The following is a 71,269-nucleotide window of genomic DNA, read 5'->3' as shown; positions in this document are numbered from 1 at the left end:
TCCGGGGAGACCTTATTGCAGCCTTCCAGTGCCTGAAGGGGCTACAAGGAAGCTGGGGGGGACTTTTTACAAGGGTCTGTAGTGACAGGACAAGGGGTAATGGGTTTAAATTGAAAGTGGGGAGGGTTAGATTAGACATCAGGAAGAAATTCTTCTCGGAGAGGGTGGGGAGGCACAGGGACAGGTTTCCCAGAGAAGCTGTGGATGCCCCATCCCTGGAAGTGTTCAAGGCCAGGCTGGATAAGGCTTTGAGCAACCTGGTCTGGTGGAAGGTGTCCCTGCCCATGGCAGGGGGGTTGGAACTGGTTGGACTTTTAGGTCCCTTCCAACCCAAACCATTTTATGTTCTAAGGCTTGTACTAGAATAGCCATTTTTCTTTAGATGGCTGACTCTAATACTAGGATTTCTGCTTTTTCAAGCTCTTCTTTTTTTTGTTTAATAAGACAAACCAGTCTTAAATGATACTACCTTTTTCCTCACAGATTACTTCTTGTAAACAATGCTCAAATAGGAGTTTTTCCATCACTTAAAGTAGGTGGGTACCAGGGCAGTTTTTTGTTTACCCAGTCAGATTTGACAGGTGAACCTATTGCAGATGCTTATCTACAGTTCAGGTGAGCTACTAGTTACAGAGGGAATTTTAACAATTTGTTCAGATTATGTGTATGTGTAAAATGTGATTATTGTCCCTAGAGTCGCCCTGAGCAGCAGCTTGCTGATTTCCAAGGTCATTGTTTATACTGCTGTGGCACTTCATTTACACGGCTTTATTTGCTGTTACACTTGCAGACACTCTTGTTCGCTACAGAAATGAACTCTTTCTTCAAACAGATGAATTGGGAGGGAGGCTAGTGGAATTTGATGTTATCTAAAAGTGATGCAGCTATTAAACCAGTTCAGAGATTCTTGAAGAGTATGATGAGAGGGAGAAGAGATGCATCTTGGAGGAAATTTTCTTTTCTTTAAGAATAAACTATGCAGGGCTGAGCGACCTCCTCTTCCATTTTGGCTGATTGGAGTCGAGGGCTCTCAGTGTATCTCAAGAGGTGCTCTGTCTTGCAGAATTGGGTCATTGGTTGAAAGTAATGGTGGTGGTGGGGAACCCTGCAAAGTTTCGATGTTTGTCACTTAATCTTTTTCAAGGATGTAAGGGACTGGATCGGTGATATTGAAGTAGATATCAAGTAGATTGGAGAAGATGAACTCCATCTTGATGTATTTAGAGGCTGTAGTATCTATTTCTTCTGGGGATGTGTGAGAGAAAGCCATAATAAGCACCTTCAGATTTGTCATTGTTTCCAGAAGAAACCGATCAAGTCAGGAAGTGAAGGCATTTCCCCTCTGATGCTGGGTGTGCATTTGTTACAAATAGCTCTGTAAGCTCTGTGGGTGTCTCGCCTCTGTGCTGGAGCAAGTGATGCCTTGGCGTTTATCATCCTCTGGAAATACATATAAATGTGAGATTTTTCTTTTTATTTGGGATTTTTTTTTTTTTTTTGGTGGTAGCTCGACTGAAGCAGACACGTTTCGGAATACCTGGCTCCTCAGGAACTGTAGTGTGCAGCTTGAGTGTGCTCTTTGCTCAGTGCATGGAGAGCCATGGCCTCTGGTTTAGCAAAAGCAAATTATTTGTCTTGAAAACATAAAACGTACAAAGTATTTTAAAACTAAGGGCTGTGAAACTCAGTTATGTTGTAAAGCCTTGTCTGAAACTGGTGTGGGGTTTTTTGTAAGAATCTTTGTCTCTTGTCTCTTTGTATCTAGCCTCTCCTCTCAAAAGGAGGCCAGCGCTGGCCTCAGTGCCTGTTAACTTGGCATGGGGGCCGAGGATGTGGTGCTGAAAAAGCTGTGGTGTTTCTAAGCAGTACTGAGCAATGCTGTTGAAGCCTGAGAGGTGTATGTATTATATACACAGGCTTCAGGCTTTCTCTGTCACGGATATTGATATTTATTTTTCCTAATGTCAAGTTCCAAATATGCCCCCATTCATGTGTTAAGTACTAAACTGTTGGGGTGGTGTTTTAATACAAACGACAAGATCTGTACAACAGAATTCTTGAAGAACGTCCAGGTAGGAAATGCCTAGCAGGGAGGCCGGGTGAAAGCACAGGACACTTTCTTGCAGTTGGGCCAACGGGACTCGAATCATGTGCATCCTAAAAGAGAAACTGTTGATGAAGGCAGTGGTTCCTTCCAGGATTGACTCTGCTTATTGCTCTTTAAAGTGTTACCATGAGGGTTAAACTAATGGCCCTAAGAAATAATGAAAGTGCAGGATCAGTCAGAAGTGTTACATGTATAACACTAATTGGCCAATTGAACTAATCAACTCCTTTTAAACGGATGTGACTGTGAACACAGACATAGGAAAACCTTCACCTCTTCCAGGAAGATTTTTCTCCTTTATTTGCAAAACAAGACTTAAGCTAGCAGCAAGGCTTTTTAGTCCAGTGGCCAAGAGCAAAAGTCTGCTTTTTAAGGTGATTATTTTATGCTTTAAGTTATTTGTTACACTTTTTAAATAGATGTGGGGGCAGAGGAGGAACTGAATTTTGAATTCCCATTGCGGTTTTGGCCAAGTCTTACTTTTGAACTTAGTCTTTAGCAAATTTAAGCACGTATTTTGTCACTTCTCATGATGAAAAACAGTGTATTTAGGGAAGTGGCTTGGCTAAGTACACAAATCCAAAGTTTATTGTGATAATAAACCTGTTCTGGATAATTCTAGCCTAGCTGCAAGTGTAGAGGGAGTGTGTCCAACACTTGGCTCGTTTGGTTTTGTTTTTTCAACCAGTTCGGTTTATGTAAGTAAGAGATAATGACTGGAGAGTGAAAAATCAGGGAAGGTTGTGTCTTCCAATCAGGGTTTAAAAATCAGACAGGAGTATAAAAGCAGGAAGGACAAGGTGACAAGAAAAATATCAACTTTCTTAATTGCAGTTAATGTTGCTTGGTTTAACTCTATGTACTTATTAGATGGAAAACTAGAATACTGTTTTCTCGCTATCTGCTTTCTCTGTATATGCTTTTTAGGTAAGAATATTACTTAGCTAAGTAAAATGAAAGTGCAGGTTTATTTCTGATTTGAGTCCAATTTCCATCTAAAAGCAAATTAACGTAAATTACAATTCTTATGATTATCCAATAAGAAGTACAAAAATGATGTTTTTGTAGTAAAGCTAAGATTTTTATTTAAATACTCAGGTTTCATCGTTTGCATTTATACTTTGTTTCCCCACAATGGTTGAATCTTACTGGGAACTATTTTTAGGTTATTGGGAAATTGCAGTATTACGTAGTTTATTATGATTTTATTTAAAGCAATTTATATAAATGCTGCTCTCTTGCGTCATTATGGAAGCAGTGACATCAAAATATGCTGTGTCAGCCTTGATCATTCTTACATGCAAATGTGAGTGATATGTGTTGTAGCAGACCAACGTAACGACTGCCCGTCAACTAGCAGAGGCACCTGCGTGGGAAAATAGCAGAACGGGTGTCCTTTCAGAAAGCTGGGTTCCTGTCGTTACAATGGCCGGGCTGGAGCGTCTCTGAAACAAGCAGTGTATTTTGGATTTCAAAGACTAATAGTTTATGAATGCTTTTTTACCAAAAATGCAAAAACTTGATTTCTGAAAACGGCCTGGCAAAATCCACTTTAACATACAAAATTAACCCTTCCACGTTCCTACCTTAGTAGTAGGATTTGAAAGAAAAATACCAGCGTGATCGCTGTTGGAGGTGGCTGAGAAGTTCCCCTGCATTGCTGGAAGAAGAGTGGCTTGAAGTGTAGCTTAACTAGTGGGGAGCATAAAAATTGCCATAATGTGTCAAATGAGTAGGACACCTGGTCCCACGTCTGACCTCAAAAACCTTCTGAAATGAGGATAAACAGCAGTGAGGTGGAGCACGATCCTTCTCGCAGGCGGTGACGCGGCTGTGTGGGCTGCATAGGAACCAGTGATTTGACCTGTTCTCTATCAGTTTGTCTAATCCTTTCTCAATCCACAACTTCCTGTGGTTATGAGTCTGCAGTTTTAATTACGTGCAGTGTGAAAAGGTGCTTCATTTTGTGTTTTCTGTTGCTTGCGGTGGGAGAAATAGCAAATAACCTTTCCTTATTCTTCTTTTTCATACTAGTTTTGATTTTACACATCTCTGTTGTACTCTTCCATAGTTGCACTGTTCGTCTGGAGGAAGGCACCAGTTTTACTGAACGCTGAAGCCTTTCCACAGCTGTGTATGTGTGAGTGCAGCGCTGGGCTGGGCAGGGCTGCTCTTTCTGGCTGTGGGTATTTCTTAACTGCTGTAGAACTGAATTACACATCTGTCTTTGTTAGTGTAGCAGTACTTCAAGCCTCTGATCTTCTTTGGTACCTTTTTTGTCTATCCTCTAGTCTCGCCATGGCAGTTTGATGCCAGCTCTACATGCTGTCTCAAGGTGCTCTGGATTTCTAGAATCATGCCACAGTGTTTTCTGGTTTCTTCTCCATTCGTTGGGGCTCTTAATGAGTCTGGAATTGATGCTCTGAGAAAATCAGTCATAACAATTTTAAAATCCTGAGTTGCAGTAGCTAATTTAGATCTCATTGTATAAGTGCGGTTATTTCTTTCTCTTTGTCTCATTATTCTGCCTTAATTTCATCGTCTGTTATCCTTCTGCAGGTCTTAACAAACAACATTTATTTTTCATCTCTCAAGTAGTTCTTTACTGTCTTAAAACTTTGCACTTATTTTGTATTTGTGTGCCTCTCTTGAAAAGCAGGACTCAGTACAGACTCATTAGTCCTTCTGTTGTGAAAAATTACTTTTTATTTCTGTCATTACTGCCTGTCTTTATAATCAGCCTTTAAAGTATGAGGTGATCTTCCAGAAAATACTCCAAAATGGTTGAGGTCTCTGTGGACAGTAGAAAGCTCTGGAAAGATGGTACCGTGTCTGTGGGTGCTAAGCTTGCGAGAGGTTTGCTTTCCTTAACTTGTGTTAAAGACACTGAACAGGAATTAAAGGCGCTCAGAGCTTCCCAGAGTTGAAACCTGAACAGTGTGTGCCAGTCTGGTGGATTTTGGTTTTTGCGTGTTGGGGAGGTACCTCTGTACCGTCTGCAGCTCCCAGGCAGAGGGCATGGGAAGCAGTACGGTGGGAGCTCAGGGGAGGTGTGCAGGAGGAGCTGGCCATTGGGTTTACATGGCCACAGCTTGTGTCGTTGTTGGCCTTTGGACATTCGTGCAGGTATTTTGCAGGAGAGAGGGAGAAGGAGTTAAGTTGGATAAAACTAAATTGCATCCTTCTAGCAACATTAATACTGAAAAAATATTTCCATATGCAAAAGACTTGTGAACTGGCAGTTCTTAGCACTTACAACGCACAATTCTTTGGTGTAAGAAGTTTTCATTGTGGTAGTGAAGGTTGCATAACAGAAATGCTGATCCCACTTCATATGTGTTCCTGTTAGTTTTGACCACCCTGCCTCAAGTGACCATTAAACTTGGTTTTGGCCTTAATGCACAGGTTGTCATATCTTTAGTAGAACTCTTACTTCTTGATAAGTTATTTGATAAATTACCTTCATTAAATGAAGTTGCCTTTGACTGCATCTGCTGTGCAGCATGTGGTATGGAATTTGACGCTAATATTTTCAACATTTAAAAAGTATTATTCTGAACTTCCCAGGTTGTGAAGTTTTTGCCATGCTGTTTATTAAGATACATATTCCAGGCTTCCTCACAGCCACCAAGCCCACACGCTCTGGTGGGAATAGATCCCCAGTTACTTCAGTTTGGCAAATGGCAGAACAAACATCCCTAGTCCAGACCTAAGAGATCAGGTCAGTCTCCTTGTTCGCTGCCTTATGGAGACCTGTGTGATGCGTACAGGAGACCGTGGATTTTGCATTTAATCCATATTTTATGGGATAATACCACAATCCAAAGGATTTATATTCCTTTGGTATAAGGTACTAAGTACGTTGGAGATTGTTGACTCGAGAAGCCAGAAAAGTGATTTCATTTTGCTATTAACGAGTGTTTTTCTGTTAGTCCTTTGAAAAAGCCATTCATTATTTTTCTGTACCTCAGCAGTTTTCTCTTCATTCTGAGGCCATTCACTACTTCTAGGTGTGCTCAGCGCTGGTATAGAAGAACAAGCTTTTAATCTTGTATGTTTAAAAGACTATTTCTGTAAACGTAAGAGCTAACAAAGTACCTTACAAGAATTAAAGTTTAGATACTGCAGAGGTGTTGACCTCAGCTTTGGAAAGCTTTTAGGGAGTATATTTTTCTAGGCCAGTTCTTCACTCAATTTATGTGCTTGCTTTGCATAGACATCTGATAATTCTTTCTTTTACATTCTTGTTACTCCCAGAAGCGCTCATGGCAGTGCTTGTCTGTGCAATTTCTGGCTGCAGCTGAGGGCAGCACTTAAGTGTGAGATGGTATAATTTACATCCAGCGCAGCACTCGCACTTAATGTTTGCTACCAACTCCATATCTCTGCAGAGCAAATCAAAACAGGCTCGGGCTGTCAGCAGAGGTGTTTCTTAAACACAACCAGGCAAACAGTTTTCTTTTCATTTCATCAAGAGTATATTTAAAATTGAATCTCACAGTGGAAGTGCATGATTATAATACATATTTCTAAGGTTTTAGCTCTTTAACTTCCATGAGCCTACCATTACACGCAGAATATTAACATGGCAAGAAAATCTAAGAGTCTTCATAAAACAACTTTTTAAGGTAGTGTTTTCAGGGCAAGGGTATCCTTTGTTTTTTTTTTCTGAGGCACTGTTTTAGTACATCCTGCTGTAAAATTAACACTCTGATGTAATAATCGCAACTGTTATGTCAAAAGTTGAAATGGAACTTGAATAGAAGAGTATTATCTCTCTTTTGTATTTATGTTAAAAACAGAAATAAGGTTGCATGGGCCAGCAGAGTGATGCCTGAAAAAATACCCACTGAACTTGACAGGGATGGGGCTGCAAAAATAATTCAGTGAAAAAAATGTATGAATTTGAAAACACTTTTTACAACAGTGTAAATATTCCAGTATCATCACGATCAAGCTTTGAAATTGTACTCCTAAAAATAGAGGAATCTTTTTTGGTTGTGCTCTGTCTTTTGAGCCCTTAGGCTCAAGTCCTGTTTTTCTCTCTGTATGAGCTGAAGTGCAAAAAAAAAAAAAAAACCAAAACCCTAAAATGGGAGCAGATTTGTATGTAATTTTACCACTCCTGATGCTGGGGTAATAAGAACATCACTTACTGTGAACTCTTCACTAAAACCGTGTGGTGTCACTATTCTTAGGCCTTTAGGCCTGTTAATGTTCTAGTGATTGAAATTTGTATTGTTGAAAGCTGTTGTCTTTGATTCCTTTTTTTAAGCTTTCAGTGTATTTTTAAGGAAGGAAGCATATCAGTTAATGAGCAATAACAAAAGTCAAGGCCATATTTTTTTGGCGTTGCCTGGAGTAAGAGTATTCCATGATTAACACAGCTCGTAATACCGTAAAAGTATTTAGGAGGAAAAGGTACAGGGGAAAGCTGTGTTTTGCCATCGCTGTTTTTATGTGCAGACTGGGTAGAGTCTTAGTGACTGAGATGGAGCTTTAGGAGGTTAAACCTGCATTTCACTGGATAATGCAGAAACAGTTGGTGAGCTGTAGTGAAATAGGTGGCTGTGTGACTCCCCACCAGAAGGTTTGAAGATCCTGGTTGGTTGAAGATATTCCAACATCAAATACGGGGACTTCTGAAGATTATTTATGTTGATGCCTGAAGTCTCTCAGAATTAATCAATTCACTAAGAGCTGTACTCCCTTCATAGCCAGCCTGGTGTGTATGTTATTCTCAGCTTACTAGACTTAAAATGTCACATTTCAAGTCTCGTTGCTCTGCAATGTTTTCTCAGCCTGATACGAAACTTAAGCACTTCCAGGAAAAGGCTCGGGTGCTGCTTTAACACCCAATGTGTATTAAGCAAACCAGTCATTAAGGTGAGAAGTAACTGTATTTCTGTGCTTTTAGTCTCTTAGTATTGCTGCTTGGACGTGATGTTCAGAGATGTGCTGGCAGTGGAACTGAAATAGTGGCCGAGTTCTGCACTGTAAGTAACAGTAGCAGGAAAAGGATTTTCTTTTCACATAGGGAAAGTTAAGTGTTAGGGCATCACACGGTCAGGAGAGTGTGTCAGTGACACAACAGCAGTTTATTGAAGCCAGCTTGTCTTTGTGAGATTTGGTGGATCTTACAGGTAGAACGAAGAGCACGTTATGGTACCCACATCTGTAATTTCAAGTAGACTGTATGTAAGTGTGTCCTGTAAATATCTACTAGTTGAACAGAATTTCTGTAAGCCTTGTGATGGAGCTCAGGGCATTGATATTTCTGCAATCCCTTCAGATACAGAGGGGTTTTGTTTTTGGTTATCATGATAACATCCCTCCTTTGGATATGTGTTTATTTCCATTAAAACCACATTGGCTAATCTAAACTGAAACATTTTTAAAACAAAATGCGAATGAAGTCTTGGAAAGCAGTGGGAGACCTCAGGGCTTTATAGTGAAAGGATTGAATTCTGCCATCCCCAGCCTCTTCTGAAAAAAGCCTCCTAAATAAAAAGAAATTCAATTACAAAGCAAGGAGGAGGGTGGAGGGGTGTAATTAAAACACATAATCCTAAAAACAACATAAACAGTGCTTTTCCATGTTACACTTGAAGCAGTCTGCTGTGTGTGTGCAGTTGCTGTCGCTTAAGATGACTGATTTAGTTTCCTGGGGGAAACACTTTCTGGGAGGATGCGAAAAGGATGACGTCCGTTGGTGTAGCTGGCAGTGTAATTTCATGCAGGCATTGTACTTATGGGCGGCTTGGTGGAGAGTTTTCCTGTACAGCTTGCTAATCCTTTTTTTTAAAAAAAAGCAGAAAATGAAGTGCTGCTTCCCTTTTTTCCTCACACTAAGGGCAGTTTTCCTACCAGAGGGAGGATGAGTGCTTCAGACAGCCGGAGAGGCCAAAGGCAGCACAGGGACAGCTCATTCTCTCCTGGTACATCTACACCAGCAGTCACTTCCCAAAGTTTGTAGTTTGCACCCTGATTCTCAAAGCATGTGGAGTCCAACTCCCATTGAAGCAATCAACGTTGGTGCATCAAACCTGTGATAGGATATATGGCCTGAGGTCCAGATTTATCTGGGAACTTGCAAAATCTCTTTAGAGTTTGGTGATAAATGCAAATGCTGTGTTGTAGTAAATAACATCTGCTCTGCCCCTCTGTTTCTCTGCTAATTAGCTGCTTAGTCTTATGGCAATGGCAGGAGTAGGGTTAGAGTACCTATCTTCTTGATAGTGAGGCATTCCCTGGCTGGAGCGAAAAGTGTTTTGTAATCAGGGCTGGCTTTTATGATAAAAATATGCTGATTCCATCTAGTGGGGTGAGGATGTAGGTACATATGCTGACCTGCTCGCTGCAGCTCTGTGTCAGAAATGGGTACCTGTAGGCGAGTAATATAAGTTGACGGGTTGTCCCTCTTCTGAACCTTGTTCCTTCAGGAACTGCAGCTGATGTGATTTCACAAACATGGGTGATGTCTGATTTGATGGAGAGGAAGAAGCTGTGGGGAAGGAAAGGTGGGAGGGAGCTGACAAGAGGCAAATGAGGATGAGCGCAGAGATCAGGAGTGAACATGGGCTTCACAGTCAAGAGGTGTGAAGGTGCACTCTCTCTTTACAATAATTCAAAATATTTTCCTTCCCTGTGAAGGAAATATTTTGAATTATTGTAAAGAAAGAGCGCCCTTACTTCTTGTAATAGTTGGTGTGCATGTCTTGTTCTTTGCTCAAATATTGTGTGCAAGTTTATAGAAAAATTGCTGCTTATACTGAGTGAACTTAGTGTAAAAAAAAAGGAAGGCAATGCAACTTTCTTAATGGGTTTTATTAGTCCAAAAACATTCTTCCCTTGTTTAACCTTTTACTTGGTATACCTGATGCCCTGTTTGTCTGCTTTTGTAAAAACAGTTTGTGCTGTCAGTTTAGTTCCTTTGATAAAACTAATAGTTAAAAAAATAGTAATTAGAAACTAAAAGTAGCTATGCTTTTCAGATGGAGAAAGCAAGTGTGTAATCACACACACTGCTCAGATGAACAGGTTCCTGGAATCAGGCTGCAACCAGTGCATTTGCATTTTGAAACTATAAATAAGGCACAGTTCTTTTGGAAAAAGTCACTGAAAAACCTGTTTCTGCAAGAGATGAGCATGCTTGTTTTCTCCTGATCTTGTAGGGAATACCAGTGGGTGATCTTAAATGTGTTGATAGTATTTTCCATGAATTGAAATACTTGCACATGACTTGGATCCATCCCTGAGGACCTGTTTCCTGATGGCTTGCATCAGACGGAGGCATCCCGGGCTTCAGTTTGGAGCTGGCATTTCCCAAACAGAGGTTTTGCAGTGAAGGTTTCACAGTAGCTTTTAAATTACTTCCGTTCACTGTAGTCGTTAGAGGAACTTCATCTACGATGAGTTTGATAATTAGCTGTTGGCAATGTGATGGTGTTGCTGGAGAATGGAGCTGGGGATGGGAGGAAGCCCTTATGAACCAGCGTTTGGGCTGGATGGAATTAATGGTGAAACTGCAGTGCAAATAGTTGGGTTTTGAAGATGGGAAGAGTGACTTTCATGTATTTCACTGAATGTCTTAGGGAGAAATTTGAGTAGTGGCAGAGAACTGCAGCAAGGGGAAGGTAGAGGCTTCTAGAAATCAAGTACAGAACAAACTTTGCCTGAGTTTTTAGCAAGTCTCATGTGTAATGCTGAAACCTGACAATCTTTGTGAGTCATGGTAATAGCTTGGGACGTTTCTGTAGTCTACTGTCGTATTGTACAAGTGTATTCTGGATGGTTTTGATGCTTCCTCATACCCAAAGTTACAGGGCTCAACAGTTTTCACATGCTGTAGATGCTGCAGAAGTGTAGAGTGACTTAGGGAGCAGATTAAATACAAGGCAGTCATACATGCCTGATGATTATTGCCACTGCCACGCTGGGGATACGCTTCTGCCAACACTTGCTTTCAGCAGTGGCTTTGTTTTGTTTTCTTAATCATTAGGGTTGTTCTCTAACAGCATGTATGTATGTGTTTGCAGGCTGTAGATGTACTTCTGAGATGGCTCTGTTAATTGACTTGTTCATAAAGTATCTTCTCTGCCAACAGGCTGCATTATTTCATACAATAGGAAGTTACACAGGGTCCCCAAACATGGTGGTATTTCTCTTTATCTGTTGGCTTCAGAGAAGCAAGTGGAAATTATATAATGGAAAGCGAGCGTAGTTGTACTTCTTCCACCTGAAAATCTTGAAGATTGAACCTGTGATTTGGAATTATTTTTGAAAAAAATTCTATACTGCAAAGCCATTGCCTTAACCCTGCTGCAAGTATGCTAATGCGGGGTCAGGCCTCCTCACTTGTTACTCTCTTCCCTTAAATAACCAATCAACTGTAAAGCAATAGCTTTTATCAGAATTATTTTAACTTGAACTTTAAATAAACTTCTCTCTATTGTTACTCCCTTACATCATTCAGTAAGGCTTCATGTGCGGCTGTTCCTTAATCTGATTTTATCAAAATATTGTTTTAAGCCTAAAAAGATAGTTTTGACAGTCGTCTATAGAAAGTTGCATTGATAACTAGCATGTTCTGGTATTTTTTTATTATATATTTGTTAACTTTTATTTTAAAAGCAGAGTGAGCTTAGTCTACAATTTTTCATGTTGACATAGACACCGTAATTTTGCTAGATAGATAACATTTAACATGGGAGAACAAAGCCTTTGCTGATTTACCTCTATCCTCTCCCCTGCAAAATGACAAAGCCTTTGCAGACTATATAAATTAAAAAAGGCTGAAACCGTTTGTTCTGTTATGGAAATATCACAAAGTTTGCAGTAACATTAGTTCAGAGTTGCAGCAGATAAGAGGTGTAAAAACCCTTCTGGGTTTTTGTGGGTTGCCTATCAGGTTTTAAAAACTGAAATAGAATATTGTGTTAGAATAGAAACAAGATTGTATCTACCTGAATACAAGAAGCCCTTAAAATTATACGGAATGACATGAGGAAAATTAGAGAGTTCATTTTTGCTCGTTCCTGTTATCAGTATGCTTTTGGGCAAAGGATGCAGAGTGTTGCAGTGAATGCAGTGCCTGGAAGAAAGATTCTGAATGTTGATCAGAGGAAGGAGGTAGCAGTGCGTGGAAGGACCCCGGCTGTATCTCCACTTGTCAGGGTTGTGTTGGCGAGTCTTGTGTCCCAGAAATAACGGTATGCCAGTGAGAAGACCTGGAATGAATGGCCAGGGTTTAATGTGCACGTAGCGCACAAAATGCAATGATTCATTTTCATTACCTGCCAGCTCTTTGCTGCTTGAAGACCTTCCGTAACAATCTTTGCCTTGTGAGGATAAAAGAAGACATCAAGAAACATTGTTGTTTTTGGCTGTTGTAGCTTTTCACTCATTGATATATGTATGTAATTGCAGCAAACATCTTTGCCTCTTCTAGTTAAAGCAGAAAGGAAGCATATCTAATTTTAATTCCTGCCAGTTAAGCCTGGTTTCTGGCCAATATGAAGAGTTCAAGAAGCACATGCGGGCTGTTGTTACTGCCTCGTCGTACCTGCCTTACTTCATATTAGGCCCCTTTACAGACATCACATCAATGGGTTTTGACTTGCCAGCTCAAGCTGCCATCATGCTGACAGCCTTGAGCTTCTTCACATGCAATGATTCCTCTCTCTATCAAAACTGGTTTAGTAATAGGTTTTCTCTTACACCTTATCTCTGCTCACCCTTGCTTACAGTGCAGTTCAGCTACAACAGCAGGGGGTTTTCTTGCCCTGCATTAAGTGAACATGTGAGGTACTTCTGCTGATCCAACTGGGGACCGGTTCCTAGGTGAGCTTTAATGTCTTGCAAATCCCTTGAGCCACCTAGCTTTCTCAACATAAACGTGTCAGCTGGCCTTTTCAGCTGCTTGACTGTGACTGATTATTAGTGTGCAGAAACTTGTATGCTGTGCAGAATTTCTCTCTTCCCTTTACTTGATTACAGTTTCTTCCTAACCATGAGGTTTCCTGTTCTTCTGGTGGTGTCTGATTCTCCTTCTAAGTTTATATGATCTCTTTCTCTGATGTTGTCATTAGATACATATAAAAAGCTGAAAGATATTTCACTGAGCAGGTGAAAACCTAGATATTAGGTCTTGTTTAATCTGATATCTAAGGCAAAGCTGTTGGTAAATACGTTTTAATAATTTAATAAACATTTTAGGGCTTATCACTTAATACATTTTAATAACTGAGATGGCAGGCAGAACTTGCTGTTGGAGTAAGTGCTCTCTGGAGGTCATGTAGAAAACCTGGCTAGAAATTTTGAATAAGGAAGGTGTGGTGTGAATTACTGTAGCGACTTTCTAAGAAGTGCTGACATGTTCCACATGCTTTAAGCTGCGTTGAGATCCGATTGCTTTGACCAACCCAGATTCCTCCAAGTTTTGATTACATTTTGATTTCCTCTGTGACATAACATCATCATGATGTCATGCTGCTGGGATTCTCTTGCAAGGCCTCATTCACTCTGTGGCAGAAGTGGTCAGTGTGGGTTAGCTGTGGTCATGGAAGACTGCACTGTAGATGGGGATGCTTTTAAAATTAATTTATTCCTCTTTTAGCTTTCCCTTTCAAAAAAATGACCCTTATTATTGTCTCTTTGCCAGAATATCCTTTTTTAGTGCAAGGTTGGTACTGCAAATTACAGTAGTGTTACACAGCAGCATCACCTCGGGTATTATCACACAAGTCCCCCGTGGCCTTGCACACCTGAGCTGAATTCTCCGCTATTTGTGTTAGAAGGAGAAGGCTGTTGTGGAGTACAAGCACAACACAAAGCAACAGTAGGCACCTGTCCTCTCTTGGGACATCTCACACAGTTGTTCAGCAAGTTATAATAATTGCCTGAGCCTCTAGTAAGTCAAAATTGGACGTGGAGACTTCAGTTATACCTGGGGCATTACCCAGCTCTGCCACCACATGATTTGACTTCTTTCACTGTTTGCCAACACGCGGTGTAGAGTCACTTCAAATAGGATACTTGGAACACTGCCAGATGTTGTTTTGCTGTCTGCGGACAGCACTCCCATATTAAGTCTTTAGCTTGGTGCATCAGGCAAGAAAAAGTACATGCTGTTGAAGTAGGAGGTTGTCTTCAGCTTTACTGTTTAAAACAGAAGATCTGGGGTGGGCGCCTGGAGTCCCATATTGCTAAAACAGTGAAGTCGCAGTGAAAAGTAAACCAAATTTCTTACTTCCTCTTAACAGCTCCCTGAGAGCATTTGATTTCAGTAGTTTTTCTTTAGATGCTGATAGTGGATTAATTTAGTTATATTATAAATTAATAAGCCCTCATGGCATTCAACTTAACTCCTACTTTATTTATTTCTATTGCATTTATTGTCTTTAACGTCAGTTCTGCTATAAATTGTGGAAACTAATTTTGTGTGTCCTCTGCCCACAATCTCTTGATAGCAGAGTCCTACAGGCTGTGCTATAGTGATGACTAAGAATTGCTGTCACAGAATTTGGGTTGGTTTGTGGGTTTTTTTTTTTTTTTTTGGTAGGCATCTATTTAAGATCAAGAGGATGTTTCTAAAAGACACTGTCATTTATGTGCCTTTCGGGTAGTTATGAATTCTTGGTAATAGATGTTTATGATGTGAACTCTGTATCTTGACTGACTGTAAGTGCACCAGCTATGAAAAAATTAACTTGGGGTTTTGCACTAGAAGAAAAAGTACCGAGAGCAGAGGCGGTTGGCTGCTGTGTGGTTCAGTCAAATCGAGAGCGTGCCCAATATCGCACGGAATTGCTAAGCTAATGGAAGTTGTCTGTGTTCAGTGACAACTACAACCAGAACTCATTACACTTGTAGTAATTTGGATGAAATTGAGAAGATTTTATGTCTGCTGAGCACTTGTGTGGCAGTACTGGGTGTAACCACCTGACTGCCCTTCATCATACTCGGGCTTGAGGATCGGTTAAGTGAAAGCTGGTCATACACACGCTGCCACACATCAATGACGTTAGGCTCACAGCATTGCCATGCTTGCTCAGTTTTATTTATGTTTCTGGCACTAATACTGAACATGACTCTGGAGCAGGGAGGTCAGGCAACTGAAGAGCAGCTCTGAATTTTAAGTTGAAGTCCTGAGCAGCATTGGGCTCTAACTTGTTTAATCCCCAGCCGCCTTCTGTGAAGGCAGTGGCCTTTTGGGAAAGCTTTTCTATCAGCCTCACCTACATATCTGCAGGCAGTGGAACTGTCTGGAAACAGCCAGCCTGAGAAAAAAGCCAGCGGTAAATTCCAAATTCCCTCCTTTTTCTCACTGTGTTGTCCCCCACTTGGGAGGGAGGACTGTATCCCTCTCTGTATTTAGATGCAGCACTTCCTCTCAGGCCTTCCTAATTCATACTATTTTTGTCTTTTCTCCTGAGTAAGAAACAGGCCAAGACAAAGTGGACAAGCTGATACGCTGTGTGGTTCCATTTTCTTTCTTTTAGAGAAGAATAGTGGTAGGAAAGCAGCAGACTGCAGGAAAGATGGACTATTTCCCTCCCATCTCCAGGGTCTGGCTCAGCTTACAGCAGTCATTGCCTTGCTGCTCTCCAGAGGCAGCCGTCTGCCTTCATATGCTGGGCAACGGGACACCTCTGAACCCCGCTCTTCAGCTGTGTTCTGCTGGTGTTACTCTAAGTCCAGGAGAACTTGTCCATGTTCAGTCCAAAGCAGATCTGGCATTTTAAACCAAAGGCAAACAGAGTATTTTTTTTGTTGTCCAAGGAGAAATATTAAGTAAAACACACAAAACAACTTTATCTGTATCCTGAGCACCGAGTGAAATGGCCAGGCTGAAGAACCATGGACTTCCTTGGGTAAAACGACGGGTGCTGTTTGTGCCGGGAGGCAGCCAAGCTGGAGCTGCTGCATGGCTTGGCAGATTCAGAGCACTGATCACTGCGTCTGTGCCAGTGCTGTGGGTTACCAGGTGGGTTAACTGCAGCAGAAGACTCAGAGGTGGTGCTTAAAGGCTGGTGGCATTCCCCAGCTGGGGACTTACTGCTGTGGTGGACCTGCTGTGATGGATCAACATAACGTGTACCAGAGTTTTTCAGGTAAAAGCAAGTAGATTTTTCCTTTTCTGAGTTACCAGCTCCATAGTCCTGGTCCAGCTGACTGCATTGGTCAGAAGAGATGTCTGAAGCTTTTGATAGTTCTAGATAAGGTGTTGTTTCCCATTCTGTTAAGTGAGTGCTAAGGGGAGAAAGGAAGATGTCCACCCAGCCGAAATCAATAAAAAGTAACAGTGAATTATCTTGACAAAGGACATTGTTTTTTCATCTGAAGAAAACTTTAGAGGACAGGCACTCTGCTCCTGACAGTGATTGATGGATGTGGCTCGGAGTCTAAACTGTCTCTCATATTGATTAAAATGTATCTGTGTACCTTGCTGGGGAGAATGGAAAGGTTTGAGCTGGTGAGCACAGATGAATTTTCCTATGATGCTACTGTATGAATGAAACAACTGTTTTCAATATAGTTTGGTTTCAGTTTGTATTCCTGGTTCATGGTACATGAAGTTGTGGTACCTGTAAAAGCAGCTGAAGTCAAGGTTTTCATTTAACACAAGAAGCTGAAGTATGTTTCTCCTCTTGACAGTTTTTTTTCCCTTGGAACCAGCATAGTTACTGTCGGATATAAGTTCACTTGAGTTTCGGAGGTACCAGACTGTGCTATAGTGTAAACACAGCTGCTGTCGAGTAAAATAGCTTCAGTCTTCTCTAAAGTATACAAGTTCAGTGTTAGTGCAATAATAGATGCTTATTTTATTAACCGTTAGTCTGCCTGTCGGCTTCCTTGGCAAACTAAACCGATGAAGTGCACCGTATGCCTGGCCTTCTATCCGTAAAGGATGCCCATGGAGCGTTCTGCTGTAGCTTAACTGAGCAAACCTCCACCTTCTGGTCAGCCAAAGGAATGAATAGAGGGGTTCCTTCCTCAGACTGTAGTATGGAAGGAGTACACATAAGGATGTGCAAGCCATGTCATGTATGCTGGTTAAGTTAGTTAATGTAACATGCCTGAATGTTGGGTACAGTTGCACATACTTGAAGTACCAGCATAGGTAAGGTCATCTTGCTTTCAGCACTGAATGGGAAACCAGTCAGGAGCAATTCATCAGTACTGGTGAATGTCAGTAGACATAACCCCTCCAAGTGCTTGTCAGTGCTGTCATCGGGAAGCAGAGGTATCCATCATCCAAATGGCACTTCTAATTATTTACTTTTATTGCTGTATGAACGCTTCTACTTCCCATGGATCTCTTTGTAACTGACACAAGTTTTCTTTATTTTTAGTTTATTGAGGGCAATTTACCTAATACCTAAGTTAAGCGGCATAATGGTACAACCTAGCTGATTGATGCAAACCCCTGCATGGCGGTGCTTATTTCACATAATCTGGGCATACTGGTTCTGCCATCAGAACCAGCTTTAAGGAGACTCCTTTCATAAACAGATGTCTCTCAGTTCCACAAGTTCTTGGATTAAAAAAGTAAGAATGCACAGTGGAATTTTATCAATATAATAAATGTAATTTAAGTAAAACAGCTCAACTTCATGTGTGCACCCATACAATGGCTGAATAAGCAGAGCTTGTCAAATATCTGTCAATATTCAATTCATTTAACAAGACTCAGTCCACAACATACTATGTGGGTATGTAGGGCTAGTGGGTGAGAAGGAAGAGGGGGAAAGCGGCTGCTAGGTAGCAGTGGGAGGTTGCTCAGCACACACTCGGGCTGAGAGCAGTTAGAAAGGGGGAAAAATATTTCAAGGCTTCCTGAACGTTATCTGGGACTGGTGCTTAAAGAAATGGTTATTGCTGGAAGTGCACTTAACCTGAAGGTATGGTTCAAGCTACTGTTTCGCACTCTGAAACTTACTAAAGGCAACTGTGTAGCTCGTAAGTGGGATTGCATTGATGGGCGAAGTCAGCCTGACAAAGTGTCCGCTGTCTTGCCATAGCTTCTCTTGCCATGATGCTGGGAGAGATTTGCAACAGCCACTCGGCCGCTCTGCTGTAATGCTGCGTGGCCGCAGGGCGAGCCGGTGTTCATGCCTCTGCTGCACATCCCTGCTCAGCAGAAGCAGGGTCACTGAGCTATGTGCCATGCTGCTTCAGGCCCTGGTGTTGCAAGGTAAGTCCTGCTTGAGAAGTTTTGGGAGTTCATGTAAATAAACAATGTAAACATTTTTTTATTCCAAGCTCTGTAGTTTCCAGTCTATGCTTAAATATTTCTTACAATTGCATCAGAATGGAGCCTTTGCTCCATCATACTGTACTCCGTGAACGGGCGGTACTGCCCCAAGAGATTGCAGAATGCATACACTGTATGATAGCCAGAATGATGTGACACTCGTGGATTTATAAATAACCGAAGTCAGGAAATCTCATTCATCTTTGCTGCTAGAATTGAGTGCTGTACCTCACTGGACAGACAACGGGTGCAGTAGTTGCTTATAACTCTTAGAAATGGGGCATTTTAGCCTGGACACAGTCTCCTGTTTGGGTTTGCTGCGTGATTTTGCTCCAGCAGAAGGTTTAGTGTGGGGTGGGGATGAATGAGTGGGTGTAGAGCTGCCTTTTCTGGGGTAGTGTAGCCTTATTCTGGTTTAGCTATGCATGAAACTATAGCCAAGTTGTGAAGAATGCTTAGAAGTCTTTTAAAAACAGGTAAGGGGTACAGTCTAGAAGCAAACATCTATTTGAGATACATTTCCTCGTTCCATGTTGAGGCCAAGCCCTGAGGAGCTGTCATTCTCAAGGAAAGCCTGATCTTTTCTTCCACGTTCCTCCTCTTTCTGTAACATCAAAGGTTGTCTTAGCACATGTTGAGGCAAGAACTTATTTGGACATTAACTTAGTTCTGTGATTGCTGCTCTCTTTGTTGTTACTTGTTTGCAGCAGCATGGTGCAGGTGGAAGATTCTCGTGATGCGGACCCAAGGTCATGATGTCCACTGTTTCTTCACTAAATCCAGGTCTGGAGGTGAACAAAGCAATTACATGGGTTTCCCTGTTCAGGTTGGGGTATTTTGAATCGGAAATGTGAGACAGCTCTGCATTTTCACTTCTCTTCACACACCAGAAATCTAAACTCTGTTTCTTCTTCACCGGAAAGTGAGTGGTAGACTGAAATAACATTTAGGAGGGGAAAAGGACAGCTCTGAAAAATTTACATTTAGTCCAGTTTTCTCCGTCATGCTGATATCTAAGAGGCAAACTCTCTGTCCTGCTCTTCTCCCTTTTTTTGATCTTCAGAAGCTGTTCTTTTCAAGTTCGGCTGCTTGAGAGCTGAAAGTGTGAATCCCATTGACCACGTCCCCAGCCTCATGGGTTGCCCTAAGCCAGCAGAAAGCCACGATGCGTACAACCAATTTGGGCCAGAAACAGCCAGTAGTTTTTTTCTTCTTCTCAGTAACTGAATTTTAGCACAGTAACTGACATACTAATGAACCGACTTGTAATTAATGTCAGTGTAAATTTAACTCAGTCATTATTTAAATAATGCAGTAATCTCAGCAGCAGCATGTGTGGGGTTTTGTACCATCTTAAATGAAGACAGTGTGGAAAGTTAGAGATAAAATAGTAAAAATCATTGGAAGCTGACAATTTAGGAGGCTGTGAGAAATGTTTACAGTATTTATTGTGGTAAGGAATGCTGTAGAATTCACGGATGCAGGAAATTAATAAGCTGATTGGGATGTTGGTCTCGGAACCTTTTCTCACATCACAGAAGTACAGTGTGGTGGATTTGTTTGCCTGAAGCAGAAAAATGCTTCGAGTCCTGAAAGAAACTGGGTATGTGGATGGGGCTGGGGGGGGGGAGGGGGGAGCGACATTCTGTAGGGAAGAGCAAGAGTTTACAAAATGAGACCTGTACAGGCTTTTGTTTCTTTTGTTTTGTTTTTGGGTTTTTTTCCGACATTCTTTAGATCTAGGCCAGTAAGTGGGCCTTGTAGGGCATGAATTTAAGTCTTGAAGAGTGTCCTCTTGAGGCTTTTCTTATCAAATTTAAGCTTTTTAGGCATGATACTTCTTTACATTTATATGATATAGTGCTTCTGCGGTCAGGGAATTGAGTGGTGCTGAAAATTATCTTGTCTGAGAAATATTCTGGTGTTCCCACTTCTGGATCCAAATAGTTCTGAGGATGAAACAGTTCTGTTTCCAAAGCAATAGTCAATCTCCACAATCAAAAATGTTGAAAAAGTAGGTAGTACCACTGAATGTGCTCATGCAGAAGATAACGCGTAAAATCTCATGGGCTGGAAAGAAAGACTGTTCAGAACCTGCCTTGCTCGAGGTTTCAAGCAAGAAAAACTCCTGATCTCCCTTGCCCGTTGCGTTTGCAGCATATGAAGTGCAAACGTATGTTTTTGTCTGATCTGGCCTTCAGCGCCGTGCTGCTCTGCAAGGCGGTGAGACCACCGGGTGTTTTTAACTTCAGTGCGTTCTTAGTAATACCAGACCCAGGGCTGCCGTGTGGGCAGGCTTTTGCCTTCCCGTTTGCGAATGCATCTGTTTGCCTGGCTTGGTAAGCCTGTGCTTTGTGCGGTCCTCCACAAGCTGGTCCCCTTTCTCCTTTGGCAGTCCCTGCTCCAGAGTAAAGGCTGGTTGGCTGTGATGTCTGATCTCCCTCACCTCCACAGCCCTGTTTTCCTCTCCTTCCCGTTTCGATAACTTGCATTTTAGACAGCTACAACTTACCAACTTGTTTTGCTTGGCAGGTGAGGAGCCTGGATGCAGTTCCCTGCCACCATCACCCCACTGTGGCTCATCAGTGTCTTCACCTTTGCATTCTTGCCTTGAGCACTTAGACTTTGAAAACATAACCCGTCTTCGTATGGCAAAGCCTCCATTTCCTTCAGTCCAGGGATTAAAATTAACATGACTCTGGGAATTGGTGGACACTCCTTAAAGTGCAAGATACCATTTTTTTCTGTGGAAAAGAAATAGCTTGCACAGATAACCTACAGCATAAAGCTATGAAATAAATTCTGCAAAATTAAAATTCAGGTGGGGGTTATGCAGATTGCCTTATTTGAATATTTAAATCTTCTGTAGCTTTTTGATGACTACTTTATCATTGTTTTCCATATATATGCAATGATGCTCATTTACAGCCTTCCCCAATCAGTTATACAGCAAATACCACTGCTATAAATAAAATGTCATTTGCAGGAGACAGAGTTTTGTAAGTTAAATGAGGAAGAAATGCTCCCTTTGAAGAAGCGTTATCCTGACCACCTGATCACACCTTTCTTCTACAGGATTATTTAAAGGAGTGGTTGAAATGTACATTTTTCCATTCCCCTTCTTCCCTGATACTAGCCCAGGAGTACTTTATTTATTTATTTATTGGCAGTGTTTCAGAAAGGTTGTCTAACAGCAAAAAAAGTCTCTGGATGTTGTTTCATGTTGCAGCTTGGCCAGGGCAGTGGTTGGCTCTCAGAAAGGAGCAGCGCCGCTTGTCACCATCCTTGGGCGGGCAGTCGCACCCTCCTCTGCCGTGGCTGCTGACTGGCTTCTGCAGGCAGACGTTTCTTCTCCAACAGAAAACTAATTGCGCTCTTGTTTTTATTCTTCTTTTTGTTTTCTTGGTCAGATCATGCTTTGACTTTTGCTTCTGCACTGTCTCCTAAATAATTCAGATATTTCTGTCTAGTTATGCAGTATCACTGGCTTTGCTGTTAGCATTTGAGCAGTGTCAGTAAACTCATATATGTCACCATGGGGGAAAATACACTTACTTTTGCTGTTACAGTCTGAAGCCCTAGTAGTATCTGACAGACACCACTTCATCAGCTCCTAGAGCCACACATCGGACATCTGAGCTGCTTCTGATCCTGCTTCCACCATGGGCTTTCCTACACCTGCGGGGAAATCACGTAACCTTGTATGCAGTTTTATCATTTCTCACGGGAGTGATAGATCCTGCACTAGGCTGGTGAATCTCGTTGAATCAGTTTTAAAGTACCTTAGATTAGATTAGTTCAAGGTGATTATACTCAAGACTTCCTACTTCTACAGGGACCATGACATTTCATCAGTGACACATGTTTGAAGAAACAGAGCAGCTTAGGTCAGAATACATCCCACAGTAACAACACTGTTAAGAGTGCACAGGAAACCTATAAACAAGGTTGGGGTTCACAGTAAAGATCTGACCGCCAAACACAAACCACAGAGGGCTTTTTTTGAGGAGTTTGTGGTGGTTAGGATGTAGGATAGCCTGGCCCAAACACTCGTTTTGTTAAGGAATCTTCAAATACGCATTGTAGGAAGTTTAATTTTGCCTCATCTAGAAACTGACCAGAGCAATTCATCTGACTGGAGGTGGCTATTTTAACTTGGATAGTTGAGTCAGAAAGCAATGATATTTAATAAAAACAGAATTAGAAGTTCTTATATTCACATTTGCACACTTGAGCAAAGAGACATAGGCTTTGACATTCCCCATTGGCTCCCATGCATGGTAGAATGGTGGTTTTGGTTTTGGCTTCCCCTCTGTTTTAAGATGGTAATTCAGTCATGTTTTTGCGTTAAAATTAGGGAATGCCTGTGAGTAGGAAATCACTACAGGCCTGTCAAGGTCCATCATTTAGGTGGTATACAGGTAGCGTGCTTTGAATTGGTGCCTGAGCTGGTCTACAGAGGCAAGAGAAGACGTGTCCTTCTGGCAGAAGTGAAACCTGCTGTTTTAATTTTCTGTGCTGCTGGTGTGTCTGTAGCACATAGTAGTGGACTTGGTGAAAATTAGGTCAGTCACAGGTTGCAGGAGCTGCAGGGAGGAGGAAGGGGGTCTCCTCGCTGCTCCTTGGCCCCAAGCTGACTTAGTGCAGAGCTCTGCTGAACTGTTAGCAGGGGAGGATGATGCCTTTCATGTTCAACAGTTACAAACGTCTGCTCCAGCCCGAGATGTTGATCTGCCTTCTCCTTGTGTAGTACCGTCATGGAATCGATGATGCTGCTTCGCTGGGCCCCAGGGAGGAACAGCAGTGGCTGGAAGGGAGGTGTGGAGGTGCAGCCCCTGCTTGGAGCCTGTCCTGCGCTGCAGAGCAGGATGGGTGCTGCTGGCTCCGAGGGGCAGGTGGGGAGAGAGGAGCGCGGAGCGAGGCTGTTGCAGATGCTGTGATAGTGCCAGCACCTGCCGTCTGCAGTGCTATTTGGTAGCGTTCCAGTACTTCTGTGGTAATGAGACACTGCCTTTCACAGTAATGAAACAGGGAGATTGAGCTATGAAAATAAAAACGTGAGGCATAGAAGTCCTGAAGTGATGCTGAACTCTGAAACGTGGTTTTGTGAAGAAAATGACACAACAGGCCTGGAGTCCTGACTCGTGGAAGTTTGTAGGCTAATTTACTGTCTGAAATAAGAAACTGTGGATTAGCATTTCTGAAAGCAAGGCCTGAGCGCTGATGGTCTTGATGATGAGGTGGCTTTGTAGGGTGTGTTAAATGAGTTTGGGTGTGGTTGTCACTTTTTAAAATTTTTCTTCCATTTATCTCTTCCCAAAAATATTAGCTCCAGCACTTGAATTCACTTGGTACCTTGAAGCTTACTTCTTGAATTTAAGCAGCACAGAGTCCTTGCTAGGGAAAATGATACTGGGTTTCACTTGCCAAAGACAACTTCAGGAGTTGCAGGCTTTCTCTGCTTTATTTCCCTATTCTGTGACCTCTGCTGCCTACCCAGGAGTAAGTTAATTGCTTCATAAGGAAAATTACAAGTTCCGAGTCTGTTTTGATCCAACTCTGTGTGTTCCAATGAGTGCTTTTGATGAAACTGTTTCCTATTTGCTTCTGCAGCTTATTTGCAATTATGGTGGGTTTTTAGTGCTGCTACTTGTTAAAATAGGTTTTCTGCCTGCTGGACAGCAGTTTGATCTGCAGTTGCATCTGTCTATATAGACTATATGTTCAAGTATCGTTAGTGTGCATAAAAAGAAATACAGATTCTTTGGGTCTTTTTAGTTAAAATTATTTAAACTTAAATTATTTAAATTGAAATTTAAATGGTACCAAAATTACAAACTTTGAGACCAGGTATTTTCTGTCTAAATTTTCACTCTAGCCTGCCACTGACAGTTTGACCCCACTAGGGTTAGTTGTTTGCTCAGAGAAGAAAGCTTGACACTCCTTGTTTGTAAGAAGTATGCATAAGATGCCACTCCCTTTGTTGTCCGCAATACCAGGGCCAATAGTTTAAAAATAGGTTAGACCAGCAAGCCTATCTTTAAACACAAATCTAGGAAATGGACTATAATTTCATAAGTGACGTGCACAAGTGAAGAGCAGCGCTTGAGCTGGAGATGCGTTGGAATTCCTGCTTGCTCTAGGAAAATGGGATCTACGTAACTAGAGGTCGATGTGTTGGTAAATAGGTTTCACTCCTAACCTTTAAACTTCTGTACTGGTGGAGTAGAGACTGTCGTTTGGAATAAATGTCCTTAGTGTTAAGCTGGGCTGTGGTGTGGATCTCAAATGTCTGGAGGTGGTGTGAGCCCTCACTGGCTGATGGGGCCTGTTTGTCCTTTGGTTGTGTTGGCATTTGAGGGAGAGTTGCACTGTGCGTAGCTTGTGGTTTAGGAGCTCTTCTGAGAAATAGGTGTAATATATTACCTTTTTCTGTATGGTGTACTCTTTCAATAACGTGACAAAGGAAGGAAACAAGTAGGAGTATGCTTTTACATATTAAAAGCATTTTATATGATTGACTTTTTAAAAAATTCATATTTGAAAAGTGCCTTCCTTTCCCCTCCACTTCTCCATTAATTGTTGTTTTGTCTGCAGGGGTGACATCCATTAGGTGGTTCCCTGGAATAGGAGTTCAGTTTCAAAAAGGGGTTTGGAAGATAGTGCAGGGTTTTTCCCCTTTACATGACTTTAGTGCTGAGCGAAGTTAAGTGTCCCGCTCAGATTTTATTCAACGACTTTCCTATAATGTATGCATGGAATATGAGTCGGCAAAGAGGACTTGTTTGAATAAATCAAGCCTCTTAGCAGTATTATGGAGGTATTTATTGTAACTTCGTTAAGACTGCATTGACCTTCATACTTTATCTGTAGGACTGACGTCCTTCATGCATTGAAATTAGTTTCCAAATCTGGAGTTCTAACAGATGAATTTTTGCAGATTTCTCCAGTAATTTTCATGTTTCAGGCGTTTACAGATGAATTTTTATCTTTGTTAGTTGCCTAAAATACATGTGCAGTGAATGTACTTTGGTTTAAAACACATTTCTCTTACATAGTGGATAGCTGAGTAGTGTATTCTTAATTATGTCCATCCATTGGTGCATTGCCTTCTACCACTTGGCAATGGAAGTGCTCTTCCTTGAGACCATTGAAAAGGTGTGACTTTCTTTTTCTTTTGGAGCTAATAGTTGCTAAGCCCTTATGTGGTCAGCTTTGCCACCTGTAGCTCTCCACGGGTTGCTCTCCAGGGCTCTGTACTGCAGATCTCAAATCTTGCATGGGCTCAGAGTTGTCTCTTGAACAGCATCTGAGTTCTGTGCATTTTTATTTCAAGTCAGAGGAGCGAGGCTGTCAGTGGCTCTGACAAAAAGTTCAGTAATTCCATTTATGAAGTCTAAACCAGGACACTGTACCCATTGACCTAGAGTAGTTACTGCAGGGAAGCTGAGAAACCAGGTATTTTGTAGCGCTCTTTGTGGTGGTGTACATTTTAACTCAAAGGCTACTCAGTTTAAAGGGTCCCTTAATCTGATGGCTGGTATGTGTCTGCTGGCCGTTTAACTCTTCTGTATCACTTTCTGTTGGGCAGCCATCCGCATCACATTGTTATGGCATGTGGGATCCAATATTTAAATGCCCTAGGGATTCAGGAGTAGAGGTCAGAGTAATTTTCTTTCCATCTGAGTGCTCTATTTTATCTCACCATGTATTACACTACATGTTACTGGGAGAATATTTACTCGTTTGTGCTGCCTGGCTTTATACCGAGGATAAGAAGTTGCCAAACTGTTGTCTGGGACTTGGGAGCAGCAGGAACTTCACATTCTTCCTTCATCTTCTTATCCAACTTGTAACTTTTTATTATGTGTCCTATAGCACAAAAGTTGTCAATGAAAACAGCAGTCTGCCTGTCTGGTTTCTTTATTTGGCTGATAACCCCCAATATTCCTGTAGTCTGTTTGCTGGAGAAAGCAGATGGAGAAAAGCGAATAATGCTGGAGATTTTGCATTTAAAAAACAAATCCAAACCTGAATGACTTGGCAAAAAACCCCACTATCTGAAATGTTGAAGAATTAAAATAAGCAATTTTTAATAGCTTCTATTTGCAACCAGTTATAAATACAAAACAACATTTTGGGACATCCTGTTGTGCGTTGTTCCCCTGTCAAGTGAATGCTCTGTTTGTGGCACGTGAATTAGCTGGGAATGGAGCCGTGACTTGTACATTCTCACCTGGATTTAACGTGTAGTCTCAGGGCAATTGCTTTACCAGCTGGGTAGTGGCCCAGGTTGTAAAGACAGGTCTCCTAATTTGTTGAGCTAGACCTGACTGTTTCAACATTTATTAACCAGGCTTTCCAGTTCTAGGTGTGCTAGGTGTAGAGTTGGTAACTCAAATCCTGGAAGCAACTGGACTTCAGACAGGGGTTGGGATTGGAAAACAGACATAAATTGACATAATCTGAATGAAAGAAAATAACACCACATATTGTGTCAGCAGTATTGTGTTAAATAGATCGTTTGTTGTTTTTCTTATGTTGAACAAGTAGCTCTAATAACAGTTTGAGTTAAAGTTAGGAGCATTGGTCCTGTTTTGTGACAAAACAGACCCTCCTTTTCCTGGTAAATATTTTTATGCTAATAAAAATGCACATTCACAGACAACATTTCCACATTGTCAAGGCAGAAAAGCATTGCCAGGCTGTAACCTTTCCATCTGCAGCAGCTTGCTGTATTTAACCTGACGTGAGGCGCTGTGGCAGAAGTTTGCTGGCAAAGCAGGCTGGGTCTGCATCAGCTGCGTGCTGGGAGCGGTGACAGACCCTGCGCCTGTCCTGCGCCTGCCTGGGATGAAGCCAACCGCCCCTGGCCGTGGTGCAGGCGCTGGGGTGCTGCAAGGCATTTCCCTTGCTGCGGGCAGGTAGACTCTGCTAGAGGGATGGGGAGCGCAGCTGGGGTGCTGCTGTGTAAGTGCGTTACACCGGTCTGAGTCCTGACGGTGTCTGTGCATGAAGAAGCAATGGTGTACAAGTCTAAGTAACGCTGGGGTTTGTTCAGTGCGAACAGAGCGGTGAGTGCTGCTGTTCTGCCTGCTTTGTGGGTACAGAGCAGACCCCAATAAGCTTTCATAAACAGAGGCTTTTTCTTTACTAAACCCTTGGAATAAAAAATATGTTCATTATTGCAGTGGGCGGCAGTGGTGCAGGCTGGCCAACTCCCCTGCAGAGCAGAGGTGCTTGCAGTCCCATAGTTACTGCCATGTGGAAGGTGTGGAGCGTGCTCCAGAGCGACGACTTACTGTGAGCTTGGGTTGCCATTGACGGTTACATTCTGGATCCTCCACAGCAGATCCTTTGTCCCTTTTATATTTTCTGAGAATTTCATAGAATTTGTTTGGAAATGTAAGAACCTAAGTTGTGTTCTTTAAATGCGGTTCTCTTGGGGAGTCTCAGTGTTGCTGTTGCAGTGGGAGAGATAAACAACTGGGAGTTCTCTTCTGCTAAAATAGATTTAATGGAGGTAGGAGGGAAATGGAAGGGTTATGAGTACCGGTCAATGAGATTGCAGTGCAGGTGTGATAGAGAAATACAGTTAAGTTTTCATAATTAATCTAACTCTGGTGATAGGAATTCTTATTTGCATATATATATATATTCATATAATCTTCATGTTCAGTGGGTTTTGTTCTCAGAGGCCATACAGGAGCTGCTCAGATAAGAACACTCGAGTATGCTCATGCCAGGCAAAAAGATGAAAGGGATTGCAGGAATCCTGTGCCGTGTCTCCTGGAAAGCTTCCTTTGCAAAGAGCGGGAGCCGAGTGTTAAGACGAACACAATTTTTGTCCTTGTGAGTCCAAAGCCCAAATATGTTGACAATAGTAGGGACTTGGCAGAGAAAGGTTAGAGGGGTTGAAACTGCAGAAATGTTGATTGCTTGCCCAGGGAAGTTTTAGATGCCCCATCCCTGGAGGTGTTCAAGGCCAGGCTGGATGAGGCTTTGAGCAACCTGGTCTAGTGGGAGATGTCCCTGCCCATGGCAGGGGGGATGGAACTGGATGGTCTTTTAGGTCTCTTCTAACCCAAACCATTCTATGAGTCTATGATTCTCTGAAATAATTTTGCATAGGATAGTCGGTTGTTGGTCCCTGCTGTCGTCCTTGGGCAGTACTTAACCACGTAAGATGAAGTCTGCAGCGGGACCTGCTGCTGAAGGGTTGGGCACCAGGAGGGCACACATATGGCCTGTTACAGAAGGGCAAAATTGTACAATTTGACTGTAAGAGACAGCGTGTAGAGGGGTGACAGCAGAAGGTGGTAAACTCAGGCTAGATTTGGTTACAGTTGGTCTGGCAACCGCAAAAAATGTGGAAACATAGCTGCCCCTGGTATTCATTTTTTAAAGACCGGAATAATACAGGAAGGTTTTCTTTTGTTCTGGAGCACCCAATATGTTGTCAAGATGGCCTAAAGAAAAGGTTGTTGGTCATACCTACAATAAAGGGCGATTAAATGAACTGTTCATCTTTGATAAATCCTTACAGAAGCAAGCAAATAAGCTCCTGTTTACAGACCCACTGTTCCATACGTGCGTGCAAAATTAATGCTTCAAAGAACTGCAAGTCAAAGGTTTCTGTTCTCCATGCTGGACCAGATGATTCCTTCAGCAGCTATGACTAATGAAATTGGTGGTGGTTTCATTACATTGTTCTAGAAGCATCGAACTCTGCCTATCTGTAGCCTACTTTCTGGGCCTTGCAGGGCTGTCTTGGGAAGAGTTGGAGTGCACTAACAGTGCTAAAAGGGCTCGCTGGCAGGCTTCTTTCTGCAGAAGCCACTGAAATTGATTTTTGCTTGTCACAGAACAGCAATTGAAATGGCTTGAAAAAGGAGAATTCCAGCATAGATTGGAGATCATAAGAAGTCTTCCGCTTTGTTTGTTTGTGGAGAGCCAGATACTGTGATGGCATACTCTTGTGAAATACTTAACTTAGATATTTTCTAACTTTCAGTTGTATAAACAAAGTGTTGTCCAGGCTTTCAACTGGTAGTGACTAAGTAAGGGAAGACAAAATGATGAGAAAGGTCTTGAACACTATTTTGGCTCTTAAAGGGCTTAGAAAACTAGGAGCTTGCATGAAGCATAGGATTGACAAACCTTTCTTGGAGAAGCAGGACCTCTGCCAAGGGTTCCAGCAGGGAGAATGACAGGAGGATGGGGCAAGAGGGGAAAAGCATAAAAATAGGTGTGTATAGTGCTTTGCTTCCCAAGAAGAGAATTTGAATATCCTGTCTGACAGTTGTGTGCTGTCCTGATGCTGTGGGTATGGAAGAACAGTTAATGGTCACTTAAAACAGCAGTGATGTGGTTGTAGAATCACAAAACATGAGAAGCAAGAATCGTACTGCGTGTGGCAGGTTAGACAGAGGCTGGTTTTGTGCCTTGCACGGTGTGAAGGGAGTTAAAATCCACGAGTGGGGGAGAGGAGAGCCAGCAGAGCGCTGGCTTGCACGCTCGTGCAGCACCACGGCTTTGTGGGGTTTTGGCGAGTTGCTTATCCAAGTGTAGCAGAAGTGATCATGCAGACATTTGCTGATGCGTGAATTTTAAACAGATCCTTACCATCACAAATATCCACGTTTTCTTGCACTGAATGCTGTTCGGAATATTTGCTTGCTTTTGCCTCTCTCAGTCCTGATTTCAAGGGTTAGATCTTTTCAAAGCAGGCAAATATCTGCCGTTGCGCCCTGATGGAGATGGTTGCTGATTTGCTATGGCAGGTAATCAGCTGTATCCTTCCACTGAGTTGGCAGCAGTGTCTTAGCCAGGGTCTCTGACATTTTCCCCCAGAAGATATGGCTGTTTTAAGGAAATGTGCTGACCCTCATATGGGGGGTTGGGTGTTTCTGTACTGTGAATGCGTCGCTCCAAAAGTGTGAATGGAACTTGCACTGAGTGGCTTGAAAGTTAGTTTTCTCCAGTGCTGTTGATTTTGGTTCTAATTGAGAAGTGTGCTTACTAGGTATCTTACTTATTTTGTGCTGAAGGTACTAAGTAATGGTATTCCAACCTACTGTGATACAAAATTCACCAGCATACCTGTAATGGATTTCATTAAAACGTTTGAGAAATCAAGTACTACACATTGTAAATGGACCTAAAATAAAGTTGACCTCTACATAAACAGTTTATTATGTTTGGTTCTGTTTGTGCTGTAGATTTTTTTGTTTGTTACTTTTTGGTTTTTGTTGGGGTGGTTTGTGGTTTGTTTTGGTGGTGGTAGTGTGGTGGTTTTTGTTTGTTTGTTTGTTTTTAATAAATTCTACTGGAATTTCAAACACTTCAATTTAAGCTGTCATCCTAGATGGTCCTTTCCATTTTTTGACTTTCTCCTATCAGTGGCAGAGACTCATTCAGGCCGGCTGGAGTCCCTTTGTCATTGGAGAGTGTGCAAACATGTTTTCCAAAGGCCTGATGTTATCCCCTGGCTTATCTCCTAGGGTAAAGGACCCCTCCCAACTGCATTTCAGCTAGCTTAGATCTGCTTATGTGTTGATAAACTGCATGGCCTGCAAGTACCCAGTCGCATATGAATCTTGATTCGTAACATGCTGCCCTTGTCCCCTGGAGCCACTGTCTCATCTTGTAGCAAAAGGGGCAGCTGATGCCTATGTTCACGGATAACTGTAGTGGTGTTTGGGGAGGAGGTTAAAAAAAAGCTCAAGGTTGTCTTTTGCAGGCTGTGGAAATTGCTTGTTTCTGCCATAACAATAAAGGCAGAGAGCGTGTGAGTCTGGCCATAGGTTGTAACTGCAGCTGAGCCCCGCAGCATCAGGAGTAAGGGAGAGGGCCTGTGCCCCTGCATTTCAGAGCTCTGCCCACGGCAGCGGCAGGATTGGTCCCGCTGGCATGTTGTGTTGGCACACAGCCTTCTCTCTGCAAAGGAAAAGTGTCTCCTGCCAGCTAATTTTGTCGTAAGAGTTCTAGACCTTAACTCCAGAAGAGCCCTTACTATGAACTTGTGTGTTAGTAAGGAGTTGGGAGTAGTCACTGACAGGGCCGCTGAGTTATATTGTTTGAGGAACCACAGGAAGGACTGGTTCTTCCCTATTAATGGCTGTACACTGGGAAAGGGTGACTGGTGCTGCTGGCACTCCTCTACTTGTTTTGTATGCCGCGGTGTTCTTTCTGAGTGTTTTTCAGACAGAAGTTTGTAGTAGAGGGATGCTTTTGTCCCGCATGGTTTTGCTTTCTGAAATGCCAACAAGAATCAACCCTGAAAACACTGGACCTCGCTAGAAGCGGTGCTGAAAGGGACACTGTGCCATAGCTGGGGGACCCACCATACAGAACTTGTTACCCACAGTCGTTAGGTGAAGTGCATGTGCCACCTCGCCCCTAGGGAACGTGTAATTAGCATTTCCTTGAAGCGGAAAAGCACAGGTAGGTGTGTGAATGGGCATAGGGACCAGGGGTCGTTTACCCCCATCTCCTCCCCCCTCCAGGGTATGGTCCAAGAGTTACAAGAAGGACCTTTACCTTCCCTTGTTGGTGTTAGCAGGAGATTTCTCTGGCATTCAGTGGCAGAGTTGAGGTTTCAGGCATTGAAGAACCTCTTCCCTGCTCTGACAGAGCTCTGCAACAGGTTTGCTGCCTGCCTGTGCAGAGACAGGGGGTTTGAAACACATTTTACCAGATGCCTTTGCATGAAGGAATTTGCTGAAGCCTGATCCTTTCTGTAGCTTCTTCCCCAGCCCATAGGGGTGTCTCCTATCCCCCTTGTCTCATGCGCCTTTGTTTTAAAATAATATTAAGCCTCAGACGCCAGCTGATTTACTTTAATTCAACATCCAACTTACGTTTGATTTCTTTTCATATTCAAGTGAGCCATCTGGCTTTAATGAACTGTAACTGTTTTTAATGCTGCCTCCAGTTGCTAACATCTGAATATTTCATGTGCTGAAAGGAGGTTTGAAATGCAGAAGTGAGACTGAAGAGTCCAACGTATTTCCAAATCAGCTCTGTTCCAGCAGCACTTGTGCTCCCCTCCCCTCGAGATTTATCAAAAGATAATCTTTGGGGTGCCAGACTGGAAGCATCAGCCATGGCGGGTGCTAATTACAAGTACTCTCCATTTTGTGTACATAAAACACCAGAGCTGCTTATGAAATCCTGAATAACTACCCAACTTGGGCAGAATATCAATCAACTTCAACAGGAGCTGCCAGTGTTTGGCATCTTCTAAAGAAACAGCCTCTTTGGTGTTTGGTTTTGGGGTTTTCTTTGAGGGGGGGTGGGGTGTCTTAAATATTTCCATGTTACAAAAGAAAAAGATTGAGTTTTACATCACCTAGTTTAGTTAAAGAAGTTAATTGAGAGCTGGATCCCATCAACTAAAAGTATCTTAATTGCAGTTAAATTCTGAGAGTACTTTGTCGGGGCTACACTTAGGAAACCGGTGGCGTATCCCCCGATGAGCTGGGCCGCATGCTTCGCTCGGCCTTTTTCACAGCACTGCCTTTGTTTCGGCTTAGCAGTGTGACAGCTGATAGACTTACAATAGGCCATTACCAAGAAATATTTTGATTTATGATTAAAAAGTATTTTGTTGGGTAGTTCTTTGCTGTGTGCCAATCAGCGTGCAGGTTGCCAGTGACGTCATTGTCCAGCATGATTTCGTAAAGGATGGAATAAACGGAATCTTGGACAGGCTGTCTGCGGGAGGGAAGCCTTCAGCAAGGGCAGGCTGGGAGCACAGTATTGTCTTAGCTTACCCTGCACTGCTTTGTCCCGGGTGACAGAGTTTGGTACCTGTGCTTAATTTCTCGGTAACTTTCTCAGACAGAGCTGAACTGGGAGTTAACTTGCGACCCTGTAGGTGTAAGCTGAGCACAGTCTTTCTGAGCTGGAGAGGAGTAGGTTAGAAGCAGTAAAGCAGAAATTGGCAGGTGTTCCCTTCCAGATGCATTCCTGAAGCTATAATGAATAAAGCTGTATTAAGGTCTTCTACACAGATTTTTGCAGCATTAAGCTACCCTTCAATAGGAGCTCTGAATGATGCCTCTTGCTACTCTTAACAATTTTTATTCTCACATGTAATGAGAATTTTTAAAGTTGGCTCTATTTTTGATTGCACTTGAGAACTTCCTACACACCAAGCACTGTCAGTGGCTATTTGTTTAAATCTGTGCAAGTTTGTTGTTTCATTTGTGAATGGAGTTACCAGTGTTGTGTACAGGAGATTTTGGGAGGCTTTTCAGTACTTTGCACTGCAATTCGCTAAAATTCCTGCCAAAAGCTGTAGTTTGGCATCTTGCTTTTGCTTGAACTGTGGGTTTGTCTTGTGTGATATTGCCAGCTAGCAAGCCTGGATGCTCCACAGGCGTGCTCAGGACATTTGCAGCCTGCTACGCAGCATTTTCCAGCGGAGCTTGTTAATCCTCCACAAAACAGGATTATGGTAGTTTGGGAAGGTTTGGGTATTTTTTTTCCCCTTTTTTTTCTGTCCAAATTCTCTGCATCTGAATGATGGAGGCATATCTTGATGAACTTGCTTTGCATGGGGTCCATGGCAGCCTAATGATACTGCTGTCAGCTGGGACTGACACTGCCCTTTCCGGCCCCGGCTGTGGGTGTCTGCCCAGTCCTCCTGCCTGGGATTACAGGAGCCGCCTGCTCGGTTTGCTCTGAGTGACTGCTGAGGAACTGGGCAGGCGAGCTGGCAGATGCAGTCACTCTCCCACCTAAGCTTCCTTGTAATAGAACTACTTCAAGATACTGCAACTTTTAACACCCAGACAAATTTTCAAAGGAAAAAACATCCAGTTAGATATTTTCAGACCAGCTGTAATTCACAAGCTGCTTATTTGAATGAGAATACAAATGGAACTGCAGCCTGCATAAAGCTGCTTAAGGTGTGCTTGCAGTTGGGATGGGATGGAGGATGCTCCTTCAAGAGAGAAGGGCTGGATAGTGTCTTTGTCATTTGTAGTTACCATATGTCCAGTCCAGTTATTCCTTCAGGTCTGAAATTATGGTTGGACATTTAAAAGCAGTGTCATCTCGGAGAATCTCCCATTTATGATACTCATTTTGAAATAATATTTTTGGGTTTCCATCTGCTAGGCAACTTGTATTTCTTACAGATCTGTCTGTACTGTAGTAGGAAAAAACCACCACTTAAAATAGTAAAATACATTAGTTTCTTTAACCTTAAAAAGAAAAAAATAAGGACCCTCCTACAAAACCTCTGTAAGGATTATTGTGTAGCCTCTGTAGGCACTATAGGTACGCAAAACAAAAAAAATGAACTTTTCAAATGTCTAGGGCTTCCCTTTTTTAAACAGTAATTATTAAAAATGTGGTTAGGTAAGAAGTGCAGCCTTTGTTTTTAAAACCTTATTTTTAGTCCTCTACATTATTTCTAGTACCAAGTTTAAAAAGAAAAGCCAAGTGCTTCCCAGATGTTCAACGAGAGTACAAAAGGCATTTGAAGATTATCTTTTTTAACATGAATTTTTAAGCCAATAATCTTGTTTTCACACACACACCCACACACACCCCCATTATTGATTTATATAAAGTTGTCAGTCAAAGTGTGATTTTAATGAAGAAATATTTGACCCAGGTTTTTATTTACTATACAACTTTGCTTTAGTAGAGATTTTTCTAAGGAGAAAAACGCTGGCAGTGCATGGCCAGCGCTGTCAAACAGACAGTGCTGGTGTTTGCTGGATTCGGCCAGTGTTGAGCTGCCCCGCTTTGGGCTTGATGCACCCCTGCCTGCACTGGGGCTTTGGGGATTTAAATACCTGGGGGCTTGCTTTAGACCTGTCCTTCCTCGGTTTCTGCTGGTAATGCTGAAATGGTGATTCAATTACTCATAGGAGTTGCGGTCATTTGGTGCTGATGGATTGTTCCAATAGAAATCACATGCTTACAAGTTTGCAACGTATGGTTTCTCATCACAAAATGGTAGTTACATGAACTGCCATAAAAACCAAAGAAAATTTTAAGACTGATAAAATGTCGTAAAATGAAATTAAGATAAGGTGCATATCTTGGTAGACAGATCATTAATTGTTTTTTCCACTTATATGAGAGAGAACTTTTTGATAAGGAGTGAGCTACTGTGTCATAGCAGAACAGTTTCACTGGTGCCTTCAAGTCACGAAGTGATGACTCCTTGGTTGAACTGTTAAAAATCTAGTAAATTTAAAATCTGTACGTATATTTAAACTTGTCTTACAGCCATTCAGGATCAGAGTTGCAGATCGCCAGGCAGCTTGTGGAAAGCAAATGGCCAAGATACTAGAAACCCACAGCCTCAGCAGCTGTTTCGGGAGCCTTAGTGTGTGCTTCCTTTGCCAGTATCCGTTTGGCTTTCTTGAATTCAGGCAGTTTTGTTGCTCCAAGTGACAAAGGAGCTGGATTCTTCCTCAGCCATCACTTGGTTAATTCCCCACTTCTTTAGCCTTTCTGAAGGGTTGAAGGAGCTTGGAGAGGGGTGGATTTGTTGGGGGGCTGAAGAGATGTTAAAAGTCAGCTTTATAATTAAGTGATTTAGGAAATCTCTCTTTTTTTCTAGAATAAGTTTAGTCAGCAGATGGAGGGTGTGGAATAGCTAAGCATATGTACAGTGAGATGCCATTGTTTGCTTCAAGGTTTTTGGGTTATTGCTGGAATAATGTTTTTGATGTATCTTGAAGTAGTTAAGAGCCGACGAAATCTTGTCTTATCAGTTGTTCCTTTCAGGTTTTTTCAGGATCCCTTCTTGAATGTCCTGGCTGCAGTAGAATCGAAGGCAGGAGGCAACTCATGACCACCAAACCGTGACGGGCTCAGCCTCCCCTGCTTCTGGCTGCCTGAAACAACCACTAGGCTACTGTGGAGATGAATGGAGATCAGCAGTATGATGCAGGTAATAGTCTGGCTGAGCTCCATGGCTAGCGGCTCTCGGAAAACTCATCAAGCGAGGTGGAGCATAGATGAGCATGGAGGGTGTCCCTGCCCATGGCAGGGGTTTGAAACTAGATGATCTTTAAGGTGCCTTCCAACCCAAACCCTTCTGTGATTCTATGAATGTTTCATATGTCTGATGCTGTGCACTGTATGCAGGGAGAAACTCAAGTTTCATTGGCTGTGGGTTAGATTCTGACTGTGGGGCTTAGGTCTGATACTGCTCTGTTTCAAAAGCAAAGTGTATCATTGACTTAAAGGGAGACAAAATCCCACCCACCTTAGTAATTGTCTTTTAAAGAAGCTGTGTCTTTCCTTTTCATAGCATCCCTATGAGATGGGCTTAGGAAAAGCTCAGTGGCTTTAAGACTACTATTTTAAGGCATTTGTCAGAGTGGTTAATATTATCTTGTTCTGTCATTGTGCTCATCTTGTTCTTAGTATTTCAACAAGGTTGTGCTGCTCGTTTAAAAAGTCAGATAACTGAAACTCTTTGCTGCTACTGTAATCTGTCCTGTGTTTCTGATGTGCCTTGGTGTGCCTGCTTTGATTGGTTTGGGATGTAAACTCCTAACCTGATGCAGAGTGGTATTTTATAAGAAATAAGTTCACGTTTTGGTTCATCTTGAAACACCGGCTGAGAAGAGTGTCAGTCCATGGTGGCTGGGGATAACAGCAGCTTTCTCAAACACTTCTGGGATTGTACACTCTTAGCGGGTAGGGCCCATCCATTTTTCTGGCTTGCCTGCCATGCCTTGTTCCTTCTCTTTGAGGAGGTCCCTATCTGTAGTGTTGGTACAGTTACTATAAACTAAACTTTAATTTGTAGTTACTGGTGTAAACAGTGGGATTGGGATTTTATCTGAGTATTTATGTCCTTTGGTACTTGTCCAAAAAGCAGCTCATAGGACAATTCGCTATTGGTAGTTTTTGTACTTCTACCTTTTGGAAGTCTAATTGCTGACAGTGTTACTGAAGTAATGCTAAACATGTTTAATCTACTGTGCTTGTAGCAGAATGCTATCATCTGCTTTATGATGCTGAAATATGCTTTTTGATTATTAATTATAGCCAATCAGTCAAGTTGTTGTCAACGTTACATCCTTAAATAAGCAAGAAAAAGCAGCATGCACAAGTATGCAGAACGTCTCCAGGCACATGCAAATAGTTTCCTCTGCTACTGGAGACTCCTGTCACATAGGGTAGGAGAGAAAAGGCTTTGGGAACAGCAGCAAGGAGCTGTGTATGTGGTCAGTGATGGGGTGTTCACCGGTGATAGCACATCCCTCGGTATTAAAACCTTTATTGACATTTTTCCATCTTACTCCAAAAGTACCAGAGGTCACACAGTCCTTTCTCTGTGCTTCTGGAACGGCTAGGAAAGGTTTGGTACTGCCTTGAAATTACTCAACAGCTATTTTCCTGAGCATCCTTTTTGTACCTGGTTTGAGTACTGGTTTGAGGTGGCTGTGAAAAGCAAGCAGTGACTGAAGAGAGGTTTACTTGCTGAGTTCACAGAGAGCTTCCAGCAAATGCTACCTGTGTTAAGCGTAAGCACGTTGGTTTTGTTGTGCCTTCTGATACTGTTTCCTGAAGTGCTTTGAGTTAGACCAGTCCCAGCCACGACTGGAACATTCCCTTCATATTCTTTGACTGGTGAAGTTTTTTCCACTTGATAATTTTTAGTAGTTTTGGAAGATTCCCTTCTGTCTCTTTGTTTCTTGGATACTAGCACTCTGCCTGCAAGAACCCAGACAGTGGCCAAGGTTGGTGGTTGTGATGCTCTTCTGCACTACAAGGGAAAGAAACACCTTTCATTCTTGTCACAGCCTTTCTCAGCTGCTGAAATTCCAACTTGTCTTTATTTATTCATGGCCTTGCAGCTGGATGCAAGATGGAAGAGATTAATTGTTATTAAAATCAGATTGAAATATATCTAAGTTTCAGGGTGAGAAACCTTTAGGTTAGCCTTAATTGAAGGTCTTGCAGACATCAATGTGATGTACTTAAATGTCCGATATGACAGTCTTCAACTGAATCACATTAAAGATGCATGAAAATTATTTGCGGTGAGACTTTAACTCAAATCCAAGGATGAAAATAGTCTGGTGTAGACTGTTTCTATTGCAGGTATTAAGGGCTAATGTCCTTAATATTTCACTACCTTCTTGTATCCAGATGGTTCAGGTCAGTATTCTTTTTCTTTCTGCATGTACCAGGGAGGGCCAGGACATGGTAAAATTCAGAAATGAAGAGTTAGTGTTCGCAATAATGCTGGTAGAAATAGTGATAAAAGGGAAATGAAATACCTACCTACAAGACTTCTAATACTCTTAGAGACAATTTTCTCACCTCCAGAGCATTCTTCACAGAAGCTCCATAGGACACTTCTCAGATTTCATTTGAGAAAACTTTCCTGAGCTTGATTTGCCAGCTTTGCTGACAAACCATGATTTTTGTTTTGTCAAAAATCAGGCCACAGAGACGAAAATCGCATCTGGTGTCTTTCCCAACCTTTGCCAAAGTTGTACTGTGCCGCTGAGCTAACGTGTGGCTCGGTCAGCCTGTCTGCTGTAGAAAAATAGGTCTCTCTGGACTAAAAAGTTGAATTCATTTAGGGCTTGTAGCAATTCTATTTTATGCAATTAAGGATATGGAGGGAAGGAGGGAACATAAGTATAGGTACACCCATGCAGCATTACATTAATAAATTGTGCTTTAAGGGTAAATGGATTAAATACGGTTTTGGTTGTTGTCATCTGTCATTAATTTGCAAGTTTTCTCACAGTAGAAGTTAATTTCTACTATAAATATCTGAGGGTTTGTTGAGGAGTTTGATCTTGGACTGATCAGGACTTTTAATGTAGACATGGTCCCCCAGGAATATAGCTTGTCTGTGTATCCCAGGATCTGCTAATGCACGAGGACTGTGCTGTGCAATAGCGTCTTGCAAAAACACCGAACACTCTAGATCAAAGGCTTGATTTAAACAGGACCCCACTCTGCTGCACCCATCCTGCCAGTAAAAACAGAAAAGCCATTGGATTCTGACTCTCAAAGATTTCCAGCTAGCGTGAGCCTTGTCGGGGAGACGGCTCCACACCACACTTTGGAGTGTTCAGATGTTGAAAAATGGATACTTGAGTTCTGAGATTTTTCATGGTTTATGTAGTCCTACCGCACGCCACGATTAAGAAACTAAATTTCCTGCTCTCACTATGAAACCCCATACAGCATTTTTGCTCGGAGCGTTATTCAATGAGCTTTTCCTGTTCGACATTGATTGGCTAAGTGCTGTGCTAAATGACCTGGAATGCCGTGACGGGGTGAGATGCAGCAGATAGATTTGTCGTCTCCCATAGCCCAGTAGGGCCCTCAGCAGCATCAGCCTCCTGAGGGAAGGAAACCACCTAAGCCCCCCAGCTCTGCCTGATCCGTGGGTGAAGTGCAGCCTGACCACCCCGTCTCCTTGAATTGTAAAACCTCAGTGAAGTGTAAGCACCAGCTGAGTTCAGATCTGACGAATGAAGGGAACAGCGAAAGTTCTGGGTGCTTTTTAAAAAATGTTCAGAAAATTCCCCCTGACTCAATGAAACTCCCTAAAGTAAAGCAGGAAGAGCATGAAATTTGCAATGACTGTTGGACAGGAATTTGCGATTTTGGTTTTTTCCCCTATGAAAATTAAGTTGCAGGAGAGCGACTGGGTGTGCTGGCGAGATTTGGGCACTGTGCGGTACAGAGCAATCTGAGCCCTCACCACAGAGCAGACTTTTTTTTGCTCTTTTAGTTCTGGAAACATACAGGCTGCAGAGAGCGTGGGTTAGAGGAGTGACAAAGCAGCTGTGGTAACGCTGATCCAGTTGGGAACTGGTTTTAGCCGTAGTTCGAGCCAAAAGGGTAGCTGGAGCAGCATGCAAACCGGCTTTCTCAGGAGCTCCTTGTAGCAATTAAGTGGCAACATAAGTTACTAATTGACCCTTTCAGTGTGTTAAGTGACCTGTGCCTCATTTAAGGAGCTTAACTGCCCCTCAGACAGTTATCTGATGATAACAGTTATTGAAGACTTGGTGCTGCAAGCGGCTTGGTAAAGAGCATGGCTGGAAAGCCTCAAGATCCGAGCGGTATTCCCAGGTCGAGCTACTTGGCTTTCAGTCCTGTTAAAAAGCACAGAGCAGTCACGTTGCTTTATGTTTCTCCTCAAACAGGAGTGCATTAGACATGGCAAGCAGTGCTTTTTACATGCAAAGTGCTTTTTGGAGGTGGAGGGAAGTGGGTTGGTTGCTGCTGTTGAGCAGACGCGTGCTTTTTAGTGGGGAAGAGTGAGCTGGGTTTCTCTAGGCGAGAGAAAAGTCAAAGATCACTCTAGGTTTTGACTGACCATAGGTGATGCGTCTGAGCTGATGCTTCTCCCCACTTTGGTTCTGCAGCTGTGAACTTCAGCATTTTTATGGTTGTATTAAAGTAAAATGCTGTTTTAATGAGTTAAGATCTTAATCTGTTTTAACAACATTCTGCAGTGAAATTGTTATTTTCTGAGAATGACTTGCAGCCAAAGCTTCAGTCAGCTCCACCCTGATTTGTGAACAGCTGGGATCTGTGCCTTAACCTCTTTACTCCCTCAAAAATTTTAAAAATAAAATTACTTCTGTCTTTCTCCAGGTTGTTTCTTCAGTAAGTTAAAAATCAGCCCCTAAAAGTGCTGATGATATTCAAGCCCTGAATTTTTTGAGCTCTGAGACTTAGGAAAGGCTGATGTAACCAACTGTGGTTGGGTAAAAATAGCAAAATGAAATCGGGTTTGGAACTGCCTTTAAAACAGATAGTGTCATCAGCAAACAAAAGCTAACTGAATATACGTCTCTAAATTGGGGGAAATGATAATTCCTAGGATTACAATGGAAAGTCAACAATGAGCTCAACAATTGGTTTGAAGAGAAAATGAACCCACTTTACACTCAGGACCTGTACGGTTTTTAGACAGTTTGAAGTAGCTCAGACTTCTGGGCAAATATTTGCCCTCTCTGTTCAAGGCCTGAGAAGTGCAGTGGATCCTCCTTAGCAGGTTGTCAGCATGGCCACCTGTCTGATAAGGGCGTGTAATATTATTTCATTCATTATTTTGGACATGTAATGTTTCCTACTCAAACTGCTCCTTGAAAGAACAGGTACCACCTGTCCTGTGAAGGCCTGACTGTGCAGGAAATGTTGGTGTCCTGTGACCTGGGCTGAGGTCTCCCTGTGCTTGTGATCCACAGAGATTTCTGTTTCCAAACATAAACAAGGTATCAGGTTTCCTGGTCCTGAGAGATGAAAATCTCTGTGTTCATTCATAAAGACAGCTATGGTGCAGATGGCAGAGTCGGTCTAAAAGTGCAAATGGAAAGCTTTACTTTTGTGTTTTTTCTGAACCTGAAGTTGTAGTTTGCGTGCTGAGGTTAAAAGTGCTGCTTACGTGAGGTGGGACCCTCCCTGCTCATCCCAGCTGTGCCTGCAGGGAAGAAGGATGTGGCTGCATGCTGAACTAAATAGAGGACCTGAAATCCAGCCTATGTTGGGTTGTGGTGTCTTTTCAGCAGTGGGTTACATGCTGTAAGAAATGGGAATAGGAGGGAAGCAGGGAAGTGAGCCAAGAACTGAAGGGGAGACCGGGGCTGGGAGACAGGCTTGACAACAATAATAGAAAATCGGACTAATTTGTAGTGTGGCTCACTGCAACCAATTGTTTCCCTAACAGCCAGACTGAGCTTTGAACTGTGGCTTGAGTGCTTTTAGTGCATTTTTGGTTTAAATGCATCCAGGAATGAGGTTTTCTTGGTTTAAAGAAGCTGTTACACCTTATGAGCTGTTCTTTTAAGTGACTAATTTGAGTGTTCATGATTTCAGTTGTCTCTCAAGGTGTGTTGCTTAGAACTACCCTGAATCCTTCTCTGTGTTTTTGTGTTCTATAATAGCTAAATAAATACCATCTGACTTAAAAGAAGAGGGGAGTCATATTTCAAATTTTTTTAGTCTTTCTTTCCAGACCTCTTATTGTTGGTATTACTGTTGCTTGGATGTTTTTTAATTTCAAATACTGACAATCCAGGCTGCCCAGAGTTTTGAATCTCTTATAATTGTTGATACAAATACAGAACTCTTCTGCATATATTCTCCTCTCACAAATTGTAAACAATTTGTCCTTTAACAAAATCCTCATCTCACCATTTTTTAGACTAAATCCAACGTAAAGTACCCTTCACGTACAAAGAAAGGTTAAATAGTGTGTGTTGTCTGTGTGTTAAAAATGCATAACTGAAGTGCACTTGTGTAGTCAGTCAGTTGGAATCGGAGTGGATTTCACTGTAGTAGCCTAAAACTTCAGCCAACAGGTTGCCAAATAAGTGTTTGACTTCTCTTCCAGATGCTGGTTCCAGTGTGGAAGAAATGGAATTCAATTGGGATGAGTATCTAGAAGACACAGGAGCAATTGCAGCCCCCCATGGATCTTTTAAACATGTGAGTAAGGGTTGTGTGTTACTTACCATCTCCTACATGTTTGTTTTAGTACACTGAATGTTTAAGGTTTCATTGAATGAGCTGATGCTCTCAAATCTGGAAGACCAGCTAGAATCGTGTCTTACGAGGAATTTCACCTTTTAATTATTGTTTCTTGTCTTCCTCTCTGTACATGGCACAGGGTAGTCCCATCCTCAAGTGCTGAAGATTAAGGGCTCCTAGTCTTTCCTGCACCAGAAAATAAGCTTGATTTTTCTCATAAAGCCCAAACTGGCCAGTCTCTTTATTCTTTTGGTGATTGCTACTGGGCAACTGCTATGGAGGAGCTAGCTTTAGAAAGTTGGCGGCATAGTTCTTGAACAGCAGAATTCAAATGTGCTCTCAAAGAAGGTTGTAATGGTGGCTCTCAAGGAGGCCAAGGGGAAAATAATAGCTCTGCTAAACACTTGACTATAGTAGTTAGGAAACTGATGAGGATAATTGTTGAGCACAGGCTTAATGTGTATTGGATGAAGTCTTGATAAGCCCTTGTCTTTGCCCTTGGATATTTTTAATCAAATGTTTGTTGGTAAAATCCTGTAGTGCTCTGTCCCATTGGGCGAGATCTGAATGTGAAGTCAGCCTTCTTGTGCTGGGTCATCAGTGAAGGTGAGCTGTATAGAGCTGATTTCCAAACCTCTTGGATGTCTTCCAGCAGTTGAAAAGCCTTCCAGGCTGCTAGCCTGTATCCTTATCCAACTCTAAAAAGTTACTTTTTAAGTCTTTCAAAGACTGGCTGTGTATCTTTTACCATGGCAGTGAGGGTAGTGACTTCCATGTGTCACATTGCTTGGAAAGCACTCTGTGGTGCTCAGGTTTTCGGGTCCAGTATCACCACTTTCAGTGGTGATAGGAGACTTAAATCCATCAGAAAAAACAAGGTGAGATCGGTTCATGAAGGATCACAAAGCATTTTGAGTCCAAAGGTAACCTGCAGAAGTGCAAAACATAGGACAGCTGTGTTAGTAGTTAAGATGCACAGTAAATGTGGGCTTTGCAGAGGCTCTTCCATACACTGGGGTGTAATTGTAAGGTTTTTGTTCAAAATAAACGTTCAGGTATTGTCAGGTATCTTCAGTTCTGAAGGGGAGAGGCCTATGTTTGCTTTGCATTTCCTTCATGTACTAAGGCTGTAGCCAGAACAAGCTTGCTCAGAGGGATGGTGTCCATGCAGCCCCTGCTGAGGAGCAATATGGAATCGGAGCAACGGCATTTTGCAGTAAGGCGAGGAGTGGTCTGTCTGCTCCTCTGGTGTGGTTTACCTTATGTGATCTCTGTTCAATAAGCTTGCTGTTGTAGCTCAGATGTGACACCAGCTAATGGTAATGCCAGCTTTATGGTGGTGGCCAACTGAATTAACATTGCAGCTATATTTTGTTAATCGTCAGGAGACACGCTTTGAATGACTTTGTTCCCCCTGCACTGCCCTCTTTGGCAACTCAGCTGTGTCAGATAAGAGATCTGGTTGGTGTGTCCACGGTCAGTAAAAATACACTTAGATTTTGCTGCTTGTCATGGAGAGGGCTTTGGGGAGCAGGTGTGGGCAGAGCTGGGCCCTGTCACCCATCCCTTTCCCACTCCTTTGCAGGCAGCACTATGGAGGAGCTGTGCTGGGTGCGCTTGGCTGTGCGCCCCTGGCCCGGCACAGGGGTCTGGCCTGAGCCCTCGTGCCACGGGTACTGAATGAGTGCAGTAATAGACACACGCCCACGTGTTCAGAAGGAGAACTGCCAGGCCTGTGCCAGCAGCGCTCACTTAGAATTTGTCTGGAGGCCAATTTTGATGTTCTTTGTACTCAGCTTTGCATAAAGTTTTGGAAAGTTGATGCTGACACTGATGACAAGCGGAGAGAGGAGTGTGTTAACAGCAGTGTCACATCACCTAGGTCTGGCTGCTCATAGGAATTCAATGGTGCAAGGTCACTCGCTCAGGATTGCTGCTGCCCATTAGAAGGCAGTGGTTGGGAAAAGGAGGAGGAGCACCTCCGTGCCTCCTGTGTACTGACACCCTGTCTGTGTGGCAGTGGTAGTGGGACGCCAGGATACCTCAGGCGAGGGATTTCCGGTGGGAAGCGCACAGGCGCTGATGTCTGTGTGCTAGTGACGGGTGGTTCCTCCCGCTGCAGTCCACCTGGTGCTAGCTGTTTGACTGGAAGGACGATGTGTTTTTATAGTCTACCATCAGGAGAGCTAAGAAGGAACTACTTTTGTACTCTCAGAAAAAGAGTGGAGAAAACGAAGCTGAAAATAATACTGGCACAAAAGCAAATGGACATGTATAAATAAATAAACAGATAAACTTTTAGATGGAAGCTTCAGGTTTTTGTTTCGTTCTTTTTAAATATTGGAGTAGTGAGACTGTGACCAGTCCCCGTTAAGAGTAGTGGGTGAGAAACACCTAACCCGTGCTGTAGGACAGTGCACGATTGGGTTAAGAGGATGTAATCCGTGATTACACTGCCTGTCTTAGCGAAGAACCAGACTGGATGGGGGAGAGGACTTTCCTGCGTTTGTACGCTTATATTAATCCTGAAAGTCTTGCTCTTACTATGAGCAAGACACATTGGAAAACGTAAGCTACTTCCTCAAATTAAGCGTGTTCTAATGTTTAATTTGTTTGCATTTCAAAAATTAAACAATACTGGGATCAAAGCGACTGTTTTGCCTACAGTCCAGCAGGAAAAAGCTTACCAAACACCGGGAGTGGCACTGGATGTCAGTGTTGTCATCCCACTCTGAGTCTCCGTACGCCTTCTCCAATGTTGAATGCTCTTTGCAAATCCCCTTCTGCATCTTGTGTAACCGTATATTAAACACAAGCTAGCGTTCAACATCGCCTGGACACGTGTATTCGCAGTGTCTTCTCGCGCTTTAAACCGCTCTGCTGTCGTCTTGCCCGGCTGCCAGGAGAGGGTGCTAACTTCTCGGTCTCTGCTGTCTCCAGCGGGCAGAGAAGTGACAGTGTTGGAATAACGCACCTGACTCCAGGGGATGCTCGTCTGTTGCTGTTGGTTTTGTTGAACGCAGCTCTCTTGGCCGGCAGGCTTTGAGAGAGTTTGGGCATAGAGAGCTGCACAGATTTCCCAATTCCTCAGACGCTGTGTCGAGCTCATGGCTTTTCTTCCAGGAATCAGAATATGAAGTCTTTAGAGACAACTCTTAGCAAGGCAACTACCTTTTTGAAGAGAACGGCCTCTGTAGTGTCACTTCAGAACAGCTGCAGGTATTGGGTCCTGCGGGGTTTGTTCTTAAGAAGGGTTTTCTCGAAGTGAAGGGCATTAACCTAAGGAGGTGAACGGTTAACAGAGGCATATGCTTTCCTTTCTGATGTGGTTCTCTTTTATTTTTAGCAAACCAGTTTGTGCTGGCTGATGAGACTATAATAGCTGTGGCAGTTACTGAACCGTCAGTGCAGAACTGGTCATAAATAACACAGAAAATACCTACTGCATCTGCATCATACTGAGAGCCTTTCTTGCAGTTGATTCAAAGAGGAAATGGAACTTGGGACCACTTAAGAAAGAAAACACCAGTTACATTCAGCTGAGGATTGGCATGTTAGATTTTTAATTAAGACAGAGGCCATTGAATCAAGTGTAGCTCAGAAACATACTGTAGTAAGAGCAGGGTCCTTCTGCTCTTTGAGGAGTGCTTGAGCTGGGAGAAGTGAGGGATACAAGAAACTTAATGTTTTGCTTTGTCTTTTTATGTTTATGCTTCAGTATGAGTACAGCTTGAAGCCTTTTGCTGATGAAAGTGTCTAAATGGTTCCCCCTGTTCCATGAAGTTTCAGGGAGGTGTTTCAAATGTGATCTTCTTCCTCTTCAGGTGGATACAAGTTTACAGAACGGCTTTGCCCCTGGTATGAAGCTGGAAGTTGCTGTCAAGTCTGACCAGGACACCTACTGGGTAGCCACCATCATTACCACCTGTGGGCAGCTGCTCCTGTTGCGCTACGATGGCTATGGGGAAGACCGCAAGGCCGACTTCTGGTGTGATATCATGACAGCTGATTTACACCCCATCGGCTGGTGTGAGCAGAACAAGAAGATTCTCAAAGTGCCTGAAGGTATTGGCCTCACATGCGGAACTGGGGAGTACATACAAAAGTATGCTTTTGTCCTCTATAAGCCCAGCAGATTGTTTTCATAATTGCTCTTATGTGCAGGTAGTTCTGCTGTGATGACAAGCTGAGGTTGTCTGCCATGTTCTGACAACCTGTGACTTACAGTAGGAAGCTGCTCTTTCACCAGACAGAAATAAGCTTAATTGCAGAATTGGATTTATTTTTACTGAAGTTTGTGGTGATCTTAATCATCACCCACCAAATTCTACTGCTTTGTCATTTCCTTTAAAGGTTTTGTTACTGCTTTTTGTTTCTTCTTTTAAGTTGTTACTAGTGAGTGTTTGGCAGATTCTTGTGAAGTCGGAAGCGCAAGAGCACGCTAATGTCTTGTGGACTGAATGATCTTTAGCTGGCAGGAAGAATCACAGTCTGTTTTCTTCACTTTCCACTCAGGTATCAAGGACAAGATACCTGACCAGGAGGAATTCCTTCAGCGCGTGCTGAAGGGAGCGTGCAGTGCTCCTGCTAACCTGCTGGAGGGGGTAAGTGCTGCAGTGTGACGACCCAAGGCTTTCATCTTGGCTTTCATCTTGGCTTTCCCCTTTGTTGTTAGGGGAACCACTAATTCAGTTTGTCCATTCAATTCTTTGTTAAGTTTAGGGAGCACTGTAGTCTGCTGCTGATCTCAGTCTCACTCTCTGGTGTTTTCTGCTTACAGTACTTAATTTTGATAGCGTTGTCCTGAAACACATCTTTTCACTACAGGTTTGGGCTGTTAATTAATGCTATCAAAAGAAAGATCTTTTTCAAATGCTCGTAGGTTTCACTCTTCCTTCTGTTCTGCTCCTCCTTCATACAGCTTGAAGGAGATAAACCTTTATTTATCTAGTTTTCACGTTGTTCCCTTTCTCAGTGACTTCTTTCACTAATGGTTTGTGCGTTTTTAATTTTTTTTTACTAAGGGGCAGGTTATTGTTTCAATTAAATCTTGCATATTTGCTAGCAGTGAACCAGATTTTTGTCCCCTCCTCTGCACTTAAAACAATATTTGCTCCTCATGTCAGTATCTGGCTGTAAAGTACAAAATATAACTTTTTTTAAAAATGCCATTGACATCTTTTTTTCAACTAGCATATTTATCTTCGTATCTTCTCTGTCTACTCATCTTTGTATGCTAAGTGACTCCATTTTAGAAAGCAGTTATTCATGTTTCATTCAAACCTTGAATGTATAAGCAGTAATGTTTCTGAAAACGATGATGAGGGCTGAGGTGAAACATGTGACTGTATCTACAGGCAGTGCAGAAGCTCTGATGCAAACACCGGTGATTCTAAACATGGTCATTTCTGTTGTCCTGTGTTAGTAAGGGACCTGTATTTCTTCACTTCTGCATTCATACTCTATTTACGCAAAAATAATGTGTATAAGGAATGGGAGTATGGGATTTTTTTGGTCTGTTGTACAGAATAATTTGTGTTCTTTTAGCTTCACAGAGGGAAAAATCCACTGGATCTCATTGCACCAGGCTCCCGACTAGAACTGCAAAACATCCGGGATTCCCTGGAAGCCTGGATAGTCAACGTGGTGGAAAATGTTGGTGGGAGACTTAAATTGCGATACGAAGGGCTGGAGGAGTGTGACAAATTCGACCAGTGGATATTCTATTTGGACCCTTTCCTTCATCAAGTGGGCTGGGCGGCTCAGCATGGATATAGCTTGCAACCTCCTTCAGGTACTTCAAAACTTAGGTCTTTTAGGTGATGATCAGAGGGTAGAGAATGCTGCTGCTGCTGCTTTGGTGCTCTGAACCTACCCTCTGGATGCACAGGGTCTGTCTGTGATCTGAGAAATAATTTCCTAATGAAATGTCAGTGAAGACACCAGTAAATAGTCCTACAAGACTTTTCACCCACTCATTCAGAAGCTGCTAAATGATTTTGGCTGTCCGAACTTTCCATGTGTTCGTGGAAGGGGAGGAGCTGAGGAAAGGATTGCCTTCACGGTTGGTTTTGGTAGCTTTGTATCCTGGACAGGGATTAGGTCATCTCTTTTTGAAGTACTGCTCAAGAGGAGCTTTTGTAGCTGGGACTCCAAGTCCATTGGGCTACTTCAGGCCTTGTCTAAAGAGGTATTACATGAAAATGCCCCTAAAAAACGGTGCCCTGGGAATGAGTGTGTGGAAGCAGAAGCAGAAGGTGGGAGAGGTGACCCTGTTTTCCAGGCACGTGCATCACAGCATGCGTCACCAAAGAAGGGGGGCGTGAAACGGTGGAAACACAAATGAATGCTCGTGAGCTGAGCAGTGATGTAACGTGTTTCCTGGTGAGGGGAAGCCTTGGGCTAGAACTGGAAAATGTTGAGCATTTACCCTAAAGCCTTTCTGCAGAGGCAGGTGTGCATCTATGGGTCTGGCACACTCTGTGCTGTTAGCTGGGGAAGCTCGGGTGGCTTAGAACAGTTGGTTTTGTTGTGGGATTTCTTTTTAAGGTTTTCACCTTATGGCAAGAAGAAATCATGCTGAGGAAAACAAAACAAATTCCGTTGAAACGGCTGAACATGCTGCGTTTGCTAGTGCTAGAGCAACCTCTGCTGAAATCAGGATTGTGAACAGGGAGACACAAATGACTGAGAGAAACAAGATGGGTGGATTCCACAGCACCATTTAAGTGAATAATGGCTTTTTAAAAGTTTAGTTAGCTACTAGACTTGTTTACTTGTTATGTCTACTCAAAAGCCTTTGATATACTCACAGCCTTGACTTCAGGGATCCTTTGTGTGTGATGGCACTGGTACACGTAATTCCTCTTCTATCGGAGAGGGGTGTGGTCTGCAAGTGCAGATGCTAAAATAGTAACTTATGCAACTGGGACAGAATTGTGGATCATTTCTTGACCTTTCTGCTTGCTTAAGCATAAAACAGACTAGCATTATCCAGGTAGCATATGGGTTTTGGTCATACATTTCTCCAGTAGTTTTCTTCAGTGGTGTTGTGACCTACATTTTCTCAGAAAAACTGGACTGAGCAGCATATGGGTGATGCTGCTGCTTTGACTTCAGTCCCTTTTTGTAACACCCAAATGTCTAAGAAAATAGTTTTTTTTAAAAAGAAAGGTATTTGCACAGATTCTGAACAGATGTGGATTTAGCACTTGGAGGAGCACAAATCAAACTGTATTTTCTGAGGGAAAAGAAGAAAGATTACTTCATTCACTCTTTTCCTTTCTTTTTACTCAAGCCATTAGGTCTTTGAAGAGCGAAGCGGATTGGCAAGAGATCCTGAAGAAGGTAAAAGAGGAGGAAGAGGAATCATCAGTTCCTACAGATCTCTTTAAGGTAAAGACACAATATGTGTAGTTTAATGCTGTGCATGCTATCACAAAAATGCTGCATTCCAAAGAAATGATTCAGGGAAGTCAGTGCATGGCGGGTTGTTCACCTGCTGGTCTTGCAGATTGCTGTCCTTCGAGAAGAGCGCAGGGTTACCGCAGGCTCTGTAATTGCATGAGTACGTTGAGAAGTTTAACCTGTAACGCCTCGTCTGTAACCTGATAGTCACACATGCTGTAGAAGGTATCCTGTTATATCCTCGGTGTTAACAAATCTTACTGATGAGACTGAATTTAAATATACATGAACTAAAGAATTTCTTTTTGAGAAGTTGGAATGTAAATTTAGTCCTTCCAGTTCTTCATTCATTTTTCTCAGCTTCATTTAGACCTGTAAGCAAAATAGAACAGGAGATGCTGTTGCTCTTGAATGTATTGGGTCATATACAGAGCAGGATATAGATAATTCTGGAGCAGGAACCCAAGTTTTCAGGTTTTTATTAGGCTGAAAATGGAGACTTTTATAATTTCCTAAAACTCGTGGAAAACTGTCAGGCTGAAAGGGCATAGTTGGCCTTTTCTCTTCGTTACAGATGTTGCTGGTACTCCAGCATGTTTATTCTTTGAATGAACTAATAAAAACTCAAGTTACCCTCTTCCGTTGAATTATGTGAAGTACATCTTTTTGAAGGAGAAAGGCAGGCAATCACTCTGAAAATTCATTTTTCAGGATAAACCTGTGATTGGAGTGCATTCCTTCTCTGAAGGCATGAAGTTAGAAGCTGTGGACCCAATGGCTCCTTTTGTAATCTCTCCTGCTACAGTGCTCAAGGTACCAGGTTTCTTTAGCTTCTCTTATTAAGATTCAATTCAGTTGCTACTTCTCTTCTTAAATCCCCAGGAAATTCTCATCGATTGATTATCATAAAATATTGAGCTAGTTTTTAAACTAACTATGGATAGGTTGTCAGAAAAAACTCCCATACACTTAACTGCTGATGGTGAAGGCACTGGATTTGAAAGCAGGGGAACAGTTCTATAAAGATCAAAAAGATCAAATGGCCAAAATGGTCAGACCTAGAATTTTACAATTAGATACAATCCCTCATAATCTGAGTATCTACCTGAAGATAGATTTGGGGGTTTTTGTTTTGCAAAAGTCAGTGTCAGTACTGCGTACAGTTCTGTTGTTTCAGAAGCCTGGTTTTCAAAAGAGGGCCCGCCCATGGGTTTCAAAGGTGAAATGAAAACTCCCCAACAGAGTCAGGTTTTGAGCCACTTCTATTTTCCTGGTTTAGTAAACAGCTGAAAGGTTCTAAAGAGACCTGCTTTCATGTAGTAAACCAAAATGTTGCTGTATGATGTAAAACTAGGATGTATTGTAAAATGGTTTTTTGTATATTTTCTGGGAGCTGTTGCGTTTTCTTTAGGATAGATAGCCTTGCTATGGTATCTTATATTTTGGTGGTCTCTCTTTTAAACTCTCACATACAGTTTCTTCAAATAAGATGCTCGCCTATGACTAAAAAGGTGCAACCGCTTCCAACAAAGCAAAATCATTTACTTTTCTTGGTAATTTCTGTACCTGATCCTAGTTACTTCAGGAGCAAGGTGGTTTTACTTGTGACAGACTGTCCTAGGACACGGTTCCACCTTGTTGAAATAAGCACTTTTGTCTTTGCAGAATGGTAGTAAGACTGCGAACTGTAGCACCTATTTTCTAAGTGCTCCTACATTGTCTTTTATTACTACTTATTTTTGTTGTTTCCAGATAATGCAGAGGAGTCTGCTTGCTTATGAATCCCATAGATTCTTTTTCTCGGTTTTTATGTATTTTTTTACCCTCAGAGTATTTCAAGGTAAAGAGTTTCCCTTGTGCAGTGTTGCTGTTCAATAAATTTATCAAAATGGAGGAGAGGGAGCAGTAAATCAGAATCTGGTACTTATAAGACCACGTGGTTCTCTTTTGGCTAACTACAGGTATACAATGACAAATACTTCATGATAGAAATTGATGATTTGAGACCTGAGCGTAACACCAGCCAGTCTTACGTTTGTCACGTGAACAGTGCTGGTATTTTCCCTGTGCAGTGGAGTCTGAAGAACGGCCTGCATCTCAGCCCCCCACCAGGTATGTTTGAGCAAGCTCACCCCTCTAGGAAGCACGTAGATCGCCAGGCTCCAGAGCGCTGTGTTCAGGACAATGCTTTTGCAGAAGAATTGCACGTAGTAGTGCAAGCAGAGAACGAGAGAGACAAATTCTGAGAAACAGGACCTTTGAGTTAGTGAAACTGAAGTTTCCTGGCTCTGAGAAGACAACAGTGGCTGGGGATGCTGGTCATGGATAAAAACCTGGACACTCAAATGGATGGAATAGGTGTTCCTGGGTGGAAGGCAATGTTGATTTCATCATTAATTAACATGATATCAGAAGCCTATAGTCTGTATTGGATTTTTGCTTCTGATCAAAATGGAACGTTGTTATCCAGTGTCTTACAATACTTTTAGAGTACCTTATCACTTTACAAGTTAATGAAGGTGGTTTTTTTTCCAAGAACCTATCAGACAAGGTAGCAGATTGCTGAAATGTTGCTTCAGGACATAAGGGAATTGGGGAGTGATCCTCAGCTACTGAAATATTTATGCATTTTCTCAAAATGGAAATGTCAACAGTATTGTAAAATCAGGGACTCAGTACTCTTACCGCCACGTAATTCAGAATGTTGTGTTTTAGCTGCTCAAGACATCAGAGGAGCAAAGAGCATAGGATGTTTGTCTCTTGCCTTTCCTTGGGTAAGGTACAAAAAGTAGCTTTGCTTGACCCAGCATTACCTAGAATTTTGCATGTGAAAGATGAAATCTCGCTTTCTAGGCATGTGACTGGAGCTGACGAAGATTTTAAGCTTCTCTTCCACCAGAAATGGTGGGCATTCTGAATTGCCTCAGAGTCCTACTGATGCTGGTAAAACTGAGAAAGAGAAATAGGTCCTTCAGTGGTTAGGCCCTCTCTGAGGGGTAGTTGAACTTAATGTTTCTAGATTGTCATGTTAATACTATATTCTTAGACAAGTTTTAAAATTTATTTGATTCCTTAAACCCTTGTCACAGGCGTCTCTTGTAGGGGAGTGCTTCCCAAGGAACTGGCGGAATAACTGCTGCCATTGTCTCCTTGATAATATACTGCCAGCCTCAAACGATGGCAGCATGCTTCTGCACCCAGTTCCTTTTAGTTATTTGCTTTTTATTAGATCACAGGGAAGCAAAGTATTTCCTCTAAGTAGAAGTGAATTGTCTTTTTCTTGGAGAGATGCTCTGCCTCTTGATGGACTCTGTGTAACAACTCTTGCCTTCAGACATGTATGCAGATTTACAGCGGTTAGCAAACTTGATGAGCCTCTTAGGACAATTAACTGCTCTCTTTAACGACTTGGTATTTAACATGTGTTTGAGGGAGTAATATGTTGGTATTGAGCACGTTTTGGGTGCTCTATTTTAAAAAAATTCAAAGTTTCAGGGCTGACATGACATTAATGAATCAATCTTGCAGAAACTTTGCCAGAATTTCATCTGTACCTGTGAAAAGGTGCAAGTGCTTCCCCATGTTTTGATTGCTGCCCTTGTCTGCTTAGCAGCTGGGCTTGATTCACGCTTCAGGATGCTCTCTGTGAAGCCACTTTTAGCTTGAAACCATTTCAAGTCAAGGTAGAGCAGTGCCCCAAAGCCCCCTCTGCAATGGAAATAAAGAGGTTGTCTCACATCGGTGAGAACCATGCCACGGGCTGACTCAGGTGGCTCACTGAAGCCCTAGGCAGCTGACAAACCTGAGTGACCCAAACAGATTTTGGTGATCCGTGTTTTACATCTGCTTGAAAGGAGCCGTTTGTTCTCGTGCTCTTAAAGTAACCCCTTTGGTTTTCTTCACCTAGGTTATCCTGGGCAGGACTTCGATTGGGCAGACTACCTCAAACAATGTGGTGCTGAGGCAGCTCCCCAGAGCTGCTTCCCTATGGTAAGGTTCTCTCAGCTGAGGAAACGGAAGAGTTAAGAAAGTGCAGATGTATGTGAACAGTAGTAGGTGCATGCCAACTTCCTAGTTCAGTGGTGGGCCATATACTTCAGTTGTGATAAAGCAGATTGAAAAGACATGAGTGGTTTTTTAAATTGAGATGTGTAAGAGTACATGGAATAGTCATAAAACAGTATCAATCCCTGGCACTCCCATAATTGTGGAAACAGGGCCTTTTAATAGACCTTGTTCTTGTTTACTTAGTGTACACTCTCAATCTGCCTTCCTTTCAGCTTGAAAAATTCATTCCATTGTATTAATCAATACCAAGTCATCTTAAATTAGTATCAAATAATCATGTTGCATTAATCAATGCCTGAAGTACTTGCTAGATTTTGGGCTTTTGTTGGTTCACTGACAGTATTGCTGTCTCCCAAAGCAGGATCCCTTGTCAAGCACAAAGGGGTATTAACACCTGCCTTCCAATTTCATTTACAATACGTGGGCTATTACAGTGCTTAGGGGAAGAAATTAAAATGAATAATTAGATTTTTTGAAGAGAGTGTTGCTGGCTATGAATTCTTATTGCCCTTGTTCTGTCTTGTAAGCTGTGGCATCTTAGAACAGGTCATTGAATGTATTACCTCTTTTCTGAGAAGAGTTGATCACTGTAGGCTACTTCTAGAATTCATAATGTATTGATCCTGTAATTGTGTTGCGGAGTGGCTCTGGGAGGAAGAGTCCACTGTCTGGCTGTTACTTATCTTTAATGCAGGCACTTCAGAGCTGGAGAAATACCCATTCTTACATTTTAGGAATTTTTGGATAAGTGGGGACTAAATTGGTGAATAAAGTGAAATCCTACTTAACCAAAAAATGTAAAATGAAAAGAAAGCTTCCTTTGCTGTCTGCCAGAACTCACTTGGATGAGGCAAGGATGTTATTTGCATATGTAAAATGGATTTTCAAGCTAACACAGCCTGGTCAGACTATTTGTCAGACTTAACGCTTAGGTAGCAAGTAGCAGAGAATTCCTGGTTACTTAGAATGCACTCAGTCCTTTCAGTGAGTCTCAGCGTCCTTATTTTTGAGTACACACATGTTCTTTTCTAGATCTGTCTGTAGAGTCATCTTGAACGTAAATTCTTTGTATCTCCTAATATCTCTTCCTTGTATTCAGTCTGCTAATTATCCGAAATCTCTCTGACTGCATGGGTATCTTCCCGTGTTCCTCAAACGCTGAAGCTTGCATGAATTGCTCCTGTTAATGGCCATTCATGTCACATATCAGATGTGCAGATGGTGTTTTACTGAAGTATTCTCTCTTCTCCCTAGTTCGCTTCTGACCATGGATTTAAAGAGAATATGAAACTTGAGGCTGTGAACCCAGCTGATCCTGAAGAAGTTTGCATTGCTACAGTCACCAAGTTGAAAGATTCCTGTCTCTGGCTTCAACTGGAGGGTAAGCCTGATGTGGGAGAGAGCAGCACTTGCGTTGATTCTTCTGTAGTACCATCATCAAACCTGGAGAGTATCTGGAGCAAACTAAGTGCTTGTGGAGTATAGGCAGCAAATCACCATTTCCTCAGTGAAAAGACAGCACAAACCCATTTGCAGTGTCTCTTTCCCAGTTAGCCTTGGATGGCAGAGCTTATTGAAGCCAGGCCGAAACGGCGTTTGTGCATTGCCGTGTGTCAGTGCTAAGCTGGTGCAACATGCAGAGTGCTGAGCAGTGTCTTTTAGAAAGCAAGGGCCTTGTATCATTTTTACAAATGAGTGACTTGCATTCTCAGCAAGTTTAACCATACCTAGAAGAAAACTTATAGAGAGGTTCTTCATTAAGATAGAATAGGCCTTTGTCAGCCTTTCTCCATTATTATCCCATTTCTTCATTGGACGTATATCAGCATGCACATACAATGCACTGTGCATCTCTGCTAAACTCTGGATGGCAAATTCCCACCTCCAGCCTTTAGGAGGAAGCAAATGAGGTCAGGAAATAATCTAGTAAATAAAAGAGGTTGAATGAACAGTTGATACTGTGTTCCAGATACGCCATAAGTAAAAGCAGCTTTACTGGCAAACTTGTAGCAAGCATTAACCAAATAAGGTTTTTGATTTTTATGAGTTGTTTCAATTTTTGCTTCTCTAAACAGGCTCCAAGAAGCCCGTCCCTGACTGTATAGTGAGCGTGGAATCAATGAATATATTTCCAGTGGGTTGGTGTGAGACAAATGGATATCAGCTCAGACCTCCTCGCAAAGCAATAGGTATCAGTTTTGTTCTGTTTGCGCTGGTTAGCTGGCTTGGTAGAGATGGTGAGACCTTTAAGAGCAGGCTACTGCAGAATTATTGCAGGCATCAATGAATTTGGAAGCACTGACCATGTAACGAGAATCATTAATGCCTTGTGCAACTGGTCCCCTGGATCCATACAACAGCTCCAGAATGGGCAGTGTTGGCTTGAAACCCTTGCACACTGCACGAGCGCGTGGGAACAATCCGTTAGTCACAATGAAGAGATTATAGCTGTGTGTATGCACACACCCCCATGTTGTGCATATACTTGTCTGAGCTGTTCTTGCCTTGTGCCTGACTCTGATAGTGATTTTAACACTTGTGCAAGTAAAATTAATGCCATAACAAAATGGTGTTGAGTGTGTATCCGTTTTGGAGTTGAAATAAAGAGGACTAACTTTCTAAATGGGCCAGGTGGTTATATGATCCCTTAATGGAGAAATGTGGAAAATCCTACCTGTTTTAACCACACTAGTGAGTAGCATAAGATAGTGTCTTCTCTCAACTGGTTAGTGAGCTCTGTTTATTAAAGTTTAATGTGAATTGGAGAAACTCAAGAACTTTCTGAATGTTTATTAAGCAAGATAATAAAATGGTAAGATTAGGATGAGCTGTCATTTACTGCAAGTCCGAGCAAGAGAAACTGATCTGAGGCTTGTCTGCACTGCCAAGGGCAGAGGAGGAAAAGGGGGGAGGGAACCTAATTAGAGAAAAGATGATTTTAAAAAAATCCAGAACTTTGTTGGGGACAAATCCTGAAATTGCTGAAGAAGCACATATTTCACTGCCTCGTTTAATATCATTACCTGATTGTGGAAGCCAGAATTAACAAGTGGGCACATCATCTAGCCAACTTTCTTAGTTGCAACAGTGTTTTCCTCCATAGCAATTGGCTAAAGTCATATACGTTTCTAACCAGCTAATTTCATTCCAATTCAGCGTTAAATGGTGCTGAAGTTCCGTGTGCCAGGGAAGTGGAGAGTTAGGCCTATGAACCTAACCTTTGATTAGGTTTCAGCAAAGGTGCTGAAAAGGAAAGCATATCATTCCATTTTGGCTGCTAATACAGGTAGTTCAGGTCCTATGATGCAAACAAAGAAGAGAAAATTGAGATTTCCTAGAAGGCTGGGGATGTGCATGCCTGATTTAATGGATTTTTAGTGAAAGTTGAAGTAAACCTTTTGGGTTGCTTCTGATTACATGGGCCAGCATGTCTCTAGTGCAGGTGGGTTGGCTAATACTGCGGTGACTTTGAGCGTAGATTCTTTTTGGCTTATAACTTACGTGTATGTTGTACTAAAAGTTTCATTTTTTGCCTCCCGTACTTTGCTGTTTATATTTTATTATTCTTCCTTTCAGTAAACAAGCAGAAAAAAATTGCAGTAGTTCAACCAGAGAAACAGTAAGTAACAGGTTTTTTGCTATTATTTTCTGTTGGGATTTGGGTTTTTTCTTTTCCTAATGGTAAGTCACATTGTCATAGGGGAGATTTAGCTTTACAGAAGGGCTGTACTGAGGGCTGAGGGATTCCACACTCCATTTACCTTAACACTGGTAGATCTGTTGATGTTGAAGACAACCTCTTGCACTGCTGTAGTAGGAGATAGAAAGGATGGAATTTGGGTTTTGACAATGCAACTCCCCTGAATTATTGAATAGGACGAGTCATTGGAGTTCCAGGGTTGAAACTGTTGATTTTTCATTTCTGAAAGACACTTGTTATCTGGAGTGCATTGAAGAAAAACTAGCCTGATCTTAAGACTGTGTTTGTAAGTTTGCACTTGAGGCTTTTTTTAATGGTGATTAATAGGGAAAATTGCTGGATTCCCGTTTGGCTGTGTTCTCACATAATACTGTTTCTGTAACGTAAACTTGCTTAGAAAATGTGGTGGCCTCAATATGCAGCTGTGATTTTGCACAGCTGATCAGAAAACTTGGCTTTAATGTCAGTGCTGTCAGTTAGTAAATTAACTTCTAATAGTTCCTCCCCATATTAAATTTGGCCCAGACTAGCTTAAAAGGAGAGTTTGCTAATGTCTACAGTTCGCCTATGAAGTCTGTCGTGCATGTGAAACTCCTTCACGTGAGCCTGCTCAAAAATGTTCAGTAGAGTGCCTGACAGTTGGCTTTATTGACTGCTACGGCTTTACAAACACCAGATCTGGCAGTAGGCCTGCCAGTGTTTTCATTGCTCCTAAAATACTGAGCAGACTGTTCTTCCATGTTTTGCAATTGGAATTCTTACCAGAGTACTTGAGTCATTTTGGTTGTATTTTGTTTAAAATCCATCTCTTTCAAAATGCGTAAGGTAAGACTGTGCACTGCCTTGGGCCTCGAAGCGTGGAGTTGAGAGGAGGCAGAAAACGTGACCTGTAGCGGTAGCTTTGTGTGCTGTGTTTAGCAGCATGGTAGCCCGTGTTCTGCCAGCAAGGAAGGGCTGCTGCTAGCTGTAGCAGTCCACTAGTCCTTTCCACACTGACTTTGCTAGGCCTTGCATGTTGTTATTGTGAAACAGGGGAGGTATAAAAAGCAGATTAATAAGGCTGGACTTGGAGAAACAAAAAATATGTAATGTTTGGATTTTAGTAACTGAGAGGTGACTATCCTTACCGACTGTCCCTTTTCCCAATCTTCCTTTCATTGCAGAATTTTGTCTTCAAGGACAGTTCATGATGGACTAAAGAATCAGGAACTGAACTCCTCTGACTCAGGTATTGATCAGAGAGGGCGGGCTAACAAATCCTGTAACAGTTCAGCTGCCCAACATCCTTCTGTTAGGAGAGGAGGAAAGGGTTTGAAGATTTCCCTCCCTTGATGAGTGGTTGAACTTCAAAAAAGACTGAAACAAAACCATACAATTACTTGTGTCCTGCAGTTGATAAGTGCCTTAAACCTGGAAATTAGACTTTTACACCAGAACGTTCCCCCTGCCCACGGCAGAGGATATGTGGAGCCAAATGTGTAGTGTGATCTATGCAGATGATGTTTTGTTGTCACCTGTTACGTTTAATAATGTTGGGAGAAACATAACAGGCGTGCTGCATCTGTGCTCTTGAGTTGTTAGAATCTAGCTCGGGGAAGCAGGTTTGTCTGTTTTTTATGATAACTTCGTCATCACAATAAACAAAAGCAATTCAAACAGTAAACTGCTTCGTGTGCCAGATGGCGAAATCTAATAATTTTCTAAACTGTTGCAAGAATGAATATGATGAATAAGTGCATCTGCTGGTGAAAGAGTCATACAGATCTGTCTGTTTGGCAACAAAATGCCTCTTCTGCTGTTTTCTGTACAGTGAAATGCACATCTGAAGCTGCACCAAATGCAAGCTTTATAGAAATGATTCGTGCTTGCTTAGCATTTTAATTGGCTTTTAATAGAGTCATAATGTAAATTTGACTTCATTTATTTATCTGCCAGTTATGACTACTGAATTTAAGATCTTTAAGTGATAGTGTTGCTCAGTCAAGAAAAACTACAACACTGCTAGGGTAAAACAATTTTGTATTTATACATAATCATGTTGCAGTAGATATTATACATAACTTTAATTTTGAGCAGCGTTGAACCGTTTAATAGGTTTAGAAAACTTGATGTCACTTCATCAAAGGTCACTTCATCAGTTGCTACATCTTTTGTTTGCTGATTGAGGGAAAAGAGTCTAAAAATGCAATGCAGTGTGGTATTGCAGTTCAGGATAAACAGTGGGGATTAGCTTTGCCAGCTTCTCTGCTGGCAGAAGTTTGGGGGAGAGATAATTGCTTGACTGGAAAATTTATCCGTAATTGCTGCGTAGGAAGTGCTTCTGCTACCAAAAAATGGGGATCGTCGTCTCCTTGCCTGTTCTCCGTGGTGTAACAGGATGAAGCATCAGACTAGCCAGGAAGAAATGTCTCTTTTTCTCATAAATGACCAACTTTATTTCCTGTGGTTTGACAATTTACAAGCATGCACATGGAGCATGAGAAATATTTTGGGAACATCGAATAACTAGTGCTGTCGCTGCAAATGTGACACTGAAACTACTCCACATTCATGTCGTTTAAGACTTTTTCCCCCTCCTTTTTTAACAGCAGGCAAAATACTACACATTGCAAGAAGTCATTCTATGCGGGGGAGGTTGTAGCCTGTGATTTAAATCTTTGCTTTCTCATTTCTCAGTGGTAATTAATGGAAAGTACTGCTGCCCAAAGATCTACTTCAACCACCGGTGCTTCTCAGGGCCTTACCTTAACAAAGGCAGGATCGCAGAGCTTCCTCAGTCTGTGGGACCTGGGAACTGTGTTCTTGTCCTAAAAGAGGTGAGGTGATTGTACATAGTGGACCTGCATAGCGCAGTGTATCATAAATGCTGGAGTGCCTCTAATTATAGATGGGTGATTAATGAATTTAAGATCATAATGAGTAAAGAGTGGTTTTTGTATAAAATCAAGTCTAAATCATGGACTGTTTTATGAATGGCTGGAAGGAGTAAAAACCTCTCATTTATCTGAGTAACAGCCTTCTACTGATAAACTTTATTTTAGGTTAAAACAGAGTAACCTGTAATTACCACAATCAAAGGAGTTGGTATCTTTTTATAGCTGCAGTAAATGCTTCAATTTTAATTAACATATTTCACTTCAGATAATCCCAAAATACCCATACAGTTGGCGCTGTTGATGTTAGAACAGAAGAAATACAGACATTCTTAGTAGACACGGCAAACTATTTTTGGTAATTAGAAAATTAAAAGAATTCTCTGTGTTTTATAAGTTGGCTGTGATTTGCAGAGATCAGATGAAATTGTGGTTGTGCTTGTTAATTTAACTGAGGGAGGGAAGAGGGAAGAAGAGGCCATTCTTTAATGCCAAAGAGCCCCTTCTCCAGAAGGTGTTTCACAGCAAGCTCACAGATACTTTAATGCAATAATTATTTTCTGAAATATCCAAAAAGGTCATGGGGTGGTTATTACCTGACCTGAGAGGCTGGAAGTTTCCGAAGGCATAACTGTATGTGCACACTTATGCTCCCGTGAAACAGTCACTTTAAATGTAGGAATTGGCTCAACATCTCTGGAATTTTTATCTTCCCTACCACGTATCATAACAGAGAGAGACCTTAAAAAAAGACTTTCTGGCAGATGTGCCGTAAAACCTTGTCCAGTTGACAAGAGTCAAGCCGATGATTGAAAAATTCCATTTTTGTGTACAGAAAAATAGTCCATCATTTCTGCAAGTTTCAGTACTCTGATGCAAGCTTTGCCACACTCCAAAAGAGCAAGTGGTAAATTCTGTGGCAGCTTCATTTAATCTTGAAGGTTTAACCTGCTTCAGGGCCTGAAAGCATGAAGTATGCACAAATCTTGGACGTACAGAGGCTGCGCGTTGCTGGAAGCTCAACTTGGCTCAGCTATGCTTAGTTGTGTTCATTTCAGTTCTGACTCGTGCTCAGTGTATGAATCCCAGAGTGAGTCTGGTACTCTACTACTATTTAATACTCTTGAACTACCGGCCTCTGGGCGGCTGCGTTAGCAGGGCTGAAGCTCCAAGTTTGTTACATCAGAGTTCTGATGCACCCAGTTTGGGAATGATTTGGAATAAGCATCTACTGAAAATAAGAAATACAATTTGAATGCACATTCTGTACTGTCCCACTCTAACTTCAGGCTATTTACAACTTTCTTTGCAGCACCAGAGAAATACGCATTTTATTATAGTACAGGCCTTATCGTGGTTCATGAAAGCAAAACAGAGGAGAGCTTAAGGTGTTCTGCAGTGTGATTTAATAGCAAGTAGTGGGTTGGCAGCAGCAAAATCCTGCAGTGTTTTTTGGCACATCTTCACATGTCAAGCAATCTCTAAGATAATCACTCCGATTTACCCAAGGTTATGCAAGTTTTGTAGTATCCAGCCCTGGGGTTTAATTTAGTGACGTGTAATTCAAGGGCAATGGCTGGGAAATTGCTAGGTACACTCATGACTCTGCAGACAAATTCTGAAGGCTTGGCAAGGCCAGAGGTGTCGACTGCTCTCAGTTTTCATTTTGGCAGTGTCGGGCGGTATCTGTAATCCTGCTGTGAATGAGTGCTTTGATGCTAGATAATTTGGATGAATAGAAGTAATTTCCTACTCTACCCTGGCACTTTAAAACAGATTTATTGTACAAATAAGTTAAGTGTATTTTCTTCGCTTCTCTCCCTCCCTCCCTGTAGGTTCTCACTTTACTGATCAATGCAGCTTACAAACCTAGCCGTGTCCTGCGAGAACTGCAGTTGGATGAAGAGGCTGCGTGGCACGGGCATGGAGAGACCCTAAAAGCCAAGTAAATTCTTGTCCTGTTCCCCACTTCATTGATCCCAGTAGCAATGTTCTCTGCAGTCTGTGCTTTATCTTCTCACATTTCAGAGAAGGATAATTTGCTCCTAGCGTATCAAGATGCTGACACATTAAACTTCCAAGTCTTTATACATTTCTTTATGAATGTCTGGTGAAGTGTGTCTGGTTTAATGCTCCCTAATACGCCAGGTGTGCTCTGCTGCTGGCACAGAAGCAGGTAGTGGGGAAGTACGAACGGTGTGGTACTGGTACAACATAGTATATCCCCTGGCAGACCTGCAGGTGAGGTCTGAGATAGTTTAATGCGCCTGAAGGTAGTTGTCAGTGTTTTAAAGCAGAAGCACGTACCGTTTGGGAAGCTGCTCGGACTTCCATGGCATTTCCACACAGATTTCTCAGAGGAACAAGATTCCTCTGAACTGAAGTTATAGCAGTGCTCTGAAATGGCCCACCATGGAAGTCTTTCTACAGCAGCCTACCCTAAAGTACTCCCTAGTTTTCCTGCTGGGCGTTTTGGGTTGGAGCTTCTTTGCAAGAATATCTTGTGGCTAGGAAAAACGGCGTGATCGTATTTGCATATATTTGATAAATCCAGATATTCCTTTATAGTCTAGAGATGGTCTTGTAATTAGGTCACTGTTTGCATACTAGAGATGAGATTTTCCCGGTGCGCCAGAGCACACTTTCTATATAGTTTTAAACATGTCAGTAATTCTCTTGTCGGATCTGCTTCATGTGCAAAAAGATACTTTTCTGTGTACTGAAGGATTGCTCTGGATTTGGAGAATAGGAAGGTCATCTGAAATGTTAATGTAAATAGAAGATGTAGCTGAAGAATAGAGGAAAAAAATACTTTCTTTGTTTCCCTGAAGTTGCTGTGTGCTTGTTTTTGTCACAGTAGTTGACACCAGGGATATCTGCCCTATGAAGATAGAGCTTTTTTTTTTTCAATGCATTAACTAGATCCTTGCAGGCCTAAGACATCCCTAATAGATATCAGCACATGCCGTTAGCTGTGCTGGGAGAACTGAGCAGAAATGATGAATGACTCAGGCAGATATTTCCCAGCGCGGCTCTGTCACTGTCTGATGAACAAAGAGAAATCTTTTCTTAATTTAAATCAAACAGGAGCAGTCTGTGGAGTCATGGCAAGTGACTGCCCTGACGCGTTGTTCAACAGTTAGATAAAGGCTGATTGGAAATGTGACAGGAGTTCGTTAGCTTGCCGTAGTATGTGCAGAGAATGGCTCACCTGAAGCTGTCTGCTGCTACCTTTATTAGCTGAATTGGTGCACTCCGTCTTGCTTTTAGGGACCAGCTGCCCACATCACAGTGGACACCTCTGCAGTCCCATGGAAACAAAGAACAAACCGTCTGTGAACAAAGAAAACAAAGCATCTAAACTCTGGCATAGTCCTCTCATGGTATTTTACAGTTGCTGGCAGGGCAGTGTGGCTTTGTTTGGTGCTGCAGGCATCTTTCTGGTGATGGCTTTGTTCCTTTGCTTGAGAATCTGTCACAAGAGACAGGACTCCCTGATTCCCGGGCTTGTCAGTCCATAGAATTCCCCGTTGCTCAGATTTTCCCTGAGTTTGATCTCAAAGCAATATTCTTGTACACCTCTCAATGAAGTACTTTCATTCTGGGAACTAGAATACTCCTGAATTCTGACCACATTTTCAATGCTAGGTACAAAGGGAAGAGCTACCGTGCCACTGTGGAAGTTGTGAGGACAGCAGATCGGGTGGCAGATTTCTGCAGAAAAACATGCATCAAGCTGGAATGTTGTCCCAACCTCTTCGGCCCTCAGATGGTGCTGGATAAGTGTTCAGAGAACTGCTCTGTCCTGACGAAAACTAAATACAGTGAGTAGGCCACTGACCTCAAACCAGGATGGGGCTTGGGGTATTATATTTTGGTTTTCTTCTGGTTTGGGCTCTAGAAGGATTCCAAAGTGCCTTTCTTTGCTTACACGAGGAGCAGCTCAAGCTCTACATACACAGCTCTGCAAAATATCCATGTGCCTTGGGAAGAAAAAAATATGTTAGGTGGTGGAAAAAAATATGTTAGGCTTTTTGTTGTGTGCTTAAAGCTTTATCTTCTTAAGACAACTTTTGGGACAAGAACTGACTCTAATATTGTAATTTAAGTGACATCATAATTGCTTTTACTAGTTTGTTATGGAACAAAAAAAGCATCTTCAAGTTCTTTTCTTAGCTTTTTAAAATATTTTTAGAGGTTTTTTTAAACCATCTTTAATCATTAGACACTGTAAGAACAAACAGTGCATTGAGGCCATGTTTAAAAGCTACAAAACATCACAAAAAGTGCCATTGAATTGGACCAAGTCTGTGACTGATGATTTTTGTATAAAATCTGATCGTTTGGGACATTTCAGAGAGAGGAAGTAAGTCTTTGTAGGGGCAAATAAATTGATTAGAAACTCTTCTTCCTTAAACCAAATTGAAGAGGAAAGCATAGAAATACTCATTTTGAAGTTTTGCCAAATTGGGATTTCCACTGGGAAATGGCCATCTATAGATTTTCCAGTGCTGATGATGGGCAAACATAACTAGTGACATTGAAGGTGCATTTCAACATGGTGCTCCTTTCTTCTGTCCTGGTAGCACACTATTACGGAAAGCGGAAAAACAAGCGGATAGGTAGGCCTCCGGGTGGCCACAGTAACCTGGAAGTAGCCATGAAGAAACCAAACAAAAGACGGAAGAGACGAAAACATTTTTTTGTTCATAAGAAGAAACGGTCTTCGACTTCAGTGGATAACACTCCAGCCGGATCTCCCCAGGTATGAGAGTGCCGACGACCTCACTAGATACGGTGTGTGATCTTTGAGGAGCCACATTTGAGACAACAGACTGCTAGTTTCCTGTAACCTCAGCTGTCACATGGGTGGCAATTGCAGATTTTGTCCTAAAATTCCCACTTCTTTTATTTCATCACTGTTTTTTTACCTCTTCAGGGCAGTGCAGGAGAAGAGGAGGATGACCAGGATGATGTAGATGAAGAATCTTTGACTGAGGATAGTACCTCAGAGCACCAGGATGAATTGCTTGAGGAATCAGAAGTATCGGAGAAGAAATCACTGTCATCCTCTCCTACACAGAGTGAACTGTCTCATTCCCTGGCTCAGGACCGAGACAAACGGAAGAAGAGGCTGAGGACCTTTTCCTTTTCTGATGATGAAAATAAACCTCCTTCACCAAAGGTAACTTCACATGTAGATATGTGTTCTGACTTGCTCACTCTTGGGCAAGCACGAATATCTTGGGAGTCTTAACCATCACACGTGTGTTCTCGTAAAATACTCTGTTACCCTGTAAAAGGCATTGTGAAGACACTGCAGGATAATCAAAAATCACAATGTTTATTGCAGTCATGTTACAGGACTGTAATAAAGACTGAACCGAAAGCTGTAGATGGAACTTCCCATTCCCCAGCTGTTAGCTCTCCTCTTAGCGCCAACCTAAGCAGTGATGTGGTGTCGATTGACTCCTGGTTTTAGATCCCTGTAACATCGTTACAGCCCCGCCCTCAGCACAGGGCTATTCTGCACGTCTCTGCTAACCAAGAAACCGCTGTGATCTGAGCTCACTTTAGAGCTTGGTTTGGCAGCTGGATGTTTGAGTCTGGGGGAGGAGAGGGAACTGTTGGTCCCTTGCATATGTGATTTTTTGGGAACTCTCTTTGTGCTGGTTGGTTTCTCTAGGACCTAAAGATGGAAGTTGCTGAAAAGCTGCAGCTGGACAGTAACCCTCTGGAATGGAGCGTGGCTGACGTCGTACGATTCCTCAAATCCACTGACTGTGCACCGCTGGCGAGAATTTTCCTGGATCAGGTATGACTTTCTGCCTCTTAAAATGGTGAATCTGTTACTTTGCTTCTTACCCTCTGATGAATCACAAAAAGAAGCTAGTTTAAATTTTATAATAGGGTTTTGAGAAAACAAAGGGATGCCTAAACTTCTGCAGTTCAGGAGAGGGCAGTTAAGGGAATGGCCAGAATTTTTCAGGTCCTCAGTGGAGGACGTTTTGGTCTGTGGGACATCCAAATCACCAAAGTATAGAGAGCTCCTACAACCAGGCAGCACAAAGGCAGGAGCCTGTTTTCTAGGAGATACAGTTTTGACATTTGTGTTGACTTTTCCATCCTGTGGACTGACCTGCAGGTATCAGGGTGTTGTACAAGTGAACGTGTCTGTGTTGAAGTCTGACAACCAGAGAAAGACATGAGTCAAGTTAACATTGTTCTTGCATCTTGGTTAAAATTTACCATAAAAAAACCCCATCATCTATCAAAACTGTAGTGCAGGAACTGGTGATGAGTATGGTTCATGGTAGTTATTCCAGAAGATGCACTTTTCCTTGTGGAACCTCTGTTTCTCTAGAAAGATGCAGAGGTTAGGTAAAGTGACATTCTGCATTAAATTTTCTTGTTTTCTGTGATTAAGTTTTTTTTTTTTTAAATAGCATCTCATGAGGTTCTGTCCCTCAGCCAGTGATTTTGAGCTGATGTTTTAAGAAAGGAGTTACTTCGTTGTGAGAAAGTTGTTCTCCAAACTGCCTTAAGTAGAATGAAAGAAACTTGATTCACAGACGGTCGTGAACTTCAAATTTCAGCAAGTCAAAGCTGAAGGACAGGGAAAACAACAACGCAAAGTCACTATGGTTTTTTTGTCTTCTGACAGGAAATCGACGGCCAGGCGCTGCTGCTGCTGACCCTGCCCACCGTTCAGGAGTGTATGGACTTGAAGCTTGGGCCAGCTATCAAACTTTGCCATCACATCGAGAGGATCAAGCTTGCCTTTTACCAGCAGTTTGCCAACTGAGGAGGAGCCGAGTTGAAGTGGACCTTTGAAGCACAACTACAAAAATATGCTCCTTTCTCTCTAACAAGGAAAGCCAAATGAAGTTAAACTGATTACCTGAGAGCGTCTGTCAGTCTCAGTTTTTTTCACTTTGACAAAAAGGAGACAACATCTGGAGCAAAATGCCAATGCAAACACGGGGGCTACTCTACCAGCTGCCAGCTCGGGAACACAATAGTCTCTTGCTCTATGGTTCCCTTTTTTTAATGTATTTTTTAATGATTACAGAAAAGTCTCCTCTGGTGGGAAGTGACATTTCAATAGTTCTCTTGGCACGGAACTTTAAAAGGAGAAACGGATCCTGTTTACGTTAGCACGTAGGCTGCCAGAAAGAACCTTCCTCTGTTCCTGATGATTCACAGAATCCCCTTCCCTCCCTGTGGACGAACACTTGCTTTACCACAGCACTGGCTTTGGAATGTGCTCTTTGCACATTCGTGTGTTAATGTTGAATTTTATAATGAATTTGTTCGTTGTTAGGACAACAACGTGGCCACAGGGTTCTGAATGTACAGTATAGCAAGAGTGTGGTTCCTTTTTGTTTTGGTTTTGTTTTGAGTTGTTTTTGTTTTGTTGTTGTTGTTGGGTTTGGTTTGGTTTGGTTTTACTACCTCTGTAGCCTGAACAGTCGAAGTCTTGAACTAAAAAGGGAGGGAACTACTTCTTCTGGACAAACCGTCTGTAGCTGCACAGCAGTCTCTCTTGTGTAGGCATGTCAGGAGTACCGGCCAGTCAGCGTGCAGAGCTTCTGTTCCAAAGCTTTAGCTGAAACCTGTGGAGGCTTAACCTGGATGTTACCTTTTTCCCAGATGTCAGTAAACTTCATTATTTTGCACTTCTCTTACAGACGGGCTGTAGGAAAAAAGGAAGGAAAGAGGAAGTGCCTCTGCATTTTCTATAGTTTGGTTGTCAGATAATTAATTTTTTTTATTCGTGTGGAGTTACGTCCTTTTTCTTACAGCAAACAGTGGGGCCAGGTACACAGGGCTTGTCAGCAGACTTTTGCTTTGCTACCTGAACATCTTTTTAGAGAATACACTAAGAAAACTGCGATCAGTAGAGGACTGCAACTTAGATCTGCCAGTGTTTGCATACTGGAAGCTGTCTTATGAGCATGACATTGTATTTTTAACTATTTACAGCTCCTCAGGATCAGACTTGATGAAAATATGGGGAGTTGGGAAAGGATTTGTGTGGGTTTTTTAGAGAAAATGGAAAGGACTGGAGTGATATCTATTTCCATGAGTAGACCCACAGTAGGATGAACTGCTAATTTTAATTTTCCAGGTTAATAAAACCCAATCAGCCACTTGCTGTAGACCTGTACTTTCCACTTTAAGTAACAGGGCTTACCTTCCTTTCCATTAAAGATGGAGGAAACTTCCATCAGGCTCAAGCTCTGCAGCCAATAAGCAGTAGGTTTCAGATGGTTTGCATTCATGCCCTCTGTTCAGAGTAACTGGAGACGCACAGGCAAGAGCAACCCCAGTCCATTATCTCCTGTTCAGACACATTTTTGGAGAAAGGCCCTGGCATACTAAGGCGTTTGAGGTAGGAAGGTGCTCCCTGCAGGAATTTGTTTAGGAAAGGTGCATTTGCTGGTTTCTGATAAGCACTGGTTACTCTGGTGAAGTGGATTGATTGAAGTGTCTCTTGGGCCTGATGCGGTTGGTTACTCTGATGTTGTGAGCTGTAGGATGCTGCGAGGAGGTCATCTGTAGGCTAAGGGCTGAGTTTGCACAATCTGTGTGTCTGCAGCTGCCACATAGGTCTTGAGGTTTTACCTCCAGTGAGACTGTTTTGAATAACAAAAGCTGAATAACTGGAGTTTGTCTTCTGCCCCTTGGAATAACTGTCTAGTCCAGGAAGAACTATTTACAGAAATAATAAAATCAGATTATTTTTTTTCCATTCCAGAATCAAAACGTAAATGTCAGGCTGTTCACTAGCTGAGTATTCTTGAGGGAGGGCAGTTACAGGACAACTTTTTCTCCCCAGTTGTAAGCAGAGTCTGAAAATGTGATTATATTTAGATCAAAGTGCTCCTCCTTCTTCCTCACACCAGCTACGTGGCCAGTAAATGGACAGTTTGGCTCTTGCTGTGTTTAGGTCATCTGCCTGTATTCCATTCCCTTAGGACAAGCTCAGTGATAAGACATGAAAAAATGTTGAAAGAAACATTGCTGCTTTGCTGTCAGTGTCTTGTCTTTAGAATTCTGACCAGCAGAAAACTTCTGGGCTAGAAGGTGATGCTTTCGGATCATATTTGTCGTTCTTCAGGGTTTCCAGGATTCTATTGCACTGATGCCTGGCAGAATTGACCTGCATAGCCAAGAGATGTTGCTTCCGCCTTTCCCCATGGATAGATAGATGTCTTTTTAAGTAGATGTCAGGAGAGAACAGAGCTGAAAGGGTAATTTAGTGAACCTGTTAACACGGCGCCTAGGGTTTTAAATACAAGTGTCATACTTCTTTATCTCCGTAAGTAAAGCAGTCAGCAGTTTCAGAGGTTAGTGGGATACTTACCGGTCCCCTTTGGCATGTTTTATAGGCTGGATTTTTCTGCCTTGTTTTGGGAGGCACTGACAGTCTGGTCCCAATGGGATCTATTTCTGTTGAGATTTTCAAAAGGGATGTTTTCATTATTTGTGAAATGTTTTTATGCTGCACACGGGTACTGTACACTCTGTTTCCTGGAAAAAATGCACTCTGTTTTATTGCTGGATTTAAAAGGGATAACTGGGGCTTTATCTTGATGGATGGTGTTTCTACTTGACTCTGTTTCAAGTTTCCCTACGTGTGGCAGATGACACAACTGCACTTACTCCAACATGACTTGAAATCAACTCACGTGCTGCTTTAGTCGCTCTGCTCTTCGAAACTGGATTTTTGATGGCTGGTGGCTGAATCTGGGCTTTGGGTGACAGTGATGTTTCCCCAGCGGGAGCTGCTGGGACTGCAGTCATTTAGGCTTCAGAGATTTCTGCTGTCCTCTACCACATCCATTCGCCATAAGATACAACAAAGCTGGAGTCCAGGGGAAAAGCAGTGGTGTCTTGCAAATGTCTGCGGTACAAGAAAACCAGCCCCCCAGTGGGCCTCGTGTCCTGTTTGTGTGGATGGTAAAAGCAGATTGCCTTTGGCTGACCCACTGAGGGTTTCTGTTCTTGCTTGTCGTATTTTCGTACGCATCGTACAGGCTTGGTTTTGCACATCATAGCTTTAGAAACCTGCTGGTGCCTCCGTGTGGTGCTCGGACTGTGCTAAGCTTAGCCTTGGGAGGCAGAAAGATTCTGAGTTACTATAGTGTGCTTTCTGCACCAACACAAGGAGTCCGTAAGCGAGAAACAGAGACCTCCAAAAATGTTGTGGAAGGTTAATGTGGTAGAATTATCTGCCAAAGCACGAGCAGCTTGCAGTCCGTCCTAAACTGAAAGCAATCCTTCTGGAAGAGAAGTACAGCACTGATCTTGGTGAACAAAGACTACTTGTTAAACGTTTCTGAAAGCTGCTC

General features: G+C 42.3%; 1 protein-coding gene across 1 annotated transcript; it reads left to right on the top strand.

Annotated features, from left to right (window-relative positions):
* The first annotated feature begins 36,132 nt into the window (after positions 1–36,132).
* SFMBT1 (Scm-like with four mbt domains 1) lies at positions 36,133–67,716 on the top strand. The gene is made up of 20 exons (XM_010160290.1): positions 36,133–36,288; positions 42,727–42,821; positions 46,688–46,928; positions 47,379–47,467; positions 48,411–48,657; positions 50,161–50,258; positions 50,982–51,083; positions 52,232–52,382; positions 54,178–54,260; positions 55,593–55,719; positions 56,414–56,527; positions 57,915–57,957; positions 59,202–59,266; positions 60,715–60,854; positions 62,747–62,856; positions 64,560–64,735; positions 65,498–65,676; positions 65,851–66,096; positions 66,598–66,726; positions 67,576–67,716. Exons 1-20 carry the CDS (start codon positions 36,261–36,263, stop codon positions 67,714–67,716), a joined length of 2,604 nt encoding a protein of 867 aa, XP_010158592.1. The 5' UTR covers positions 36,133–36,260.
* Positions 67,717–71,269: the final 3,553 nt, after the last annotated feature.

The sequence above is a fragment of the Eurypyga helias genome, unplaced genomic scaffold (assembly GCF_000690775.1).
Source record: "Eurypyga helias isolate BGI_N326 unplaced genomic scaffold, ASM69077v1 scaffold17451, whole genome shotgun sequence".
Taxonomy (NCBI): Eukaryota; Metazoa; Chordata; class Aves; order Eurypygiformes; family Eurypygidae; genus Eurypyga; species Eurypyga helias.
This window is presented reverse-complemented; position numbering and strand designations above follow the sequence as displayed.

What these genes read in the sequence shown, in the direction of transcription:
- SFMBT1 (XM_010160290.1), top strand. Translation starts at nt 36,261, where the DNA reads ATGAATGGAGATCAGCAGTATGATGCAG. An exon ending in AGATCAGCAGTATGATGCAG is followed by an intron (nt 36,289 to 42,726) that starts GTAATAGTCTGG and finishes CTTCTCTTCCAG; the next exon opens with ATGCTGGTTCCAGTGTGGAA. An exon ending in CCTGACGAAAACTAAATACA is followed by an intron (nt 64,736 to 65,497) that starts GTGAGTAGGCCA and finishes CTGTCCTGGTAG; the next exon opens with CACACTATTACGGAAAGCGG.